The sequence below is a fragment of the Diuraphis noxia genome, unplaced genomic scaffold (genome assembly GCF_037042655.1).
Source record: "Diuraphis noxia isolate RWA-SAM2 unplaced genomic scaffold, SU_Dnox_SAM2 contig0004, whole genome shotgun sequence".
Lineage (NCBI taxonomy): Eukaryota > Metazoa > Arthropoda > Insecta > Hemiptera > Aphididae > Diuraphis > Diuraphis noxia.
This window is the reverse complement of record NW_028301714.1, coordinates 55,064,675-55,136,763: the sequence shown is the minus strand read 5'-3', so window position 1 is coordinate 55,136,763 and position 72,089 is coordinate 55,064,675. Positions and strand designations below refer to the sequence as shown.

The 72,089-nt window shown below is 28.4% G+C and overlaps 2 protein-coding genes across 3 annotated transcripts; one reads left to right on the top strand and one right to left on the bottom strand.

The window, feature by feature from the left end:
- Positions 1 to 12,164: 12,164 nt before the first annotated feature.
- Rgk3 (Rad, Gem/Kir family member 3) lies at positions 12,165 to 37,352 on the top strand. The gene is made up of 7 exons (XM_015514159.2): positions 12,165 to 12,476; positions 21,588 to 22,016; positions 27,798 to 27,962; positions 28,547 to 28,840; positions 30,625 to 30,713; positions 31,824 to 32,022; positions 36,994 to 37,352. Exons 2-7 carry the CDS (start codon positions 21,656 to 21,658, stop codon positions 37,251 to 37,253), a joined length of 1,368 nt encoding a protein of 455 aa, XP_015369645.2. The 5' UTR covers positions 12,165 to 12,476; positions 21,588 to 21,655; the 3' UTR covers positions 37,254 to 37,352.
- A 6,897-nt stretch (positions 37,353 to 44,249) lies between these two features.
- Cc2d2a (Coiled-coil and C2 domain containing 2A) lies at positions 44,250 to 62,078 on the bottom strand. Of its 2 annotated transcripts, none has more exons than XM_089226141.1 (25): positions 61,722 to 62,078; positions 61,470 to 61,598; positions 61,316 to 61,405; positions 60,258 to 60,350; positions 59,631 to 59,730; positions 59,189 to 59,368; positions 58,816 to 58,951; positions 58,593 to 58,713; positions 58,213 to 58,523; positions 57,951 to 58,154; positions 57,716 to 57,895; positions 57,395 to 57,649; positions 57,100 to 57,336; positions 56,927 to 57,032; positions 56,657 to 56,863; positions 55,905 to 56,098; positions 55,043 to 55,154; positions 54,771 to 54,958; positions 52,425 to 52,620; positions 50,797 to 50,949; positions 49,969 to 50,134; positions 48,730 to 48,851; positions 47,365 to 47,643; positions 46,218 to 46,601; positions 44,250 to 44,904 (listed from the first exon to the last, which is right to left on the bottom strand). In XM_089226141.1, exons 1-25 carry the CDS (start codon positions 61,821 to 61,823, stop codon positions 44,716 to 44,718), a joined length of 4,434 nt encoding a protein of 1,477 aa, XP_089082267.1. In that variant the 5' UTR covers positions 61,824 to 62,078; the 3' UTR covers positions 44,250 to 44,715. The 2 variants fall into 2 exon arrangements, with proteins under 2 accessions (XP_089082267.1, XP_089082268.1); XM_089226142.1 differs by having other exon boundaries at positions 59,631 to 59,727.
- Between the last annotated feature and the right edge of the window lie 10,011 nt (positions 62,079 to 72,089).

The following is a 72,089-nucleotide window of genomic DNA, read 5'->3' as shown; positions in this document are numbered from 1 at the left end:
ATTTAAGTTACTCAGCACATTTATAGCACTATGCCTACGAGAAAATGTTTGGTAAAAGTATTAACAAATTTTATTAATTTTTTTAATTTTTCTAGGTATATTATTTTATTTTTTATTTATAAATATTAATATAATTGACTTATCTCTCACGACTTTGAAGTATAGAAACCATGCACCATCCTCTTTTACGTTTTTCTCTTTTGGATTTTTTTTTTTTAAGAGTACGCACGGCTCAAAGCAATATAGCTTGCGATAGCAACGACCTTCTTCTGTTCAGGATCCATTTCGAACTGACTTATTTAATTTAATTAATTGAGAGGACTTGATAAACGTATGAACGGGTCAACTATACAATCCATGTGGGAGAATATACAATTACCATGACAAGCTAAATATCAGCACTAGGCATTGATAATACTTGTGAATATACTCTAGTCGTGTAGAAGCAAAGACCAATGTTGGTCTTGTGACAAATATTGGCCAAGTACACCAGTCGTGTGATTATTATATTATTACACGAGACGAACGTTCAATTTCACGGCGCTCTGATTAACAACAGTTCTATATGCATGAAAACTCCATCCACTCATGCATATGTTTATACACAATTTATGTACTAGCTGTACAGTCACTATTATCATACTAATTATTAAACGCTCAATTTTGTTCATACCTATAATACTTATTATACGAAGACCTAATCCAATTTTGAATTTTCTTTAAATCTGCAAATAATATTTCCGACATTTTATATTGGTAAATATCTAAATCGAAATGTTAGCACAATGATTTAACACGGAAAATAGTATTCTTAATAATATAATTATAAGTATAGGTATTCATATTCAAAATTCCGGATTAACAAAATCATTATGTATAATAGTGGCGTTACAGACCCTAACATAAAATGTTGTATTTATTCAGCTAAACTTAAAAAAAAAAAATATTAAAAACTTCAAAATACATTTTACATTAATTGGAAAAAATTAAGTTCCTAAAACAAAAAAAATTAATATTTTATTTGAGAAAATAAGGAATGTAATAATTCACCTGTTACGTTATGTGGTGTATCGAATAACATTGATTGAATTATCTATTTGCAGTTTCTACCTTTGAAAATAGTCATCATTATTAATGATTTTCTAATTGATAACATGAAATAAAAAATTAAAAACTATATTAAAATAGATGGAGATCATTAGATAGAGATGTTGGTTCGCAATATTTACAGCTGTCAGCTTTGAAATCTTGTAATAAAAAAAATATATAAGTTATTAAGTATCAATAATAATATTACTGTGTTCCTCTTAATCAAAAAGATTAGTTTTGTGAGATTGTGAATTTTTTTTTTTAAATATGAGCTATATAATACGAGATAATATACATGATAGGTATATATACATAATATATTTATGATTACCTATCCACTGCATTATTATAGAAACACATTAAAGTTTTCAGTATATTATTATGATTTGGTGATTTATTATTAAAATTCAATTTTAAACTACAAATAAGACTGAAATATAGAACATAAAGTATACGATTCCTAATATGTGTGATCAACGGTCGGTAACACTGCAAAAAATACTATTACTGCGGACATTCATATTTTTCTCGATGCGTAATGTTATCAATCGTTATTTCAAACCCGATATGGTGGAATATTAAAATTTTTTTTAGTAAGATATTTTACTGCTTACTATAAAATAAATGATTAAAAAGTGTGCTTAAACATAATAAGGGAAAACGATTACATTATGCATGTTTACGCGCATATTACTTCAGTGAAGAGTGTTCGAAATTTCCACTCTAATGTAATTTATGCACGTCTATTATGGGTGACTGTGATGACTGATGATGATTTTGCCCCCCGTGAAAAAGTTTTTAATAGATTCAGAGAAATTAAATTGAAGTACCGTAGAAAAGTTCATAAAAAAAATTATAATTTCACGAGGTCAGGTCGGATAATATCATGTGTTTCTACCTACCTACGATATTATTTTGTGTTTTAACAAAAGATAATAATTTTACACATTATACGCGTAGGCATATATATTTATCAGGCTTGAGTAAAGAAGTTTAACTATTACCCGCGTGTGACCTATATACGAATATATAGTTATAATGTCTTTTGCAGAATTATATTCTGTTTGCGCACTGAATTAAACATACAACACGGAATTGTTAAAAAAACAATCGGTATTAAAATAATATTATAAATCTAACCTACACATTTTATATTCACGTGAAAGATCGATCGAACTAATTTCAAATTAGTGCTTACAGTATTAGTTTTAAAATTTTAGAGATTAAAACTTAGATCTATGATCATAATTTATTTGAATTTGAGTTATGACATTCACTGTTCAATACTTGAATATTATATTATATGAATCAAAACATATTAGTTATATATAAATATTTCAAAAATCTAACATCCTATTATCGACACATTGTTGAAAGCTGTGTGTCTCGTTGACTTGACCTATACTGCGGTAGAGTCACTGGTAGTAAATATCTATATTATTAATTATTTTTATTTTTATTAATATAAAAATTTTTAGGTATCAAGATCAACTATATAAACCTACCGCAGGTTAATGACCTTATTGTTGAAGCTTTATTGTCAATAAAAAAAATCAACTATCAACATATTATGTATGACGTACTCAATATACGTATTATATATTCAATTAAATGAGTATAAAATATACTTCTAAACAGGCCAAAAAAATGAATGTGAATGTAAACATCAAATCAACGTATAATGTATAAATGATGGCAATTCTTGAACAAAATAAAATCCTTCACGTTTATTTCATTTGTAAAAGATCGCGTATGAGATTTATCGTGAAAATCCTTAAAAATATGAAAATAATGCGATTTTTATATTTTTATACTAAGATATTTTAGTATTTTATATATTTTTCTATATTATTATGATATTCAGCGGCTTTATATTAAATGTTTAATTTAAAGATTTTTTGGTGGCTGTGAGAGGAGAGTAAACTGACATAGACCGTTAGTTTGGATAGCCGTAACAGTGTTTTTATTAAATAATAATATACAGTGTATAACAGTAGTTTTAATTTAAATTTAATCTAAGCCGTGTACAACCCATCCTACAAAAGCTTATGTGTGCTGAGCTCAAACTAAAGACAAAAAAAATTATAAAAAACGTCTGACCAATTAACTATTACACGCGTCATACGCATGTCACGGTGAATTTAATTTAATCTTTACATCTGTATAATTAGTAAATAAATAATAACACCATAACCTAACATTGAAAAACGGAAAAATCGTGGACAGACATTGATGAGGTATCCATGTTAGGTATAATATAGCCGATTTAATTTTATAAATCGCAAGTACAGAATGGCGTTTATGTATGAAATCATTGTCCGAAAATACGGTACTTATGCGTTAAAGAAAGTAGTTTTGAGGAATGACATGTCTAGTGATGTTGAAAAAAGCGTTGTTTTCGGAAAAACAAAAACGTAAGCGTTCAACTTTCGATGTTAAAAGCACAGAAATATTGATAATATTTTTATTATCATTATGATTTGCTGCAGTATAGAATAGAAGAATTTATTTTTATTTGTATTTGAAACCCTTTCATTGTTCATATCTATAGTATATCATATCGTATGACAATTATTGTACTATTGTCATCTATTGAAAAATCACTAAAATGTCTGCTATAGTACGCCGCAGCGCGTGAAACGTTGTAAGATATTTTCGAGTAAGTCCCGGTAATATTTCTTCTGATTTAGAACACATTTCGGGAGGTATATATTGCAGTATCATACAACGATGCCAAGTGCATGTATAAGACTAAAAAAGACAGAGTACATAAATCTCATGGTTTACCAATTTTAAAGTCATTAATGTATATACGATCACGATTTAAGGAAACACTATATAACTATATTTCAGCTGGATGAACTTGTATTGAAATTAATTTTTTTTTTTGTGGGAGGGGGGAATTTAGGAGGTACTGAAAAACATATTTTGTGACATTTTCAAATTTTTAATTTACGGTGCAAGCATGCACAGTAAAAAATTTTTTAATTTTAGAACCTATTTTTAGCACATGGTTTGGATTGTCCGAATTTTCTCAAATCGATTTGACACACTTGGGTCTAAGTTCAAAATTGAATGAATGACAGCCATTATTCAATTTTGAAAAAAAATTTAATTTACTGTGTAATTTAATAATTTTAGTTTCATGTGTGTTATATATTTTTTTTTTATTAAATATTATTATGTCTTTAGATCCTTGTAAATGGGAAAGTAATTTAAATTTAAGTTTTTATTACACTATTTAAGTAACCTATCTATTGTCAAGTTTTGTTTTTAAATAGTTTGTATCCCTCATAAATTACCGTTAGAACAGTATTCACAGTTTTTAACTTAATAATGGCAGAATTTACCCACCAAACCATGGCCATCCAACGTTTTCCTATTCCCAATCATTTTAAAGGACAGATAATGCGAACTAGAAGGGTCAATTATTGTTGCATCACCCCAGTAGAAACAAAAACGAGCTCCAATTGGCACTCAGTGCTCAAGACGTAGATATGAAACTATTTTTTAATTTTTTCAATCATTTCAAACTTTCAATATTATATTTTACATTTGTAAAAATATTTATTTTCTTACTAATCCAGTTCTTTTATCTTACATAATATTATACAGGTTCGAATTTTTTCTTGTAGGTACTAGGAAAGCAGTGTAATAATTTTAAAAATGACAGTACTTAATAGAACATTTTTTCTAATTTCTTCTTTTTTTATTTTTAAAATAACTTTTTTAAAGAAATGCAAATCATGATTAAGTATTATATATTTTACTGGCCAAAATAAAACTCATAAAAATTAAGAATATACCTACCTGCTATTGAAATTTTGTAGATGTAATTATGTATGGAAGAATATTATGTGCTAAAAGAAAAATTATTTTATTTTTAAGAACATATACATATATAAAAAATAAATTTTTTTAAATTGATTATTAATAAATTGTATTATAAAAACATGATAATTTTAAATTGAAATCCTTTGATTCGATAAAATTTGGATTGCTTCCAATATATTATGTTATAAATATTCACGAAGATGTTTATTGTCTCGTCATTTTATTTTGTTGTCACTGCAATGTTTTATTCGTCTTTAAAATATTACTCATATAGTTTAATGACACACTAAAAATTTGTTTTTATGATATAATACACTGAAACAAAATTTGTCTCGACAGCAAAACGGATAATGTGATTTTTATAAATATAACATGTTATAAAAATTGTTCCATTTTTGATTTGTTCTGCAAGATTATTATACAACATTAATTTAAAGTCATCGATATTTTAGTACATATACAGCTAGTATAATATTAAATTTATTATTAGGTAGGTACTAGGTAAGTACCTATAGTTATTATACATAAATTATTTTTTATATTATTTATAAGATTTGAAAATTTTTAATGATCTATAATATATCCTAGACAGGTAAACCGTTTTCGCTCAGAATCGTTTTTCGTATACAATGATACAATATCAATGGATTAAAATTTAATTCCATCCATTACAGTAACTCACTTGTAACCTACTGTACAGCAGAGCGATGACATCCACGACTTACCACTTTTTTTTAATATTCCAAATATGAAAGGAAATAGTTTTGAGAAATTTTTTATTGGAAGGTATCAAAAGATATTTTGTTAATACATACAAATTTGAAATATTTATTAAAATAAATTATGAAAAAATAGATTTGAAAAAAAATATTGATAATATAATATATATATAATTTAAAATGTCATTATTATCTGAATCATTCCCAAAATCACATACATACACACACACACACACCTATCACTTATCAGAAACGTATATTTCAACTTATATTTTATTAGGGTCATGGAAGTGGCATGGTGTAAATATGTAGTCGAACGAGAGATCAGATGAATTCATGTCGATTTGTAACGTGAATAAAGACTTGATATGGATATGTCGGTTCCTAGTGTAATGTATAGGTGATGATATTCAATCGCAGTGAATAGTATACATATATGGTTGTCGTTATTTTATATATCTATAGATGTACGAACACTTGCGATTTCCATTGTTGTAATAAGCTGGTACTGTCAAATCGAACAAGACCCGTAATCCGAAAAATCTACTGTAACATCGACAATCCAGCTACATCAGTCGTCTATAAATGTTGTAAAATATTAATGTTCATTATTAGTTTAAAAAAAGTTTAATTTATAATATACACCCGAGTTCGATAGTAATATTACGCGCATATACTCGTACATTATAATATATATCGTAGTATAATGAAATCAAATCCATTATTGTAATTACGAAACTTTAAAAGCTCATTAGGGAAAGTCTTTACGTTTAGCCTGAGAGCAAAAATCAAAACAAAAAAAATAAAAATACAAAATACAAAAAACAAAAAAAAATTGCGAGTAATTATTTTTATTTGGCGCATCTAACTAGGAAATTAATCACGAGACGACACATAAATTTCTTTGGGACTGACCGCGTCTTCGGCGAGTAGCGCTGTAGAAACCACGTTCGGTGTAAAGACGCGTCATTTCCCGGCGTTGTATTGCTCACGCGTCTTCAGCCGTCTAGATTAATCACTCCTTTACCGCGATGATGTACAGCCATAATATTATATCATAATTCCGTCTCGTCTCGTTTTATATTTAGTGTTATTTTTTCATTACTCATCGTTTTGTAATATTTAATGAGATAATACATTATATCACTGGGTTTGAAAAAAGTTACCTATGTTCTATATGTCGATCGCGCCAGAAACAAATTTACAGCGTGGTTCACCAATCATTCTCACCCCCATTTTCCACCAACAACACAGTTATTGTAGATATGAGTTTTTACATTTTTAAATATACTTATTAAAAACTATATTTACAAATCCTTGAGATTATTTGTGCCGCTTAAGGATTGCTGGCGCAGTCGCGCGTCTTTAGCCGTCTAGATTAATCACACTTTTACTGAAATTTTTACACGTAGCCATAATTTATATATTTATATGATATTATATCAGAATTTTGTCTCATGTCATTTTTAACGTTTTTTTTTTTTTTTTTTTGGAATTCTTCGATTTGTAATATTAAACGAGATAATACGTTATATTATTGGGTTTGAGTAACTATGTACAAATAGCGTTAGAAACATTTAAACAAATATACAAAGTGATTTGCGAAAACATGTTAACACATTTTACTCCAATTACACAATTGTTTTAAATTTGATTTTTGGAAATTTTATATTCAAATCCTAAAAATTGTTTGTATGTACTAAAGTACTGAAGTCACAAAAGTTTTTTTTAGTAATTTATATTAATGCATCAGAATAAATAGCTTCTAAAAATGTTCCATGTTTAATAAATACTAGTTCCTATATTGAATCTATTTATCTATTTTTTCTATACTTTTGTAAAATAACTTTTAATCATTTTTAACCTTATCGTGAGCATTCTATAATATAGAAACTACTTATTAACATTTTAAATTAAATTCTTTCATCAAAATTTTCTAAATAATTATCTACTTACTAATTTAAATTTAAAAAGGAATGGGTCTCGTTTTAAAAACCGGAGTTTGTATCACCTTATGTAATAGGCACAAAACATAATCGAGAATTTGAAAAAATGGTCTTTGAGTAATTTTAGAAAATGTCAAACATCATAATTTGTATAAATTCATTAATCAAGGTGAAATAGGGGATAAGCATGCTTGATGAATATACAACAGTTCACTATTGTAGACGTTTAAATATATCAAACAACTGTTAAATATCACTGACCTAAACGTCACAATATTATAAACCACCATAAAAACTTGAGGGCAATGAATATACTTATTATGATTCATGATTCAAAGTCAAATGGATTTTATTTTAATTCGAGTATCTATATTTTTAAATTTAACCTATAATAAAATTTACTTATATAATATGAAGCGAGATTATGATGATAAAAGTATAAAATATAGCTACGAGTGCTACCTACTACTTTTTTACGTCTCGCATCGTCGTCATCGCGATAGATATTATATAATACAAAAATATAACATCGTCGATGGCGTAGGTGTAGATTCTGCATGAAATATTAATATTTATCTTAGATATTAATACTTATTGTATTTTAAATTAAAGACTGCGATATGAAGCAGATAAATACCTAGTAACAATCAGGGGTTTGAACTTAATGCACTAAATAACACAATCTTTTTCCGCTGAAAATTGCCAAAATATTTACTAGTTTATGATCCGGGGTCTAGATATTCAAAAATATGTAGAATACAATTTTAATTAATTTAAATCCTTTTATTAAAAGGAAGTACGAATTTTCAGTACAACTTAAGAAAAAAATACAACTGAATATTTATATAAGCTTGAATAAAAATGTTTTTAATTTAAGTACGTACAAAGAACACAATAAAATTATTGTTATCAATGTTAAGCAAGTGCGTGGGGGTCTATTTGACCACCATCAAAAATAAAAGTTTTATAATACAAAAAATATTATTTGTTTATATTTCTATATTTAGAAAATTTTAAAAATATATAATCTTTAATTTAAGTTTACAATAAGCATGTATGCGGATATATAATAATTGGCATGTGACGTATAAGAAGCCACCTAATAGCGATACTTGTATTAAATTTTATCCATATTTTTATATCATGTTGTAACCAATTATGTCTTTGAATTAAAAAAAAAATAAACTTTCTGTTCCTATGTTACGCATTTTTAGAAATGGAGTCTGATAAACCCCCACGTGACTATGCATGTTAAATAGGCACGCACCTGATTAAGGTTTATTAATCAAATATACTTAGTGAACTTAAGAGTACTTTAGTATACTTACTAAAAAAAAAGCTAATTATAATGTCTTATTTTCACTTGTATGTATACAATTATATATGGTAGGAATTAATTCCTTAAATATAGTACCAAAAAGCACGCAAATTCCATTATTTCACACCCCGTCCCTGGTATAAACTTATCCCCATATTAATGCAATGAATAATGTTATAAAATGTAGTATTACAGATTACTATTAAATCTTAAATCTTAAATCTTTTATATTTGACATTTTTAATATTTGATTTTTAGAGATATTGAAAATAACATGTCAATTTTAACATAAATGTATTTTCTTTACTATAAAATTTGGTTATTCTAATATTATATTTAATATATGATATTATAAAAATTGTAAATGAAATTCTTATATTATGGTGTAATAGTCCACGCAAATAATTTCATTTCAGTAATTTTGTACATTTAGGTACGTGACAAATTAATACAATCCCGGTCCAGAAAATATCTTTTAAATCCCTTTGTGCATTTTTACTTGTTGAGCTATAATATTTTTTAATGTTTATCGATTCTTTTCAGGAATAATCAAATGACTGCATTGATTTATATTTTTTTTTCAATTGTATTATAGGTCTAATTTTAAGCCTTGATTAAATTGGTCAAATTTACCAACTGCCACAGTGTCACCAAAGATATTTACTCATGGTTAGAGATCTACCGCAAATTAAGTTGTCCATCTAGCTATATCATTTTTTAATGAGTGACATTATTTATATGGTCACATAATGACTAGGTAGTAAAATCGTGTGTGATAGCAACTACTAGTTCCTTACTGACTACTCTAGTGACTATAGCTGCAGTAATCATGTTTCTATAGAATGAGTGAACGAGCTAGTTAATTAACTCCAGACATATAATCTGAATATTCGCTACACACTCACTTTCGCATGACTTAATTCACTGACAAGTAGCAAGTGAATTCGTTCAATGTGGTAGAGGCCTAGGTAAGTTACTTCTTTGATAACGATTTTTGCTAAAAAAATTAAAAGAAAATTCTCAAATCCGCATCAACTAGTACTTTTTATATAGTTTTTATATAAATTATAAACATAGAACATTAACCAGAAACAAAATAGTTTAAAAATTCTATTCTGTGAAAACGGATGCGTAATCGTGGCATACAGCTGCGGAATTGCGGTCGCGTCATCGACGATATAAATATTATTATTACGCCGTCTTTATCATTGTCGCACACATCGTTATACAACGTGACGACGATGAATCGGTACGGTCGCAGTGTCGAGTTGGCAACTCAACTCTAAATGGATAAAAATAATCATTCACATGTGAAATTCGATTCGTTCTCAGTATACGTTATGTGGTAAACGGTAAAAAAGCCTAAAGAAATAGTTCGAATAAATGAGAACAAAATCAGGAAATTTGCTGAAACATATCTAGGTGTTAAGTTTACCTCATTAATGAGTTGGTCACAGTAGTAGATATGTTAAATTTGAATTCAATTATAAATCATTGTCTTTAATAAATGTGTGATCTGAACTAAGACAGACCGTCTGTATTATTATCAACCTAATTCAATGCCAACGTACTGCAAAAATACAGCATGGATAGGTCCATGGTATAAATTATAGCTACAAATAAATTTAAATTATATGTTAAAAATTCATCGTATAATAGTACCTATAAAATATTATTATAAAATTGCATAGGCACCTAAAAATATTGTGAGTTTTAAATTACAACAAAATAAATAAAATCCTTATTTACTGTTTTAATATCAAATTTTGTCAACATTTGAATTTTAGGTATTCATAAAAAAATTGGTGATGTATGGGTATTTTCACTGTATTTAATTTTCGTTACGATTTACTTGTGAGGAGCTTTATATTAAATGTCTAAGAGTTTCAACTGATTCTAAACTTTGTTATCAAAATATAAAGTTATAAAAATTAGTTATTGATTCTTTATATATTTTTTAGTAATAGTAAAATGTTTCATATTCTTACGCTTAATAGCTTTTAGATGATTATAAAATAACAAAAATTGATTTTAATAAATCTTTAATATACATTTTTGAATAAAAAATATTGTCATTCAATTTTGAATTTCAATTATCTTGACTTAACAATATATCTTTATATTTTTATTTTCTGTAAGAACAATTTACGAGGAACCTTGTTTTAAATTTCCAAGGGCTTGTACTCATAAATAAAAATTAGATTATACATTAATCCAAGTTGAAAATTTAAAAATCTATAAATAGCTTATTATAATTGAAATACTTTGAAACTTTATCATGTTTATTAGGTACCGAGAGATGAAATTATTAATATCTGGTGAACAATTTAGGAATCTACGCTTATTTGTTTTTAAATTACAATGCAAATTTTGTTGAAAACTGATTTGGCGTAATAATTCAAAATTTTTATTCAACGTTTCCTATTTAACGAACAATGTTGTTTCAATGTTTCATGCACTTTCCTACCTCTATCTGATACAACGTTTAATTTGGCGAAGTTTTTTAATTTTTCTGAACCGACCTATTTGCATAATAAATGTATTCAATTTAACACACCGGAAAAATGACCACATTTTAATAATTGTAATGCGTAGTAATTCCCAAGGATTAACTGAAATGATAACATTGCGCAGATTTATTTTCTGTAATTATTTATGATCTTAATACCTCTACTCTCTCTCTCTTCTCCCTTTAGAGCATGTTGACTAAACAATGGCATGCGGCTCGCGTCTTATTACAAAAAAAATACCAATAGGTATTTACTTATTAACGATAAAATAGATAAATTTCTAAAAGTTATAAAATGTATTTATAAACGATTTGGCTCTTGATATCATTGTATTTATCCATGAGGCTCGTGGATGTATTCATGTTGGCCACTCCTGCTATAGATTATGCCGAGTAAAAACGTGCGAAAAATTGTAAAACATTTTCGGATGAAAAATGTGTGATGCGTTGCGGTTAATGTGGTGACGTAAATTTCATAACATTATAACTACTTAATTACTGTTATTATTATTATTATTATTATTAATATCATTATATAACACATTGCAACGATGGCTACAATGACACGACGCCCGTTATCAGGTTGGCGAACTCGAAATGGATTAAAATTTAAAATTAAACGCGCCACGAGAAAACGGACGACAACATACGCGTAGATTATTTATAAACACCAGTCAGCCGAACGGGGAGGACAGGAGAACGCGAGGACGGACGCGCGCAGGCCCGATGACGATTCACGGCGGCGTCTTGCAGTGGACCACCGACATCCGTAAAGCCGCTGCAGCACCACGTCAGTTTGTCTTTCGTGTTTGGAGTACTTGCGAACAAAACGAATTACGAAATAGCGTTTACCGCATGCTCGCGTAAACTCATAACCACGGTATATAATCTAAAGAAAACCGCAGTCAATTACTGCGGCGAAGACATTATCCATATCGCAGCCGACGAGACGGCGTCATATGGTTTTTGATTTAAAATACAATATTGATTATTACACATACATCGATGCTGTTCCTGTGACGAGAACGAAAAGTGGATTCGCGCACACGCGCACCCTACAGGTAACGACCGCCGATCTAATAATCTACAATTAAAGTCTCCTAATATGGTAGAAAGTGGGGTACAGTAAATTAAGTTTTCAGAGTTCAATGTCCGCTGAATTTCACGAAAGCCTTTATAATATAATAAGGATTGATTCGTTCGCTGTTTTCTATTATTTTCTGGTCATTTTTCTGCCAAAAATAAAACAATTTTGATACATGCTATAGTATGCTACATTTTTTGTTTTAGATCTAAAATTGACAAATTGAAACGATTATAAAAACATAAATCAATTATCACGCACATATTATCTCTATCGTTGCTGTAACTCGGATGATAATCTGATTCACGCACACGCGCTCTGTAAGAAATGACCAGGGCTTTGCATATCAATCTTGTTAAGTCGTGTTCAATTGCTAGGTGACATAGAAATCCATATAAATGTACCATAGTCCATGGACCACGGTTAAGTATGACGTGTAGTTTTAGATTGCATATTTTTGACGACAAATGACTGCTGACCTACGATTAAAGTCTCCTAATAATATGGCGGAGAGAAGGGTCAACTATATAGGTTTTCCCAGTTAAAAACCATTTTCATTTAGATTGATATGTTAACTATTCCATTATGATTTTGATTTATAATTTAAACCTAAAAATATTAATAAAATCGTGTTTATCATTTTATCAGCAATTTTTTTTGTTACAAACTGTCCTATATTCGAAACAAGTTAAATTTTAGATTAAAAATTGTATTTTTTTTTTTCGTGTAAATAATTAACAAACCTTTACTTATAATAATATTATTAATAGAATATTAGTATCTAATAAACTTTAATTTGAGACAAAATGTGATTAGTTTGGTTCAGTTTTGGACTTTTGGTATCGAATCAACCTCAAAATCGAGGTTAGTATCATTACTATAAAAAATAATGTTTTTAAAACATTTTCGACAACCCCACTAATTCTATATAACTATACATTATAAGTAATAAATAATATTTGTTTGAAAACGCACAACCGTGAAATTTTAACGAGTTATAGATAAAGGTACCCTCTATCAGTCTATTTCGTGGGAGGCGTGAGACTTACGTTTTGATCGCATGTGATGCTCTAGCAACTGTTGCGCACTTGATTTTGTATTTTTAAGAGAAAAATAAACCAAAAATTGTGCAACTAATCATGATTTGGCCTTTTATACGTAAAATAAAATATATTGTACAAAGTATATAATATGATATGCTGCAGGTAATAGTACGGCTCGATAAACGTTTTACGCTTCCGATTTTTGCTTGATTGATTGTCCATGTGCTTTTAAAATAGTTTTAACAACGGTACAAATTGAGTCCAACCAGTTCGCAACCCATGGACATGAACTGTGGATAATTTATCAGTTTCATAGTTGGTAATAATTTTTATATATTATGAATTATGATACACGAATTAATAGCTTATTAAGCAGGATGTATTATAAAAATATTATGTAAAATATTATATTATAGTAGGCAGTAGATGATTAATTATAATTAGTACTTATAATTGTGTACCTACACGGGCTACACGTGGTAATTTGTATATACTACCTTATTTTTGCAAGTAGATATATTTTGTAGTGTTAAAATTAAATGTGTTAATAGTACTTAAATATTTCAATTTTACAAAAATCAAATCAAATTTATAACCTTTTTAATTTATTAGGAAGCAAACAATTTTCTAGAAAATGCTTATAAATACAATAAAATATTCAATATTTTTAGAATAGTATTTTGCCTTATTATCATTAAATAAACTCGTTAGATACTTTCATCGCAACAGCTCAATAATGATAAAGAATAGTATTAAAAGTGCATAAAAACAATAATATAACTCTACTATGCAAATTCTATGTTTCAACACAAGACCATAGCGTCTATGAGACGATTTATAGCACGTGTGACCTACTGATGAGAATTACATTTCATTTATGAAATCGTGATATTTGCCAGTGTCTTATACAGTACTATTTTCACACAGCGTTGTGAACCCGACAAGGCCAACATGTAATTTCTCTGTTAAAAAGACTTGACCTCAATCTGAAAACGGTTGGCCAAATAATTTTCGTCTATACGTTGGAAAAATTATATTATTACGCGATGTTTTTGCCAAATAAAAAAAACTAAGAACTGTCCTTACCGCGGTCCCATGTTGATTCTCCGACTACCAAGAAAGTGCAGGTCTCGTTTTTAAGTGCTCATACTTCTTTCACATGTATATATATAAAATAAACATATATTTATTTACTACGTACCTATATAACAGTATGCCCTTGCAACGGCCACCATAAATGCGTGTAGCGTGGTTTCGTATAAAACAGTTTAACGTCATATTGTCAATTCATAAGACGAGTGTATAAGTGTATTGCATAAGACGTGTTTGCCCAGCAACACCTGAACCACTTGGGCTTAAAATTTCAAACTCATATAATATTATATTAATAATTAAAGAATATTATATATTTAAGTAAGAACATGCTTATAGCTTAATCATCGCTGGTTTAGTGAAACATTATTATTGTAGTTTGATAATTGGTCCTAATGAGTGTTTGCTAAATTATATAAAATCCGCCAAATATTTCGAAGTAGTTAAGTGAATTTATGCCGTATTGAAAAAAAAATAAAGCTTATCTAAGCATTAAAAATTAAAAAAAATACACTAAACATAATTTCATCCAAAATCATTTACATTAAATAATACTTAAAAATATAAATACTACAAAAGATAACATGTTTATAAAAAAAAGATATAATATTGTATTGCATGTTAAATCATCATGATGGCATTAATATTAGTAAATATTGAAAAATATAATTTAATTATTTGAACTATAAACTATAAAGTAAGTGAAATTGTTGATGAAACTAAAATTAATTTCTAAAAAGTATAATAAAAACATGTTAATGCATTAAATTCACAGGTCTGGTTAAAATACTAAATTACTAACGGATGTAGATTGTATAATATGTATATTATAATAAAATCTTAAATACTAAACTAATATACCACCCCTGTACTGTTGTTTATACCAAACTCTAATATATTATATAAATACATAATACACAACACACATAGATTATTAAATTCAAACATCTATTGATTTAGTGCTACTAGAACATCGAAAATTATTTTGTTTTTTTTGGCGCCGTTTAACAGTAGGTATATATAAGCTTATTTTTAAATATATAACCAATTTCACCAGTTATATGAATGTTTTTAGGGGAAACGGTAATTGTCAGTTGGCACTAGTTAACATTTTAAAATTCTAAATGCATTAAAACGTATAGTGATTGTATATATTTGTTTTTTTAAAGTCTCTTCCATTAGCTTTTTCTTTTACTCAAATAACTATGTACTACGCTTTACAATACAGTCTACTTGTTTAGTTTTACGAATCATTGCAATTTTTTATTTTTGGAAAATAATTTTAAAATTAAAATTTCATTGCATATGTTCTTACAAACTACTCCCAACTCAATAGATACTAATATAATATTATTGGGCAATATATACATAAACGAACAACTAATGCTATAAACTATATCCAACTACCGTAGTAATAGTTATAATACATCAAATGAATAATAATAGTATACTCATTACAATACTTGTATCACTAACAAATCTAATTAAAAGCGATTTGTTATTATTTTTATTGCACATTCGACATGTAGACGCATATAATTTTTTTCAATTTCTCGACCAATAATTATATGTCTGACCTCTCGATGATAAATTCAGACGAAGATATACGTCTGTATATTATATAAAATAAATATAATCTGTTTTTATAAAATATTAGTGTCTTCAATTTTAACGATAGGGTGATGAAATAATATCAACGCGCTTAGAGAATTATTTTATTTTTAATAAAAGATTTTATGATGAAACTATATTATACGACAAAGAAAATTCAACTACTGCTGGTGCTTCAATGTCGGGATTTCTAAATAATATTTTGTTGACAACGCACATAGCAAGCACCGACTATTTTCCATCCTACACAGTTTCTTCACGCGTAAAAATAGTTTTCAAAATTCTTTTCATTTTATGAATTGAAAAAAAAATAATAAAACCAAGTGTTGTCAAACAAAGTACAATATTTATACGCTGTTATAGCCGTCACTGTCGACAATAATATTTACTGTTGAATATAAAATATGTTAAATGTTCAACTAAGCAAATTTGAACCATATCGATATTATTGTTTCTATTTAATAACAAACTGTACTAAAGTTTGAATAGGTTTAAATGAAAAAAAAAAAAAAACAGAAAACAAAATAATATGTGGCGTGGTCATGGCGCGATCGTGACAGAAAAACCATCGTAAATGAGTGCACCGAACGCCAATAATACGCATAAACAGAGTTATAAATATTTCAGAAAAACGTTCGAACAATTAAAAAAAATATATACCTATTATATAAAAATAAAAATAATACTCTGGTAACTCAAATGCAATACTATGACGTAAACTTAAAATTTATATGATAACTTGCAAAAAACGCAACACCATTAAAAATATATTACGTATTATTTGTGATGAACTGCCAATACGGACAATTATTACTGCAACTACAGGGTGGAGAAGTGGGTTCTAACGATTTATAGAGTACTGAGGTTATAGGTACTAATGTAGATATAAGATAAACTAGTTTTTCATCTGATTGAAGTTCATGATGTTTATTTTTACCAGGCTATATAGCTTAGCCACCACGTTCTCCTGATTTGACTTCACCTAATTTTTTATTATGGGGTTATTTTAAATCTAAAGTATTCATTAATATGACACGTACACTATATTTGGGTTAAAAGAAAACATTAGACTGGAAATTATAGCCACCGATGTGCAAATCCTACAGATAGTTATGGACAGTATGAAAAAACTGATAGCCAACTGTATGAAAAATGGGCGGCCACTTAAGTAGAGTAATTTAAAAAATTCAGGAATTTTGTTAAAAATAATTAAATATAATCTTTATGATGAATAAAATTTGTTTCATTACTTGGTTTTTAATAATTGATCAATAAACTACCTACAATTACAATTCGTCAAAACCCACTACCCCGGCATATTCAAAATATACGAAAATAAATAAAAATATATGAAATTGGTGAAACTGAGGTTTGACATACGTGGACCAAATAGCTTTAGCTGATGTTTCTCATAATAGTTTATATAAGTCAGTCAATCGTTGCCAAACAAACGTACAAGTACCGTCCGTCATCATAATAATGATAATATTACATGGTATACAGTCAAGATGTTTGGCTTGTCAAACTATTATAATAGGTATACCTAACTAAAAAAAAATATTAGTCATAGTACTGCGATTTATATATTTTATTGGTATGTGTTTTTACACAGTCCTTTTAGAAATTTTGTCAATCGTCTCCACGATTCATCTCATTTTGGTTAACATAATATATTTATTTTCCACATTTCGAAATATATGAATACGAAAATTGCATGTCCAATAGAATATTTCAATATTTCAAATAAAACGCTCGGTAATATGCTTGATGCTGTCATATTACGTTCCTTTAATTTAAATTGTATATATTATAATCAGTGATTTTTTTCTTTAATGCAAAAAATTTAAAATTTCTTTAGATATATTTTTAAATCAAAATTAAAGTGACAAAAAATAATTTAGCATTCATTAAAGTACAGGGTCCGTCAGAACAAACGCATGTTTTTCAAAATGATGCTATGCTCAAAGTAATTTCAGTAAAAAATGTTTTATTATATCAAAAAATGCATACTCATATGCAGTTTATTCATATGTAACAAAATTTAGGTTTTGAAAATAATGTCAGGCATATGCCCTTGAACCACTAAATAGGGGTGTTGGCACTCGCAAAACGATCCTATCGTGTCAATCAGCATCTGTCTCGAAATTTGTCTCACCACTTGAGTGATCTCGTCTTTCAATTCATCAAGGGTTCGTGGTTTGTATTGGTAGACTTTTGATTGTATGTGACCCCACCAACAAAAAATTGCATATTCTAAAGTCAAGGGAGCAAGGAGGCCACGGAATGTCCCCAAAACGCGAAATGAGCCATATGTATGACATTATTTTCAAAACCTAAATTTTGTTACATATAAAAAAACTGTATATGCGTCTGCATTTTTTGATCTAATAAAACATTTTTTACTGAAATTTCTTTGAGAGTAGCATTATTTTGAAAAACATGCGTTTGTTCTGACGGACCCTGTATATGCTTTCAATTTGTTTTAACATTGTAAGATGCTTTTTGATAAAAAATATTTAGCACATTATATATTTTATTACACATTTTACCTTTAACTATTTTATACAAAATATCTCTGAATATTCGTTTTGGATTTCCAAACACATCATTCTTTTACGGTAATATCTGTCCGTTAATAATCAGTAGATTGGTTATTTATGATGAAACTAGAAATACACTTAACCAGAGTCTTATTAATTAAAATTTTTTAATATTAAAATCAACAGTTGAACAAATAAATAGTTTAATAACGTTCATGTACGTTAATGGTTTAATGATTCAAAATAAAGATAAGTAGATAAAAAATTAAAATAGATTCATACAAGCAAATATTAAAAAATAAGAACAAGAATATAAAAGTGTTTAAATAGTGTATACAGAATTGTAGTTTATTGCGTTGTATTATATTAAAATAAACTTAGAAACGCTTATAGTTTGAATTTTCGTAACTTATTTACATATGAAATAATATCCTGTTTTACTGTATACCACCTATATAATAATTCATAATTAATAGAGTTTCCATTGAATCGTAAAATAAATCTAACTATATGGTCAAACTATAAAATAGTCCAAAAAATTAACATAATGTAGATGAATGTGAAAATGTGTTAAAAAAAGAAACGAAAATATGGATCAAACATTTGCAAACGTAATAATAGGTAGACTGTTAATGTTTTTCATCACTTAACCAAAATCAATGTTTATCCTTTTCTTTTGAATTATAGTTTTTTTAAATCAGTCGAGTTCTATTCAGTTCGATTTCTGATTTAGTATGTTGTAAACAATGTAGACACACTGCAGCAGACTAACATAATAATAATAAATATGTTATAATAATATTCTCTATAATAACAATAATACTTTTGCTAACACTTACCCTCTTTTTCTCTTTCTATAAATCTAGTTTTTGAGTATCGACATTTTATTACGTCGTCATTAAATGGCTATTAGACAAATTCGAAACATCAACTATTTACTCCCGGTAGCGAAACCGTTTCTATTTTCAAACATATTGGCTTTTCACTCTTCACAAAATCACGTATCTACATATAATATTCAATTCACAAACAATGATTATATTATCTATCTATGATAATATATTTTATTAACCTATAAGCATGATTTCTAGCAAAAAAATACATTAAAATATTAACGCTTGTCGTGCAAATGAAATAAAAATTAATAACTATGTCAATTTATCAAATTGCATAATTTATATACATGTATATATATATATATATATAACCTAATAGTTGTGAGATATTTGAATATTGTTTTATAATGTTGAGCATAGAATCGAGATCCAAAAATGTATACCTACCACGGATTTAATACTTATGCATGTGTGTAGTAATGAAGAATCGATTAAGTGTTGACTACTCGTATATTAAATCAAAATTAATATCACACAATAAATTTACATAATATAATGACGTATCGTACATTTTGAAGTTTCGTTATTATAAGTGATAATTATAATACCTAACTACCAATATTATATTTTCTATACACTATATAGAAGAAAATATCTTGGCTTACTAATCAACGTAAAACCAAAACTATGATAATAATATTAGAGACTTGACATTTTTATGATATCTTTGTACACTAAAATATGTGTGTTGAATAAAAGGATTTTTAATAATTCGTATTTTGATGAATGAAAATTAAATTTGCTATTGTATATTAAATGATTTTATTGGTTAAAATAAATAAATGAAAAAATGATTTATCTAAAATTGAATAAATCAATAAACGAATAGCCACGGGTGTTTAGTAACATCAATTTTTGGTTCAATTAATACTACTACCTATTCGCGATATGATGGTTTTATTTGATTAAAAAAGACACAGAAATTGTAAACAGTATAGTGTTGTTAAATCTTAAAATTAAATACTTATGAACACAATAATTACAACGATTTTTTTTATGATTTTTATCTTCTTAATTTTTGATGTAAATACATGAACACAGGCTACAATCTAAAAAATATTGGATTACGCCGGCTTTTAAGCATTTGTTAAACAGGTACCCAATGTTTTGTATTCACATCAAAAAAATGTCAAAAATTAAGAATTGACAAATCATAAAAGTATGTATTACAATATTGTGGTATGTACTCATATTAAAAATGTTAACTGAAAAAAAAAGGAAAACGATAGAAAGTTATAGATTAATTTTAATCCATACAAAGTTACCATACATCAAGTATTATATATAAATATAATAATCCAAACAAGAACAACTATAACATTTTGGAAAAATTAATTTTATAAAATCAATCAGCGTACAATCGTCTGCAAGTTTGTTTCAGAATATCATATTATTCCATATTATAATTAATTGGCTGTATAACCAGACTTCGCCAAGGAATAAATGAACGTACATGCAATATTATAATCTATTTTAGTGTACGTCAGTTCATGGACAAATTGGCGTCATCGTGTATCTCGCATTGTAAACTATAGTTGAATCGAAATGAGTAATTTGCCTCTGGTGAATTAGATTTACCGTTTTATATATTTTAAAATGTGTTCCAAATTGCTCTCTAAACTTTTACGAGGTACCTTTACGCTTATTATAAACCTAGCGATTGGTTATAGACAAGTAATTAAGTTAGGTATAATATCACCTTCCACTGCTGGTGAATTGCCCATCATATCGGTTTCGTGCATCCCCGGGAAAATCATCAAATCTATAATTAATTATATTTTTGTTTATCTAGCAGTTGCAAAATATGCGTCTCAAAAACGTTAGCGCAGCAGCACATGTACATGCAATTATTTTGTATGCAAACTTATGTCGATGTAGTCTAACCTGAATTTATTCTCATTCACAGAAAACCGCTATCTTACACTCGAAAACGAGAAGGCCTGCTGACGACGTGGAGAGCTGCTGACGACAAAGATGGCGGCCGAGGAAAACGGTCTGCTGTACAACAAGGCCCGGTCGGCGTCCATATGCGCGTTCGGTTTCCCGCCAGGTAGCACCGAATACTTGTTGGCCTGTGCCAAGGCAGCCGCCTCCACGCCTCCGCCACACAGGCATGTAGGCGGCGCGGCCGCCATAGCGGCTGCCGAGGACAACAAGCGCCGTCGGCCGGCTGTTCGATCTCAGAGCGCCAGGACCAGCGGTGGACGGTCGATCCGCAAAAAGGCGCTGGTGGCCGCGGCCGTGGGAGCCCAGCACGTTCAGCATCTCAGCGACAGCAGATCGAGCGTCCGCAGCGGTTACAGTGACCCGAAGCTGAACGAGTCTTCGTCCCAAGGTAATGATAAGACTTAATACTGATTTTATACGACTTAACGACCCTTTTGCTGTCGTAAACGAAGCACACTGCTTGTAGTTTCCTATGTCACGAATATCATTTAGCCTTCTTTTTCGAAACATCATTCTACAATGTTCACCCATCGAAGCAATATAGTACTTCTAGTTAGAATTCTGAAAATAAAAAAACATATTAAGGTGTCATCATGCATTTCTACTATAATTCAAAACATAAACAATGGTAGGTAGTTTCTCAAATCTCATTTAAAATATTTATACAACCTAAGCAAAATATACTTTCAAAATGGTTTCACAAAAATAGTAATAAGTATATTCACTATAGCTATAATATTTATTGAACCGAGGTACTTATTAGACACTATTTACATAATATATCATAATAACTTGGACCATATTTGCAAATTTCAAACATTGATAGATAAATATTAATAACTACAATTTTTTAATCACCATGTCATCGATATTTTCCAAACACATAACTATAAATTTACAACTGTCTTTAGTGAGTATACGTTAACATTTTCTAAAAAAATTATCCACTGAATAATTTATAGTAGAAAGGAAGGCTGCCATTTGAACATTATTAAAGAAAAAAAAGCTTGAGTATGCTTACAAATATGAGAAATCACCTTGTATTTTAACATACTATATGTCTGCACGATACAATGGTCATAAAAAACCGAAATTATTTTCATCACTGTCGTGCGTTTATATAATATAATACACATGTGTACAATAATATACGTCGTAGAAATAGAATATCGGCCGAGAGACTTTGGCAGAGTATGAAAAATCAGTAGATGGAAAAAAACGATTTTATTCAAACTTATATTATAATAATACCCCGTGCGGGTCGTAAAATATTGAAATTCCGTTCAAGAGAATAATTCACCGTACTTGCTACTATAAAACACACATTAAAGAGCATAATATTATATTATATATAATGGTATACGATCATAAGCGATAAACTATCAGCAACATATGAGTTGAAGAAGTCGTGCATATTTTATTGGTTTTATATGCATTTTCGTCTTCGGTGGCCAGAAAACCATCGGCAGGAGAAGTTTAATATGATAATATTATGTCAAAGAAAATAAGCATTTTTTCATAACCACGTTTTGTTTGTAAAAAGCCTGTTGATCCAGCACGTTTAAACACGCAAATTTATATGGACCTCAGTGGGAAAGTCAGTTATCAATCGAAACCATCCGATAAGCACCAACGGACTTTTTTACTCCATTCTACAACATGACCACCACACCCTGCCATCGTCGACGTTTAAGTTTTTTTTCAGTCCAACAGACGAGAAAAACGTTCACATATAAATTACTGGCGTACTCCCGCAGTCGTCGTTGTTTTAATTTTGTATGCATTCGTCCGAAAACACGTAAAAAGACATCCAAAAAATTCCTGTTCTCGGATATGCGTTTTTTTTTTCATTTTCTCTCATACACTCGGACGATTACGCTTGGCAGGTTTTTGGCACACAAAAAGGACGAATTTTATTTATCCACTGCAATGACTGAGTTTTTAATTTTTTCTCGAGTGACAAATATAATAGGTAAGACGTTTTATAGCCCCACGTTAGTCGTACAAATAGTGTAATATATTTATCAAATTTAACACTGCAACTACGTGTATATACACGGGACGTAAACATTAAGTTCATAAAAATCGTTATTATCGTTATATCTACGCCAATCCGAAGGCTGCTATACATTAAACATTATAACGCGTGTAAGAGTTTACGATGTAAGCAAATATAATATAATAGGTAATATAATTATTTTATTTTTAAACTTTTGGATTTTCAAAAGATGACAGTAGATTAACCAACAACATCTCAATTAAAAAAATAAAATTTTATACGAGCATCTTAATGTTCTCAGTTTTCCCGATTTTCCGCTATTCTATAAAATGTTAAAATAATATTTTATATTTTAGTTGCTATCTTGATTATAATACTTTTCTTAATCTACTATCCGATATATAAACTAAGGAGAGTATGATTGGTTTATTGTATCAACAAAAAGTCACTTTTGAGATCGGATCAAGTATCAGTAAAAGCCAAATTTTCATTTAACATTAAACAGTGGTATGAAAAGTACCTACGTTTGAAAAATTATAATATTGTGCATTTTTCAAATGCATGTTTGAGTTTCTTTACTTCAAATTTAAAAAACAGGATTTGATCCTACCGGAAAAATGATTTTTTTCTAATTTTTAATAAAAAAAAAATTAATGAATTCCGACTATTCTACAGGACATGAAAGTTTTTCAGTTTTCTCAATAAGGATTTTTTGTAATAAAAACCCACTAATTCCGATGTCTTTAATACTACAGTTTTAAAATACAATCACGTGATGAACCCCTCGCCATAATAAGGTTGTTTTTATTTTATATATAAAATCTCAATATGCCTCTTAATCTTATTATAAGCTCATAAAAGTTAGCAGGTGCAATAATTATTTCTACTGACATTTTCTGAAGAGATGTTAAACACTAGTATTGTAAAGTAGGCACTTGAGTAAAATACAAAAGAATTTATATTAAAAGTATTCAAATACTTTTTAAGTGCCTACTCTAATATGACGTATTTTAAATGCTTTCTCAAGGAATCAATATTTAAAATTGCTCCATTTTCTAACAATCAAAGCATGATTTTATATCTAAAAAAATTGAATTGTACAATAACATATAATAATGTAAAAATGTAATACTTTTGTTAAAACTAATAACCATTGTAGTTGATGCTTAACCAATAATAAAAAAATATATATTTAAATCAAATAAGAATTTTCAAATTCTTTTTCTTTTATATTTTAATATTTGTCAAGTAAAAAAAAAAGAATAAAGGTTATATAATGATACAATTTTCGTAATAAGTTATATTATAATTTATATCTATACTCAACTGAAAATTCAAATAACTTGACAAAGAAAACAAATCAGCAATTTATAGTCACGCCAAAATACATGATGTAGAATGCTGTAAAAAAATACATAAACCATGGAAATGTTAAAAAAAATTAATTCAGTCGAATATTTAATTTATAAAGTAGATATCTAGGTATAAGAAAATGTTTATACAAAACGTAAAACTATTTAAAAGAATCATAAAAAGGTACATTTAAAAAAAATTTTTCTGATTATTTAAATACTTTTCGAAATAAGGCTCTGTACCTGTAGTTAAATACTTTGAAAAAGTATATTTTTTTATGATGTTAAGTACAATACCATATTTATATTATTTTCTGGACAGAAAACCAAAAATTATCATTTGAGCTCTTTACAGGACGCATTCCAAAAAATCTTATATACAATCTCTAAATAAAACAACGTAATTTAAAAAATATAAAATAAGCTTTGTTCTTCAAATCGCGTGCATGGAGTTTTGATATACACGCATACATGGTGACGTTAAATGGCATTAAACTTTCATTGTACCTACTTTTATAATATTCAAATCCAATCTTTTACGTATACAATCTATAAATACAAAGAACTCTGTCTTAAATAAATGATATAACATTCGCGTCGCAGTCGTTTTTCAAGACACAACATTATCACACACATACTTGTACGGTATATTAATCAAGATATGTTCAATCCATTTATATTTTGTCTATAATAATATGTTTTAAACCATTTTAACCCAAGTTCATTAAGCGGCTTCAATGCAAATAATTACGACACCTATATAATTTATTTAATTGCTAGGTATGCATTTTCTAAATCAGTTTTTGGATTTTACATATTATGTATAATTTGAACTTTGTTTTTATAAAAATCGGTGTTCAAGTTTTTAAATTATTGTTTAATTTACATAGGTGACAAGCAGTGGCGTAAATAGGAAAAATGTTTAGGGGGGGCTCAAGCCCCAACACATTTTTTTTAAATTATAGTTTATAAGTACATACTTTAAAAAATGGTATCTGTATTTATTCAATTCTAAAAGTAGTTTAGAATCATACATAGTTGGTACATTAATATATATATTGCATAACATGAAATATTTATTCAAATAAATAGATATATTATTTTTTGAGGGGGCTTTGAGTCATTTTGGGGGGCTAAGCCCCCTAAGCCCCCCCCCCCCTATTTGCGCCACTGGTGACAAGATACCTTTTTTTAATGAAATAGCTGTTATAGATGTATCCCCATCAACAAAGTGATTTACTACTCTATACTCTGTAGTCTAAACCTAAACTTCTTAATCGTAAAACAATATTGTTCTTTAAATAATAACGTTTTATATTTACATATAAATCTATATATAAAAAATATCCAGCATCGACTGCATCCGATTACGGATTAATAAAGAAAAAACTAAGTTTAAATAATTACTAATTTCTATTTAGAAAATGAACGAAGTAAAATGAATGGTTCGGTCTGTATATGTTGTACATAATATAATATTATACAACGCGCGCAGCAATTAACAGAAACACGGCCGCCCGCAGTAGGAGTGGTGATTTACAATGGGAACTTGCCAAAATCGTCGACAACGATTGTTGTTTTTTCGCCGCTGCCGAGCCAAATACGAACGACCGCGCTACTGATGTACCTCTATATACGACAGCTGCGTGTTGTGTATATCATCAGAACCTACGCGATATTATAGATCGTACACTTATCAAACGGCGAAAACAGAAGCCAAAAACGGTGGTGCCATGGGCGGAGACGGGGATAAGCAAGGCTCCACCAAATACATTATGCTTTTCAACCCCCTCCCCCCCTTAAACATTTTGTTGGGTTTTAATGAGACTATATTATCTTTTGGGTTTATTGTGACTGTATCTTGGTGGCCAATTCTATTTTTGAATGTCGATGGTTAAATAATGAATTAAAACTTATTTTAAAGTGGTAACAATAGTGTAACTATTTGCTTCTACTTAAAAACTCAGTGGCATTTGGTCAAAACGTCTTACATATTATTATTTATTACATTTTATTATAAACAATACAATTTAAAAAAAAAATCAAAATAATCGTGAAAAATAAAGTCTTGGCTAAAATATAATAACAACATTATGATTTAAAAGGATGGAAATCTTAGAAATATGTTAGCTACATTTCTGCTCATGTTTCGTGAAAATTGATCTTAATCTTTGTTCTGTCGTTTCCACGCAGTGTCCACTTTTATTTTTACTAGTATTATCATTATTATCAATAATTTCAATGACGAACAAAATGTCAATCCTAATCGAATATTACAATACGAATTCGATGACAAATAAAAATGATAATAATAGTGCCTTTAGATTTGAAAATAGATGTATGGTTTGGCAACGGCACGTTTTCGCAACGCTTTTAAAACGGATTTCCGGACGTCTCTTTAATCGCGGCAATCTCTGTACACACACAAACATCTACATTTTACATTTGTTACAATTTATAATATGTGAAGACGCGTATAGCATGTGTGTAAAATGTGTCCGTCTCGCTCCGTCTCTCGTCCCTCTTGCGAGCGCGGAATCGTGTACATATGTATATAATGCGATAACTTGGGCCGTGGTATATACACATATGACTCGCAACTCGTTGCTATTGACAAAGGAACGTCGGTTCATGGTTTTATATATAGAAGCGTGTCTGGAGTGGCCCTTTGGCAAAACGCCTTGCCATTGATCCGTTGCCGACTAGGGTTTTATTTATCATTCATATTTTTATATACACATTATATGCCAGTGTGTGTGCGTTATATTCCTCTTCGGTGAGTATAAATCATTTTAAAAATAAAGTTCCCCTTTTTCAGACGGAACGGCGTTCAAACGGAAACCATCTTCAAGGAAAGTCAACTCGAACCACAGGAAATCCGGGGCGTTCTTAGACGTGCCGCCGGGTGAAAACAAAAAGCTCACAGAACTCGAAGATCCCGAAAACTCGTACAGACTTAGGTCGTTTAGTTTTACGTCGAAAGGTGGGTTAAAACAACACAGAGCTTATGAAATAGTGCACTACATTGTTTACATATTAACAAGAAAACTATATGTGCAACATTATTATAGTGTTTAAATGAGCCGATTGTAGCAAAAGTAAAAATTGTATCGAATCAAACGTTTCTATTAAGATGCCAAGTGATATTCCGTTGTTGGTATATCCAAAATTAAGTCAGTTATAACAATTAAAGAAAAATTTTTTTTCAAAAAACAATTAATATAAAATAATTCATATTATGATTATAAGTGAGTGGATTGAATAGATATTTTAATAGAATGTTTTACAAAAAAATCAAACTACATTTTTAAAATGTATTTTGCTTCATACTTTGAATTCAAATATATCAAACGCGGATAGCGGTTTTATTTGCAACCCATGAGTAAAAATAAAAATAAGATCAAAGGTTTAAAAAATGTTCTGAAATTATTGCTTACATGAAACTTTTCTAAATTAAAATGTCTTAAAATGGTCTATATACTTAAAATGACCTGCCTATATATTTTGTGAAAATTAAAATATTTTTCTAAAAATAACTTTTGAACGACAACGACGTTTCATTCATAGGTATCGTGAACAGGGGAGATTCGTTTAGGAAACGTCGGTCGAGGAGCAACAGCTTGGCCCGAGAAGACGACACTAAGGAATGCACTCCTCCGACCCAGTATGACAATAATAGTCAGCAGATGCAACAACAACAGGTTCAGCATCAGAAAGAGCAACAACATCGTCAAGACGAATGCAGTGATGACATATCTTCATACACGGTGTCACTGTTAGGATCAAGAGGAGTAGGAAAGACCACTCTCATAAGTCAGTTTATGACTTCAGAATACATAAACGCCTACGAGAGGCAAAGAGGTTGGTCGTCGTTGTTTCTAATAATATATTAATTTATAATTATTAATAATAAAATATATACCTAAATATTTATATCGGATTCTTACGATGGCGTTCTCACCTCTATATAATATTTTGATATAATAAATTTACTAGTAATGCGGAATGATCCTTTTAACAAGTCACGCTCGTTTTTATTATTATTATTTTTGATAATTTTAAAGTACTGTAAACACTTTGTTTTTGCGAAAAAATCTATACTTTATTACTTTTCTTAAATAATTCAGATAAATCATTTATAGGTTCTTATTTTTTAAATAAAGTTTGATCATTATAAATTTAAAAGCCCAATATAATATATTAAACGTTCAATGAAAGAGGTATATACAAACGTTACATATTGATCGAAATAGTTTTTGTTATTAACATATAAGTTTAGATAGACATTCAATCTGAAGTCTTGAACTAAATTTAGCGTATTACTATAGTTTAAACAGTATCCTTCACATCCGCTTATCAAACTTAAAACAAAATGAAATTATTGCTTCAATATTGGAAAAAATAAGACTAATAATAGTTTAAAATTTTATTTGCAAGTAGGAACCTAATGTTTCTAGAAATAATTGTTCATCTCCAAAATCACAATACACACTTGCTGAGTTTACATAACACACCATTTATTTTTTTTTGTGCACGATTTTCTTTTATTCCTGACTCCTTATAGAATGAAAATATAACAATAAAAACAGTTGTAGCTATAATAATTAGTATAGGTAATCATGGTGTCAATAATAATTATTATATTATTATTATGGTATTTTATTGTTATCATAATATTGTATAATTATTTGCCTGGGTAGTGGTGACAATGCCACCGAAACCGAGATGAGTAGACGACCTATTATCCGATAAATGGTATTCAAACATTTCAAACCACTTCCCGTCTCCCGACCTTTCCGCATCGCTAATGCAAACCCTTTGGCGATAGAGCACTATCACTATAACAACTACAGTAGGCAACCAAATACTTTTGTTACTACCACAGACCACAACCTCAACTTACTACAAATACTATAAGTATACTGTCTACTAATATCATAAATTATCGACGATGACGATAAGTTAGTAACCTACGACTTGACAATCGATCGAATTAAAAGGTTTATCAATTATAGATTCTTTGACACTAGGTAAAGTTTTTTAGCGTCTTTTTCCAACCCCTATATGTTTGAATAGGGTAGCTCACACATCATTTTTCCATGTGAAACGAGAAATATTTTTTTGTTGATAAAATATAATTACCTACAGATAATAAAATTGTTATTATGATTGAATATAATTTCCTCTATTTTATTATATTATATTTTAACTTAAGCTTATAATCGATTCTATACCTACAAACATATAATTGAGTAACAGCTATTACATAATTTATAGGTGTATTATATTAGAGGCTTGTAGATCCAAAAATACTTGAATTGAAAATTAAGGGAAGATTTACAATTTAAATTACTAAATCTAAACTTTGGATAATATGTTGAACCTGTTATTTTAGGATGGCTGTTATAAAAATCATACCTAACTTAACCGTTCATTCGTTTATTTTAATTCGCTATTGGTTCACGTAATAACAAAAAATAACTTATCTTATATAATATTATTACCTAACTTAACCGACGTAGATAGCTTCCCATCTTAGTTTTATTTATTCTGGGTATGAAACGCTGGATAAATACTGTTAGTATATAATTTAAACTAATTAATAACCTTTAATACCCTGTATTATAAGTTATAACTCATTTCAGACAACTATGAATCGTCAGTGCAGTCAGTTTGCATAATGTTGAACGGCGAAGAATCTGAATTGAGGTTCATCAATGACGGAGAAGTTTCGGTAAGTTATTTTTTATTTCTAGTTTAAATAAATATATTGTATGAAACGAATATACTATGTATTTTTAATGCATAGAAAACTAATTCATTAAATTTCTTATACAAAGGTTCAATATTTTTTTATATAATACGCTACACTTGTACGTTAAAAATTGTGATTCTCCTAAGATTCTTAAAAATAAAATTTAAATTTGATTTTGACTTTTGTTAAAACAGTTCGAATCATAATATATTATATTATATTAATAGATATATAATAAATAGTATCCCGTTGCTTATAAAATATATTTATTTGATTGTTTTTCTACTTTTTTTTTAAATTTTAGTTTAATATATTGATAAGGATTATAACTTATATAGCTAAAAAATTACATTTTATATAATTAAGTCTACAATTTATTGTTTTTATAGTTTCCTTGTAATTTTAAGACTTGACATATAATTACATATTGGTTGTATTGGTTAAACGGGCCACACATAAACTTGTTCATTATTTTCTTAAATAAATAAAATCAATAAACGTTTGTGAGATTTGCACGTTTAACTGTACACGATCGACCTTTCAATGATGTTTAATAAAGACATCCAAAGTTACTTATATGAACTCACAAACGATTATCAGTGGGTAAACATCATTATAGCCATATGCGAGTGACATTTAGAAGAGGGGATTTTCTTATAAGTTACCCAGAACGAAATTTGATTTTGTGCCAATCCTAATAAATCTACAAAATGTGTTTTTTTATAGTCAATATAACACAATCGCCATGCAAAATATACTATATTATAATAATATTATATTATTTAATCACAAGCACAACTATAACTAACACTTATATCAGTAGCCAGTATAGTGTGGATATAGCCACTAATAACTTTAATACTATTGGTTTCACGTTAGCATTGTGTGTATTGGATCATGAAATTGATAGTCGCTAGACATTCGTTTTTTCAGAGCCAATTATACATGTGTAGTTGTGTAAGTGGTAAGCACTTACTACATTTACTGACATTTTGTTGATGTACAACATTAATTCAGTAAATTCTATAAACTAACAATAATTTGTATAATCGCCAGAAATTATGCAATTGTGTTTATGTATATGTATAGACGAAGGAAGACCGTGTGGCTGGGAGCAAACCCGCAGACGCATACCTGGTAATCTTCTCGGTAGTGGACAAAAACAGTTTCGAAACTGCTGAGACAATTCTTAAAAACCTCCGGGAACACGAAATGTTACGATCGAGACCAGTCATATTGGTTGGAAACAAAGTCGACATGGCAAGGAGCAGAGAAGTGACGGCTCAAGGTACTACATATATTATATTATATAAAGAGTGTGTCATAATATACGGATGGATCAGGTGTTACTCGTAGATGGGTGGGAATAGATATATAGGGTAGTGACAGTTTTGTTGGTATACCAATGCAGCTTCAGTGGTCTTTGAGTTTTGGTACAGGACACTTCGTGCGTATGCAATAGAGACAGTTTTTTTCGAACCAGCAAGCAGTCATTGTGAGTGTTGTGACATTCCACGTGAGATGACTGCACGATGAAATCCACTCTTAGCGGGAGGGACCAATGACGCAGTGCGTCCCTCTCCCTCACTATGGATGATGTTCATTATACGAACACTTAATTCACGAATTCTATGGTAGAGATAAAATGTTTTTGTTGAATCCCCTTCCCCCTCAACAACCCCAAGAAATATTTCTATAGGTGGACTTGAACATAAATGTTCAAAAACTTCAGAAAATGACTTACCAAATGTATCCGGTTGACATATGGCCACATTTATTTGTTACAGAACCTTATAAGTACAATAAAAATTTAATTTGATCAATATTTTGAGTTTTTTGTAAAAAAAATCCATCCATTTTATATAGCACACACTGAATATAATATACTTATTTTTGAGTAATAGAAAAAAAATCACGTGGATACTCCATAAGAAAATACATCTATACGTGCTACTACAGACACTCACGAAAATGAATAAAAGTATTCTAAACTATATACGTATATTGTAAAAACGGATTTTCATAACAGAAAAAAATTGACATAAGAATCTAGTATAGTCTCTTGAAACGTATCACCCCATATATTTCATAACATCGTTTAGGATATATATGTTTAGTGTAAACTATATACAAAAGACTATTATCGAAACCAGCATTATTAAAAATGAAAATAATACTCACGAGTATACATTATTTAAGTAGATAACAATCGAAACAGCGTCCAGTACTCGGTCTCTTAATAATAACAACAATACACTATATATTATAATATGGTGCTTACTATTATTTATAGTACTTGTACGCTCACACAATATTCAAGAGTGCATTTCAGTGATTGTGAATTGTATAGGTTTTTCGACTCACCCAGAAAGAGAGAGATAACAGTAAAGTTATATTAATATAGTTTCTTACCAAAAGTTCAGATGTAGAAATGCATTTATACTTTTTAAAATTTTGAGAGGAACACTTATTTTATTTAAATAATAGTTTTTGATATAAATATATATTATAATATATAAGGTGGAAATCATATATGGGACACTCGAATCGCTTGTTATGGGTTATATTTTAATAGAAGTTTTGTATAGTGTCCACAAAAATATGTAGTACAGCGGCCCAAAATTTGATTAAATAGGAGAGGCCTGTATAGAATCGACATCATCTACAACTGTACAGCTGCTGAAAATTGGTTACCTAATACATGTACTGGCTTTACTTGCCAACTCATTTACGATTAACGATCATATCATTAACGATCGTGGACGTTGTCAAGTTATAATAAATATGTATGATCTATATGATAATATGACACAATATTCAATACGCAAAAAATTTATTGATGAAATTAGGTATAGTCATTACAATATAACATGAGCTGACATAGTTTAAGAAAATGTCCAACTATTTTACTCTATGGTGAAAATATGCATGCTTAATAGTTATATAAATATAATATATATTCTAAATATATAAGGTGACGGGTAGTATTTATTAGATCAGGAGATGGTCGATTGGAGACCATAGAATTTTAATTAACATGTAACTACTTTTCATGGAATCGTTTAGACTAAATGCTTGTTCAGGATTGGTCAAATAATAAACGTTGATGTAAAAATTAAATATTTACTCTTATATATATGGACACCATTATAAAAAGTAATTACATCATAGGTATTCTTCCACCTCCCACCACACAAAAAAATAGCACGTCGGAAGCTATATTATATTCTCGTTTTTATAGTTTGTTTGTTTTATTACTAAATAGTAAATTCTAAAACGTGATTTGCAAATTTACTTTCGAACAATCTGAACAATATTGTTTACATTATTAAATATACAAAGCAAAAGTTGCACGAAAAATAGTATTTTATATCGCTCAATATAATTGTTTGCCATTTGAAACGAACAAGATGGATACATCAAATCTTACAAGTCCGTATAACAAGGGCGCTACGTAAACATCCGTCGAAAAATTGAGCTTTTGTTTATAATTCTCATTAAATGTCATATTTACTCAGACTTTTTTAAAGACAAAACGTAAATCAAGTTGTTCTAAAAAATGGTCAACTTGTCACATTATAGTCAATTGATAATAATTAATACGTTATACACTTATTGGTACATCTCACATTCAAAACCATCTTATGGTTCATAACGCATTTTAAACATCAGAAGTTATTTTAGCTAAGCAAATTTACCGTTTGCTATAAACGAAAAAAAGACATTCGAATTCTCTCTGCTACTTTATAGTAAATAATGTATGAAAATATCTGTGTACATTGACATTGAGTAGATTACTTTACAGTAAGTGTGTTAAATTTGAATTCAATGAAAATAATCATCTTCATACGAGAATATTTGAAGAAGTATTTATCATATAACTGCTACATTTATTAGCTTATTTTCCTATTAATAATGCTGTTGACTGAAGTCATTTTATACCAATCCACTTTTGATCAGTATATAATTCTTTGATATTCTCACCTCCATTTTATTCTTCAACTGTGCATTATTAACATTTTATTCATATTCCTAATGATATTATACCTTATTATATTGCAATTTATGCGTAGTTTAGTAGTTAAGTCATAAGGACAATACCAGATTCGACCAAAATTGTCGATAACCGAAACGAATAAGTTTGTATTAGTACTATAGGTACCTAAATGATGTATGTACTCAGTACTACAATGTAATTAATGATATTTTTGATTAAAATAAACACGATCATAATAATAAATACTACTTTAAAAAAAAAGTTATAAGCTTTGTTGATTTTTATGTTTTTATATTATTACCAATACAATAATTATTTGTCAAGTTTTTAAATAATTATTGAAAAAATTAAAACGTGCAACATTACCAACAAAGTTATATTTACGATTTAAATATGGTAAACTTACGAGTGATAATCTCGACTGGCACTAAAAATATTCTGTACAATTTTATTAGTACGTGTCACATCAATAGTAATTACAGACTTAACTACTTAAGTGACTACAGCTATAAATTTGTTCATTTTTAATATTTCTTAAAAATTCCTAAATATTGCATACTTAAAACCATTAAAAAATAAGTGCCTACTGCCTGAAATATGTCGTTTTCTTAAAAGTATTAATCTTATGAACTCGATTAAATATTACAAAAGTTACCGTTAAGTACAATGTGAATAAAACTTTAAAGATTGAATTTTACATGTCGGAATTACATACTATATAAAGTGTTGGAATTGCCGCAATCGAGATTTATAACTTAACAAATTTCCCTGTGATGTTTGAAATTTAAAAATATGGATTATGTTAACTAAGCAACTAACTATACACATTTAAAAAAATATATATTCATTGCATCTAAAAAGTTACATACTACAAACAAAAAAATATCTGATGCTGCAGACCTACAGTAGTAAAATCGTGTAAAATAATAGTAACTTTAAAGTATACAACCGTCAAAACCAATCCACTCTCAGCGTAAAAAAAATACTATTTTCAAATACTTATCCAAATATTTTTTGAAAAAAATCCACACATACATTGATAGTTTCTTATGTCTTTTTCTTTACGCTGACACGAGCCTATACGAGGCCGTAACGCTAGATTTTAATTTCCAGAAAATCCTCTACCCGTTGGCATCACGCGACAGGGTGAAAACAAACGTACATGTCCCCATTCTCAATTTAACACCACAAGAAAATATGGTAACCAGTGGCGCATTTAAGGGGGGAAACTGGGGCAAATGCCCCGGGCGCCAAATTTTAGGGGGCGGGAAAATGTTTCAACAATTCAACAAATTGAAAATGAACGCATGTACTGGATCAATGTTTTAAAAAGAGTAGTGGCAATTGTTAAAAAATTGGCATCAAGAGGTTTAGCGTTTAGAGGACATACTTCAAAAATTGGATGTCTACGTAATGGAAACTTTATGATGGCACTTGAGTTATTAGCGGAATTTGACCCTTTTATCTCAAACCATATTTCCAAAAACGGTAATCCCGGTAAAGGTCATACTTCATATTTATCATATTATACTTATGAGCAGTTTATTTTATTAATGTCTAAAAAAGTAGAAAATACTATTATTCAAGATGTCAATAATACTTCAAAATATTTTTCAATAAGTGTTGATTACCATTGGTAGCGCTACCGATTATAGTACTGCCTACTTGCACTACTGTTCAATGGGGGGAGGGGGATTTATAAAAACTATTAACTCGATTGAGGTCAAGATAAGTAAATATAACATTAATATAAAGTAGAGTTACTAATGAGTATTCGATTATTTTTATTAAAAATCATGTACGTTATACAATATACCAACAGAATAAGTAATTAATTTAATACAAGTAGGTAAAAAACCATTAAAACCGAATTCCAAGACATCTTATTTTTAAATCGACCAAAACACTAAGTTATCTCAAGTCAATCAAACTAGTTATAATATAATATTGTAATCGGGCCGTAGTGTACTCTGTACGAGGTACGCGGCATCATACGGATTAATCCTATTTTTGAACGACAAACACTTATTATTTATAATAGTTAAATTATTTCGTTTCTGTTGCAAAATTTTCTTTCGATAAAATGTTGAAGACACATGCAACTCTAACATTTTGTATTTTTTTTTTATTCTTTTATCAGGCTATCAACTACCTATTAGTTATTTTTGTGTTTCGAACTCAAAATCAAAACTAAAAACGTAATATTGATTATAAATAACAGTTTAATATTATGATAATAAAAATAGCATGTTTTTTGTACAGAGGGTAGATACTTGGCGTGCACGTGCAGAGCAAAGTACATTGAAGTTTCGGTGGGCATCAATCACAACGTCGATGAGCTGCTGGTGGGCATCCTCACGCAGATCAGACTCAAACGAGCTGACCTCGGCGAGGGACACGAGCATTGGTATAAAAATCGAAACTTCATCAAAGCAAGCCTTAAAGCTAGACAGATGTTCACGTGGGTGTTTGGCAAGGAGGATACGAAAACGAAAAACTGTGAAAATCTCCAAGTCCTCTAGCTAACGTGTTGAAAATCATATTAGAATAATAATATGCGTACTTATTTTAGGTATATAAATTATAATTTATAATATTACATAATTTTTTATTTCGTGTTTCTTGTTTTTGTTTTTTTTTAAATAATTTTATACATGTTATTACATTTGTGTAGTAAGATTTCTACGATGAGTGGTAATATCATAATAATATATTATGCTACCATTGTTGTTGTTCTTTAAATCAACACTTTTATTAATTTAACAGTGTGGATAGAGAAAATTTATTATTTCATAATAATATGAACACACTTACGAACCGCAAGTATATGGATACCTATAACATGTCTTTCTGCGTTATTCCTTCCGATTTCCATCGCACTAGTATATACGTTTATGGTAGAACATTATAGGTGTATCATATTTATACTGTATATCCACCTCAAGGTCATCTAAATTTTGTGTTGGAAAACAGCGAAGATACGGGTTCGTTAAAAATATAATCCCCTCTAATTTTGGATTAATGTGCCATGTGAGATTGTGAGAACGATGGATGAAGCCTACAGTCATTGAGGAAGTATTAAAATGTCAAATAAAATATAATCTATAATTAAGACATGAGACGTATAAGTTTCTTTAGATATTTTAAAAACAAACATAAATTCTATTTTCAATATATCTACAAATTTATAATACTCAAGAACTCAAAAATACTGGATACGTAATAACGATACTTAAATTATTAGCGATTAATACGTCTTATTTAAATAACTTTTTTATTATTCCAAAATAATCGATTAACAATGGATATTGATGTTAATTATACGGTACATTATCTAACATAGACCGAATAATACGATATAATTTTTTTAAGTACCCACTAAAAACACTTGGTTTTGTTTTGTAATTGATTAATTGTTTGTTAAAATAGTATTTTTTTTACTTTTTTTAATGTACGTAGGTACATATAAATATTGTTTTGTATTTTAAATTTTTATACAGAATTATTACCTATACCGTAACTATACGTGTATTTTATAGATATTGTTTATTATGTTACATATTTACCACAATACATATTATTTTGAACTAACAAAATTGTTTTTTTATATCCGACATGAAAAATTCAAAATAGTCCAGTGTATCGTAAACATTTTTACGCCATAAAATACTTAGCTGAAATCATCAAAAACAGCTAACGATACAATGTTTTTAAACACTAATGCAGTGGCAATAGTGGCATAACTGGGTAAAAAACTGGGTGGGGAAGGGAAAATATTTTATGATTTTGATTTATGGTTGCAACTGTTTTAAAATCACATGATAGCGTTCTTTGTGAGTAACCATTGCTAGCAATCCATTTAACGTAAGTCACTTATTATTTCAAAAACTATTAACGTTTTAAAAATATTTTTCACACTATTTAAAGTCGTTAAAAATAACATTTATCTAAAAAATATATTTATTGCTTTTTAATTGTTATCTTTTTAAATATTTTACTTTTTCTTAACAATAGTTTGCATTTAGAATTTCCTACTCCAATGCGGAAAAGAAGTTGTTTAGGGATAATTATAATAATAATAATTTTAATTTTAATTTTCTGCGAGTAGGTAGTTAATAAGTTACAAAGAATTAAATATTTGTGATTTGCAATTTTTGAACGGAATGTAGTGAAGAGTTACTAAATTAAATGCCTTGAAAAATGTCGATCTATATACTACTTAGCTTATTAATACGTACTAAAAATATACTCATAAGTTAAGTATAAGGTATAATAAAGATACTAGGTACTAGTACGAAATGTGATTTTTATTGATCCAAATTATCTGAATAATATTTGGCTTCAGAATTAGAAGTCGATAATGTATAGGATTATTTATTTTTCATATTTTTCGTAAAAAACATATGAAACAATAACGATATAAAATGGTTAATATATCATTTTTTTTTTTCAAATATGTTTTTTTACAACGACTTAAAACAATATCAAATGGAGATTCTTACGTAAATGGATGGATCGTCCGTATTATATTGTTATATTGTTGATATGCATTTAAGTATTTTTAAAACAAAACTCAGCGCAAATGCATTGCACTTTCACGGCCACCCGCAATAACGACGCCGCCGAGTCTGTTTATACAGGTATAGGTATCTATACAACAATATTATAGTATTATTATTACTATTAAATCGACAAACGTGTACGCTGACCCATTTTCGTCAGAAGTCGAGAGGATAGCTGCTCTCCTATGTAGGATAGCTACACCGTGCGCGCGTGAGTGTAACGCCAATATTGTTTTGCATCCCATTCTTTCCCCATTTAAAACGTTAAGTTTCTACAAGTTAGTCCTCGGCTCAAGAGTGTACTTGGAAAAAAGCGCTCGACCGCGTCAAGTACTTCTATCAACGTATAGGCACACACATCCACACAATATCAAATGTCTGTGTAAAATACAAATACTTGTCTGTGTGTATTCATGTATAAATATAATAAATTGCATATAATAATAGCATACTGCATTGTGTGTGTATTATTGAATACATAATGCACTTTTAGTTATTCTTTAGTTTGTGTGTGTGTACTATAAGCATAGTGCACCAGACCAGCGCATTCCGACAACAGTAATATAATCATTTGGTTATAATATTTCATAAAACGGAACACGCAGCTTTAAAACCCACGAGCTAAAAGTTCTTTATTGTTTCACGCTCGAATAATATGGAGTTTTAATTTTTTAGCCCAAGCACAATAAATCATCAGTAAAGACCGGGTATAGTTGCACTAAAAATATGTCAAAATTGCAATGAAAATAATACAATAATTGCATAATAAAATTATCTAATTGCTACATAAAATATATTCTTAAAATATTACAAAATTTATAACTATTATTTATTTTCTTAAAAATTATTTAAAGTATCTTAAAGTATTTAATAATTAAAATATATTATTTTTCTGAATTAAAATTTATAGGAAATATAATAATATAAGAACAAGCTAGTACAATTACACGAAAGCAACTGATACTAACAATATTTAATAATTATTGTCTTTTTCAATATACTGTCTATTTTAAAAACTGTGATCGTAACGGGTAATAAACTATTGTTATCGATATCATTAATGACCTATAGAAGTCCATATCACCACATATATCTATACTTATATTACACCTTTATACTTAAATAATCTAACCAATAATGAAAATCTACAATAATTTTATTATTTTTATATTATAAAATTAGTTAAGAAATATTGATTGGTACATTTAATAACGTAAAATATAAAAAACTGCAAAAAATTGCAAAAAATTGCAACATAAAATGAAATATAAAGACTGCAATTAATACTAATCGTGTGCATGTTTGATTTATCTTAAATGCAAAAAAAGTTGTAATATCAATTAAATCCGGTCTCTACTCATAAGTATGACAAGCTGGGACGTGTCCAACGTGAGTTTCTCAAGTGTATCTACATCATCATTCAGACCATTCGAATATCGAACGATTGATCTGCACGACATACAATCCAATACCTGCTTGGCCACGGTTGCCGATAAGCGAGCCAACATACCTTTTTTGTCCAGACTCCATGATCATCGTATCGACGTGAATGTAATTTTATAGAACCTTGGTTTTTCAATCCCGGATTGAATTAATCACCATCGATACGGGGCCCGTAGTATATCCATTCCAGATCCTTTTTGCAATGCGAATTATATATTATATTAAACAGTCATACTCTACGAATAAAATTATTATGAGAACAGCGATCAATCTTAATTTGAGTTAATACCCACAAACTCACTCAGTCAATACATTATAATATATATTATGAGAATGACTGAATATACAATCATTTGTGTTAAAATATGTTATGTTACCGTTTTTAATATTTTAATACCGACACACATATGTGCTTTAGTCTTAAGATGATTATTATCCATAATATTTATTGGGTTTGTTTCATTTTAAAATAAATGCTACGATATTTATAATTAATATAAAATTCTTTTAGGGGGTGGAGTGGCCGAGCGGACTAAGGCGTCGGTTGCGACGCACGCAATCGCCGGTTCGAATCTCGGTCATGGGCGGCATCGCTCTTTGGGCATTTCGCGATGTCTGGAGAGAGAGGCCGCCGGCCCCCAACCGAGCATGGCAGAAACCCACGGGTGCCCATTCAAAATTCTGCCAAAAAAACCCACGAGTTAAAACCTTACAGTACCTTCCCCTACAGTTCCCCAGGCTAATGACCTCAGTTGTCGAAGCCCTAACCATAAAAAAAAAATTCTTTTAAATACTCGTATGCCGACATTTTGTTTTAATACAAAACGGTCGAAACGTAAAGCAATAATATAAACAAATACTTAGAGAAACATGGAGAATACACGTAGAAGACTTCAACATTTAAAAAAAACTTAATTTATCTATTTCTACCAGCAATATTTATAGATATACCTACCAGGTGATCCATTTAATGTAATAAGTTTGTATGTAAATACATATTTTCCGTAAAACATGATAAATTAATTATTACAAATGATAAATTCGTTTCACGTAATTTGCAATAAAATAAGACAAATTGTATTTTACATATTTTGTCATAAATATATATTTTTACATACTTTGTAAAATTCTCGCTTTTTTTACATATTTCGTACATTTTGACAATTTCGGTGGTTTAATAATATTTTAAAATTAATCGATACTCGGCAAATTTTAAGTTTATAATAATGTATATAGGAAATAAGTAGGTTAAAATAAATATTAATAACATGATTTTAGTTTATCTTATCTATTTCTGTTCGATAACCCTACTTTACTTAGGTTTAATCATACTTTATGTTCAACAATTATTTGACAAAATATATTTATGAATTTACAACAGTACCTATCAGACTATCAGTTTGCGTGTTCGCGTGGTTATGAAAACATCTTCACCTAAAGTACATTTAATTTTGAAAATTTAAAACAATATATAGTTTGGTATTGTTTCACTTTAAATTGATTAAACATCAATTGTATTTCAATTTAACAACATATTTTTTTAATTTAATTAATTAGACATAAAAAACAATAAATTGTATTATTCAAAGATTATTTAGAATTGTATTTTAGTTTAAAATTTTAACATATTTTGGAAATTTTAATTACATATAAATCCCAGCCCTAGTAATAAGACTATAGACCAACGTTTCTTAAACTTTTTTATCCGTGGAACCCTTTTTAATGTCCACTATCGTGGAACCCCTACTTCTTTTTAGCTTTTTAGTTTTTTTTAGGATTATTCGCAAATAAATTAAAATATTAATTAGAAGTATAGATTATTGAATATAATATAGAGTTAGTTGAAAGATTATTCCATATGGTTTATACATTATTATTTAATATACAATTATTATTTTCCATAGTGGATATTTTAAAGTAATTTTCTTGAACATTTAAAAAAAAATTACTTAAGCTTCGCGGAACCCTGGAGTGTACGCGGAACCCCAAGGTTCAGCAGAACACAATTTAAGAAACGCTGCTATGGACTATAGTGTATACACTTTTATTTCAAAAACTATTTACGGTTAGAAATATATTTTGTTCTACATAATGTTGAGTCGTTACAACGAAGAATTCAAAATAAATATTGTTGTCAATAAAATTTTTTTAATGGTAACATGCATACCTATTTTACAACTCGACTTCAAAGTAGAATATTTTTTGGTCGATTTCAATACATAAAAATAGAATTTTGAATGAGTAGTTAGTTATGGGAATTTATTTTTGATACGTGGAATGGCACGCCGAAAAATGTTGGCTCACTAATATTATATTCTCATAATAAATTAACTAATTGATCGATATTTGATTTTTATAGATTGAATTACTCTGAATAATATATTGCGTCGGAATATAAAATTAAAATTATTGTTTAGAAAAAAAATAATTACAATAATAAAAAATAATTACAATTAAAAAATATAATTTTTTCCAAAAACGTTTTTTGACTTTCGTATCTATTATCTATTATTATTTATTTTTTAAAATTTTTTTTTATTTAAAATAATGATATTTACAATCTGTGTTTAACATCACAATAAGTAAATTGGATAATTTATATACATGTTTAACTAGAATGGTATGAAGAGGGAGGCCAACCAGTGATGGAACCCAACGTGAATTTATTTTAGATTAACAAATCTCTGCAATATTTTCTTTTGAGCCTATGGATGAGATTTGTGATACTAACGGGTTTATAATTTATTAAAAAGAAAATGTTAGCGTTTTTTGAAATAATAAATTTCTTTCATCAATTGGATCATGCCGTAGATACATCATATCATTACACACCTTATTGAAGATTATTTTATGAATGTCCGTGAATGAATGAATTTATAATAAATTATATTATTTAAAATAATCATGCAAACGTCAGCGCGAATCTTACAGTTTATGTTTTTAATCAGATCAGTTTTCCCCTCCAAATACCATATATAATAGAGCTTTTTACAGATTTGTTCACTATACATATATAGTGATTGATATCATGCAATCATGCTTCATGGTACATAATTCAAAATTTCACACTGATATCGCTAAATTAATAACCTATAGTAGAAGATAAATATACGGATATTTTAATACTTATTATTATATTATAGTCAAATAGAATCGAACGTGATGATACGAGAGACAAAGCCAAGTTTTTTTTATCTTTCGCAGAAACAGAACCATCATCATTGTGCGCAAAAAAAAAAGATTAATTTCTTACCCCTAAGACATACCAAAGTAAATTTTCCCTCGTAACCGGAATAATACACCTAAAAATCATTACTTATTTATTATATTATTGATTTGGATGAATACTATAATATAGCCTTTTCGTTTTGTGATGATACGATAATAATTTTGGTTGACGAAACTGAGGTATACACGCTGAGTGTTCTGTTGTCAAGTGTCAACCTTATACGAGTTTACTTATCGTTATTACTTGTTTATACTTATAATAAAGTCAATAAAATAAAAACAATATTTTTGACAAAAAAGTGTGTTATATTATTCTATTTAGTTAAAAAAAAATTGTAATTTTTATCTTTCACATAACATAATTGTCATAACAGCCAAAAGATGAACAAATTATCAATAATTATTAAACACTTAAATTCATCATTACTATTTAAAAAGTGTTGTGTACCAAGGTAATTTATCTCCCACATATTTCGTTTTAAGATATTTCAGATATTAAATTTCAATGTGAAACAGGGGGAGACATGATAACGGGGACAAAGCCTCAAAATAGATTGGTAAGTACCAATGGGGAATCTTGCCCTTCTTTCAGGGGATTAGTGAGGCCCTAGGATAATATTATAATTGTATTTCTAAATTTTAGCACTGAACGTATAACATGATTATTCGATTATTTAAAATTGATCTTATATCATATTATATTTATATATTATGATAATGATTTTAAAATTGTGTGTATTGCCATGTACGATCAACGCCTGGGTTGCAGAGACGCCAGGTAAATCCAAACCGACAATACTTGATTTGGGTACGGATGCACGTAAACGGCAAGCGCGAACTCAACCAAGGGATTTTCATTTAGGTGCATGCCCGTCGACTGTATGGCGTCAATCAAAACTTCGGTGTTGCTGTACGGTCTGTTGATGGGAAAACCACACATCTGAAAGAATATATATATACAAGCGTGACGTTAGATAATAATGGCTATGTATCTATTTTTAAAAATAAACATAATCATTGTTGCAAAAATCTTTACATTTAAATTTAGCGAAGTCTACAATATTTTAGCTCCATATATAAAAATTTGATTTTTTAATAGCAGAATAAAAAAATTCAGGTAGGTCTTATTTGTGATGTTAGGATAACTATTATATGTTCACATATTGACCATTATGTGCTATCCAAATGAAAATGTATTAAGGCAAAAATATAAAAATGAACTGTTCAATGTCTAAATTAAATAAAACGTATAGTAATAACATTTTAGTAGAAATTAAAAAATAGTATGAGAACGTATTTTTATTTTTTTTATTTAATACAGATATTAATTTAACACCTTTTGAATATAATATTTAGCGCGAGTTAGGGATTTCTGCTAAAAAAAACTAGTTACAAGATACGTAGAGCCTGTTTCAACAAAACATACGAACAATGTTCGATACTTGTTTTTACAGTATTCTTTCTTATTGGTAATAAAGCTGCATTTCATACAAATATAAGTCAGTCATATTAAGTAAATTATTATTTAAATTAAAACATTTTAAAATGTAATGATAAAAAAGGCGGGTAAGTCGTGGATGTCGCTCTGCTGTACAGTAGGTTACAAGTGGGTTACTGTAATGGATGGAATTAAATTTGGATTTAAAATTACATCAAAAACCAAAATCGATTTTGTCGAAAAATGAGTATGCGTAAAATTCCCCGTTTTTCCTTAATTTTTAGTTTGTTTTTCTCAATTATTTAGAAAAGTATTTTTCACTTTTGACCCCCCCAAATTACCAACTAGATTTACTTTCTGATCGAACGAGGTACTGAAGTCAAAAATCGAAGCACTTTTACTGCCCCAAAACGTGATGATAGACAAAAAAAAAAAATTTTTAAAAAAATACCCTCAAAATCCACATCAACATACATACGTGATAGTTAAATGACCGTTGAATATTTGAACTTATGATACTTGTATTTTGTTGAAAATGTAAAGCTAGGTAACATAATGTTCACCTAATGTTAAAAGAAGTTAGTGATTTATCTTTAAAATCCTATGACCCCAAGAAAAAACCGGTTATAGGTTAGGTTATATGAAAATATAACCGGAATTTTTTTTTATGCTTTGATTTAAAATGGTTGGCACGTGACCCAAAAAATGTTCACCATCACCTGCACTATATATAAGTTTAGTCTACCCAACTATCCCCTCGTCTTTGATAATTGCAATAGTCAGTCTATAGTGGATCTATCAAACGTGTATTGCACCTTGTGAGAGACGAGCAAATGTTGCAACTCAGCCAGGTAACCGTTCTCCGCAGTGGTGACGTTCATGGATCCACCATTCCATGTCTCTCGCTCCAAGTTTGGAAGGATTTTTCGCAGAACTGATATGCAATATCTATTCCAGACGGTCTTAGACTTGACCCGCCACTTCATCAGCGCGTTTCGCAGCGTCGTCTCCAGCTTTTCCTGAAGAAGACGGGCATCTGCGATAGCTGCCGGCGTGTAGTCCACCGTGTCCGGCTGCACGGAACCCGCCACGGTGGGCGCCGCCTGATACCGGCCGAAAGCCGGGTTCCAGTCCCTGGTCTGCGTTACATCCCACCGGGTCCTGGGTACCGATTTCTCGTACTGAACATTTAGCCATATCTATTATAAACATATAATATATAATATATTCTAAAAGGATTGGTACATATTTCGAGTTAAAGTCTTTGTAGGTAAATATAATGAGTCATGTAATATACTACACCATTGAAAAAAATAAAGTTTTCACAGTGGATTTTTAAAAAAAATAAATATTATTTTTAGACTGTGAGCGTGTTACGCTGAATGTATTGTTCTCTTCAACATTTGGGATAGTAAGAATACTCCAATTGTCAAACGTTATTTCTGAAAGAGAAATTGTGAATCTGGTGAATCTAGTTGATGCATTCAGAGGGTCAAAATTGAAAATTCCATGTAGTTTTCGAAAATATTGACATAATCAATTTGATTTTTTTTATATATCTAACTTAAAAGCTAATATCCGTAAAAAATTTTAATTTTTACCTAATATTAATTATACTAGCAATTCTACATAAATTATGGTAAAATATTAAGTCAAAATGAGATATTTATGATTTTATAAAAAATATTTACAGTTTTATATTTGATTGTGTCTGCAAGTACCTATGCTTGGATCACACACAATCTCTTCAGGATTTTTTTTCATATACAATAAGATAAATATCATCATCACTCAATTCAAATTTGATACATCTATTATATTGATATATTCAATAACTACTGTATAGCAGAGCGGTACCTACTTGTCCACTTTTTTTAAAGTAAATTTTTACGGATAAAAAAACTAACGACTCTTTAGTCAAAATGCCTATAATCAGTATACAGTTACAATATAGAAACTCACATTTTCGGCATTTATCAGACAATATACTTCCTGTACGGGCGAAAAGCTGTCACATGTAGAGTACTTTCGGCCGGTGAGCGGGTCCCAGACGTTATACACGGGGGTGCCGGCTGGTTGGTCAGGCACGGTGCATGATGTCAGCACGTAAGCGGCCTCACCCCGGGACACGCCAGTGCCCAACAGCAACCAAGACCGGATGTTTAGCTTGGCGAAGTAACAGCATAGCAAAAGACCATGATCGACACCGGAACCCCCTCCGAAGAGTAAGCCCAACAATTGCTGAAACATTCAACGGAAATATATTATAATTATACCTATATAGTATATATATGCATATTATAACAAGGTCCAAACAGATTTTTCAACCATAAGTTTCATGTTGATAATATACTATCATTATACAATAATAATATTGTAAATGATAAACAAGCAGAAATATAAATATTAATCAGAATTTGTATCGGCAGTGAATTACACATTAAAAACCCCATAAAGAAATATGAAGAAAGGAAAATGTATTTCAACATTTTTACTATTTTTTCTAGTTTCGAGAAAAATTACTATCCATCGCAAGTGAATTGCTCATCATGGTTTCATTTATCCCCGGACAACACCTAGCAATAAATCTAGTAAATTATAAATAAACGCATATGGAAATCGATTTATCTCGATGGTTATAAATTATAAAACATAAATGTCCGGTATTAAAGATCGGTTGTGTAGTTTACGACCTTCGATATTAGCTATAAAATTGTTTTATTTTTGAGTACTAGTGGTGTGAGCTGCAGTCGATGCACCACGCAGCTGCAGTACGTAAAATACATTTTTATTTTTCTCATATTTTTCAGTCTATAAAAATAAGAAAAAACAAAACGATGACAGACGGAGGAGTAGTTATGAGAATAACAGCTAGAAATTTACATTTTTCAAATGTAGTAAATAACCAACGACAGCAAATCGATAAAATAAATAATATTAAGCCAGAAGTCTATATAATGAGACTAAGAAGAATCTAAAATATATCTAATAACACTGTTTCTCGGAATTGGTCAATTTTCTGCAATGTTTGGCATCGACAATGGCCAATGGAACAGATTTTACTTTTTAGTAAATATTGAAGAAAATATACTAGGTAGTATATTCGATTTTCTTTGCACTCACACTAACAATTATTAAAGACCTTACCATCATATTAAATTGATTACATATCATGCTATTTTATTTCAAACACGTTCGACTATAACCACCTTACCTCCCAAAAAGGAGTTAAGAAAATATTGAATAGCTAATAGGCGTGGGATAAAAACTATAATGTATTATGTATCTATGTATGTAATATTATAAAATGTTTATTATAATACTTACGTCTCCGGTCAACCAGACATCAAATCGTCCGATGAGCAAAACGTTGCTGTTTACCACCGGTATGAGCGATACGAATCTGGCGACCATTTCAGCAGTGGTGTTAAATACATCATCAGAAATTACTAAAAATAAAAACAATAACAAGGAACTTTGAGTGAAAATATAAATAATATAAATATTAGTCATATAACTATACAATATACATAGATGATAAGATTTTTCGATAAAAAAATTGACTTAACTTTATTATTTTATAAGTTTTTCAAAATAAGACGAGAGAGCACAAAAAACTAATCTATTATAAATATAATAGTTCAATAATAATCTGTATCTATACGGCTATAATACGTTGTATAACATATGTTTTGCTTCAGTATAAAACATCAGGATCCGAAATCATAAAAATTTATCCTCTAGATAGTGTTGTACTGTATATGGATTTATTTAGGGACGTAAATTTTATTATTTTTGATTTATCAGTATCTATCTAGTAACTATCATCGTACTAATGTATTTTTTATTAGTTTGATAAAAATGATTAGGCAATGAGCCTCATTATCCGCGCGCAACACCCTTCAAAATAATATTTTATGTTTAGTTAGGTGTTTAAAAACTATAATGAGTAGGTACCAAGGTACCTAGTGTAATCCTAAACGAAAATATAATTAATGTTTTTATTACTTATTGATTTTAATTATTGTATAGTCAACGTATTGCATAATGCCCTTAAACAAAATATAAAGTGGGGGACGAGGTGGCTGAGTGGTCTACCGCGTCGGCTGTGGCTCAGCCGGACCGGGTTCGAACCTCGACCATCGGGCGGCATTTTTCTCCGGGCAAGTCACGGTGTCCGGAGAACAAGTGCCGCCATCCCCCACTCCGGGGCATGGCAGAAACCTACGGGTGCCCCAATAGAAATTCTGCCAAAAACTCTCACCCACGTCCACGTGTAAAACCAACCTATAGTTCCATAAGAACCTACAGTACTACCCCCTTCCCAATGGCCTTAGTTGCCGCGGGATAGTAAAAAAAAAATATATATATATAAAGTACCTACCTGGCTACCTATGCATAATAGACTATAGGTGGTCTATGGTATGATTCATGCTATGCAGACAAAATTACAAAACAACTTTGCATGAAACGCTCAAAGTAAACTAGCTACTTAAAATTATATTCAAAACCTTAAAAAAACAAAAAATGACTGCAGGAGATAATGAATATGTATCATGTACGTACCAGGGAGTGGTAATGGCCTAAAAAATCTGGTCACACAAACAGATTTACCGCTGCAGTGTATCACCAAGGTTTTCACGGGCCTTCCGGGAAACTGTTTTGCTCCTTCTGCAGACCAATACTCTAAATATCTTTCAAAGTTGAACGATTCGCTGCAGTCTAATCTCTCCTGTAAATTATTGATAATATAACAAAATACTTAAATACGTAATACAGCGAAATACATCTGAAAGGTTATATGATTAGGTAATAAGATCAAACAATAATAATATAATAATTAAATACAACTATACAATTATCACACGTAAAGACTTTTACGCTCTCAATTACACTGATAAAAAAAGAAAAACTGAACAGTTTAAAAAACGGGCAAGAATGCAAAATCTCTTTACATTACTATTAAGATAGGCTAAGGTTTATTTACAAGAGCTATACAATTAGGTAAAAAGTAAATAAAATAAAATGAGGTAAAAAATAAAATAAATTGATAATTAATACATATATGTATACAGGAATTCATTAAAAACATTTAACCAAATAAATGCATTAATTAACTAGATACAATAATTTTTTTAAATAAAAATAATAATAATGAATGCATCAGTCATAGATTCTTAGGCCACAAATTCAATATGTTTCAGACATATCTGTTTATACTTAATATAAGCTATCTTGGTGGTAACATGTAAAAATAATAATTTTAGCAAACGAACATACAAAACAGATTTGTATTATAATATAGAATTATGGAACAATAATCAAATAATAAATATATGCAAGTAAATATTTTATCATTTATTACTTTATTAGTTTGAAAATAATTTTACTTACCTTGATAGGTTCAGGATGATGGAGTGGCGGTTGAACCATAATGAATAAGCTCAAAAAAGTTGAGTTCCTATAATGAGAGCTTTCGGAATTTGACACAAGTCTTTCATATCCCAAAAGGTGTCTGGGTGTGTTCATTTGAAATACTCCCTCAAACTGAAATAATTTAGATAAAATAAAATAAATATACTGAATCACGGAATACAATTTTGAATTTATACACATTCATAGTAATTAGTTAAAAGTATTTTTAGAATAAATTAAGATCAAAATAGTTATGCTAGCCCATAATAATTATTAACATTTTAAATGGAAATATTAAATATTAAATAACAAGTGTATACATTTATTCAATATTCTAGAGATTGATTTACTGAAATATAACTTATACAAAATAGCACTCTAATTTTAATATATATATATATATATATATTTTGGAAAGCAAAAACTATAAAAAAACAAACTTAGATCAATTAGACAATAATAATTTATGATTTTATGATAATTTATAAAACACAAAACATACTTATTTTACCCAAACCATTAAAAGTTTCCTACACCAAAATATATGTTTTTATATTACATAATTGCTTATTAAATGTTGGTTAATATTCTCTGATTCAATTTTAAATTTACAAGAAATTAGCAAAAACACTCATTCAATATGATATAACTAATAACAATACAGTTGATAGATTTATAGCTTTTCAAGAGTTTTGTTTTGCAATATTAACACTCATAATACACTTTCAGAAGGTAGCTAATATTATTTTATTCAGTATAATATTGTACTGAAACTTTAAATTTTATATTTGTTAAATTATTTATTTATCACACATAACTTGTTCTGATTTCCACTTAACCATACAATAATAAACAAAATCAATTTCCATCAAGACATTTTAGATGTCATAACTCAGACAGTCCAGGGGCAAAATAATTATTTTTTTAAATATTATAAAGACAAGGATTAGATATCAAATAACTATTGCTAGAAATAAAATGCATAAACATAAAAAATGTGTATATAATTAGCAATAACTAGAAACTTTTACACATCTTGACAAATAATCAAAACTCAATGAGAATAGCACTTGATCGTAATATAAAGATACTTTAAAATATAAAATAACATAATCATATATATACAGTGAAATCTGAATATAAGACCATAAGAAATGTCTATTATAGACAATTGTCTGTTGTCCAGTTAATCTACTTTTACATCAAGAAATTAAAAAAAAAAATAGTTTTTTTGTTTTTCTGAAAAATTATCCTATTAAATATTAAATATTATTACATTTTACATATAGATACATTACATATGTCATATATAAATAAATATATTCAATTAACGTTATCTTGTTCCTTATTGTTACGACTAGTGTCATTGTGGCAAAGTATGTATAAACAACTGCCATTATATTTAAGCATTTACAAGTATAATATGATATTATTCTAATTTCTAAGATTGTAGTCTGTTTTTAAGGTTTCAGTGGAAAACGTTACTGTTTCTGTTTGTAATAGAAAAATTGAAATGTACTAACATAATTTTTTTTCTGGGACTAAATTATTTTGTCTGTTGTAAGAGGTCAGGTTTCATTGTATTATTTAATATAATATAAACAAACTTGAGAGCTATTGAATAATGCTGATATGGGTATAACGCAGCTTCCTAACCAATTTCTCTCCAAACGTTGATGAATATTTGTTTCTCGGGTTCTACCATCTTCTAATATATCAATAACTATTTCGTCATACATATTTATGTGAATGCAGTCATCAATCGATTGAACTTCATTTGGACATAAATCAACTGAATTTGATCTATAAGAAAAACACATTAAAATTTTGTTAAACATTAAATTACAAAATTTGTTTTTAATTATTTTATTAAATAAATATCACTACCATCAATAGAATAGATACATTTTTGATTTTTAATAAAAAAAATTATATTTTAAATTAATTTCTGAATATTTTATACACAGTAGTCTTTTTTTTTTTTGGTTAATAATTATTTGCTTAAATATTGATAATATAATCATTGGTTATTCAAAAAATATAATATCTAAGAATATATTTTAAAAATGCATTACAATAATTCTGAAATAGATATGAAAAAAATATCATAACTTGTAAATTTAAAATTAATTTAATTTTTTATTAAAAATATAATCAATATTTTATTTATAAAAATAATTTTTTTTCTTACAGAAATCATTATTATTTATAGTTTGAACAATTAATAATTGTTACTTAATTATACATAAATAATTATAAAACTAAGAACCATCAAATATTTATAAATTATTAAAAGAAAAATTATGTATTTAAGATTTTCTTAGTACCAGTAGTATATAAACCTAGACCCATAATATTTGTATACATCAAAATGTTATTTTCTGATTATATTTATGATTTAAACTGACACTAAAAAAAATCAAATAATCTATCAAAGTATTATGGATATAAAATTGAAAAAAAAATATAATTTCAATTTAATTTAACTTATAACTTATAAGTCTTAACTAATATAAAAATAAAACTATTCAAAATTTTTTGATTTTTATAACTTTTTACAATAAAAATTGAAATTTTACTATGTATTTATAGGTGATTTATTAAGTAAGCTCGCCTTATTCTTATGTTTAAATTATGAATGTATTTAAATTATTTTTGGGATTTTTAAGAGTGGTTAAGGACATAATTTTTGAATTCTTAGATTTTTCAAAACATTTAAGAAATATTTTATGGCTATACCAACTTTGGTTTTTCAAATAAGAACTTAGTACTTACATATTTTAATACAAATCAGAAAGTAAATCAGATTATTTTTCTGAAAACGTAAACAAACTCAAAAAAATTTGAACAAAAAGTTAATGAGTTAGAATAATTTAAATACTAAGGATAGTCTATTAAACACTTTTAAAATTGATATGGCTTTGGTATTTATAATTAAGTATGCAATATAAAATATTTGTTGATAATTACTACTTAATACTTAAATATTATTGGCTCTATTCCGAATGCCAAACCAATTAGTAAACTTGGTGAGAAAAGCAATCTGACTGCCACTTGACAGGAATCGGCCAACGCCCAAACCTTTCTGTTTCTGATTGAAATATTGTCAATACTCGGACAATTTTTTAATGGAACAAAATGGTTATAAATTAATATTTCACTCAATAATTTTTAAAACAAAAGTAAATACTATTCTTTTAATACACTATTATCATTGAATAAAATATATGTATACTCAATGAATATTATCCTTAGTAATTAAAGTATATTACCTAAAATATGTTTCATTAAAATTTAGTTACAATTCCACTCAAATTACAAAACACTAACATTTTCAGAAATATCTAAGTTTATGAAAATATCATCTTTAACTATACTTAACAATTTCTAAAAATCTGATCTTAATAAATGTTTAATTTAAACATATCAATTATGGGAGCATATTTAAAAATCAATCCTGAACTCGTAAATATACTTTAAAACTATTACAATACTTATTTTATTTTATATTATGTTATTATTATGTATTGAATGTTTTTCATTTAAATTTAATTACTGAATACAATTTTGTATAAATGCTTTATATTTAAATAAGTCTTTGTTGTAAATTAAAAATCAAACATTTAGTTGACTGTATGATTTATAAATTTATGTATTAAGAATATTTACAAATCATATAAAACAAACATTCAGGTTTGACATAGTGATCTTATTTAAAAGGCTGTTGTGGATATAAATAATTATTAATGTCAGCTATCAATCACTATGAAATATATGGTATTACCATAGTTAATAATAATTGTAGTATACAGTTTTACCCTTCACAAATTTAAAGTACCATTTAAAAGTCATCAGTAGTGACACGTAAAAAAAAAAATAAGTAACTTCACAATTATTACTATAAATTATAATATAATAAGATTATTTAATTATAGATTATGAATAATTCTGACCTAACAATCAATTGTAAATCTTGGTTCCATGTTGGATTAGAGCCTTCAGCGGTAGTTGTTCGACTTGTTTGATTCTTGAAGGATATTTCAATAAAAGGTTGTACCGGAACCATTGCTATGTCCCCCATCATCATATCAGAGTTTTTTCTCACAGGTACCTCAAAAGCTCTCATGACATTAATAACAACCTAATATGAAGAATTATATAATAACTAATATGTAATAACTTTAATAAACAATCTGAATAACTATTTGTTAATGAAAGGGTTTACTTTAATTTCTTGTCCTGAAAGACTCTTAGCTGGTATTTTCTTTCTTTCTTTTCTTTTAGGACGTAATGGTCGTTTTGGCTGGAACATTTTCATAAATGTCAAACCTAAGGTTCTGTAAATAATAATAATAATAGTTAATGGTAAAATCAGTTAAACTATAAATATAATGCATATATTTTTTATTTTTGTATATAAAATTGTATAGAAATGGAATATTAAAAATGTTAATAGATGAAATGTATTATTATGCAGTATTCTCTCAAATATATTTTAGTAAACGATTCCTTGGAAAAACTGATAATGACATTACATCGAACAAAGCGTGTGCTTGAGTAATTGATGATTGTTAATTGCAACTTATTTCATTAAAAAATCATGATTCAATACTATCATAGTAAAATGTTTAGTTCAATAAAAAATATTCTGAGCATTTTAATTTTACTTAACTTTAGCAAAATATTGTTATTCAGTTGTTTTATCAATGTTGAAAAATAAGTGTATTAGATACCTATCCAATCTTTAAAATTAATAAATATTAATATTACAATCAAATAATTATCAATTAAAGCTGTAGGTAATTGTTAATTATATATTTTATTGGAAATAAAATAATTGGTAATACGTATTGATATCATGCTTTTAAATTACCTCTGAGTTTTTAAAATTTCATTTTTAACTGTAACTATACATTTTGATACATAAGGTTCTATCAGATTGAAATTAAAGTTAGGTTCGACAATATGTGCCTAAAAGAGAGACAAAGTTTGGAATGTCAATAATGTCCCTACTGTCCCTGAGCGCCAATTTCTAAATATGGCCCAACACTATTATATTACAAAGTTTATCATTAAAATTAGCATACCCAATGTCAGGTACAGTGTCTTCAACAATGATGTCACTAGTTATTTTATTTCTGTTACAAAGCTTGCATTGTTTGAGGATCTTGTCATAGAGTTTGATAACTGAATACCGTCCCCAGATTCTACTAGTTTCCAAAGGCCCAAGGCCAGCAACCTCTAATGCAAGCTCAGATGTTGACACACGATTTTCAAATTCCTTAATATAAATCACTTGTTATTAGTCCAACACAATTTATTTAGCATAATTAGTATATTAAAAAATGTAATTAGTTAAATAAATTACTGCATATCCAAAAACTTATCATTATTTTTATTATTACTAGTATTATAGTCATAATTCAATTATCTTGTTAACTCACAACTAAACTAAGTATCTTCCTCATTAAATATTGAGACTATACCAAACTCAAAGAAGTTCCTTCCAAACCCACCAAAGCTTTAGATTTTTAATCTACAACAAACTTAAATTATTCTCTAATTTATAAGCAAAAATGGATCAAACAGATCTATACAGCTTGAAAGGAAATTTAAAAAAAAAAACTCCTTGTTAGTAATTACAATAAGATAACACATATTTTTCTCAGCTTATAGTAAAACAAAGTATTTTAATTCCTACTAAATTATGGCCACAACTGCCAATATAATTAGACCAATAACAAAAACATTATGTGATATAATAAAGCTATATAAATATTTTTAGTAAGTTAGAGATCTAAAATATAAATAATATAAGATTGACTAATAATTAACTTACATTAAATATGTCTTTTGGTATAAGCCATTCTTTTAATGGCACTGATTTGGCCATTCTAAATTCTATTTCTCCACGATCACGTAATTTTAATAATTTTAGTCTAGGGTTAGAATCTAATTCTTCTTCTGAACAAAATTCCAACATTTTTTTATAAATATTAACACTAAATTTTGACTTCAATTTAAAAACCATTTCTTCATCAACACTCTAAAAAAAAAATACATTCAATATGGTTGGAAAAACATTGATTAGAAAATTTTATTTTCATACTTTTAAAGCCTCAAAAAATGATACATTGTTTGGATCATTAGGATCTGGATGCATATCATTCATCCGACTCAAAATCTTCTCTGTTTTAGTTGACAATACATTATTACTAAAACAATGTATTACATAAATTACATATCACATTATACTTATGAAAAAATAAAAACATCATTTACTTTTGTGAATATATTCTGTTGAAGTAATGTTCAGGGGGGCATAAAATTTTATCACCAAATGTACCCCAACCAGCCTTGCATAAAACTTCACCAGATGTGTACAAACATTGATTTTCCGTATCTTCTGGAAATATCTTAAAATCCACACCACTTCCAACACCGGCATTTTGTAAGGTCTGATTGCCAAAACAACTGAACTCCAAGTTTTCTATGTCAACCTCATTTAATGTAGTATTGCTAAAATTAAAAATATAGTTAAAAGTATTATATTTTAACAACAGTTAACCAATGATACCTCAATGGAAAAGGTATGTAAAGTTCTGCTATGGGATTTTTTGTAAACATATTCTTTGAACTTAGATTTTCACAATGTATGTTTAATGATAATGTATCAGGCCACTGATGAATTTCAACAACAAATTTCTGATTAACATCCATAGAAAAACTGTCATTGATTGGCAAGGAAGTAGATTCACACACTATATGACCATTGAATATCACATCAAACCAAATAGAATGTTTTGACAATGCTAACCTTCGTTGAAGCTCACTACAAAAAAAAAAATTCTATACTATTTTTACTTATGGCACAAATTTAAATTCAATTTTAAATTACTCTTTTGCAGTAATAGAATCTTCAGGGGTGGGTTCAATCTTAGACATAATAAATGTAATAATTGGCTCTCCTGGCGATCTCAATGAATCTGAGAGGATACTAAATACCTGTTCTCGGACTTTAGGAATATTGGTTTCAATATTTTTCTCTCCCATTTCTTCAAGAGTCTCTGCTACTAACCTAAATTATCAAAATATTAAATTCAATCACTATAATGAACATTTTTTTCACATACCTGTTAAACTCTGTTTCCCATTCCTCAGTATTATCATGATCATCAACTATTATTTCCAACTTTGTACTAGTAACAATATAACCTTGCCTTTCTCTCAATTTTTTCAAGTTCCTCCAGGTTTCCAAAATATTGGATACTAAAGATCGGTCTGATTTACCTTCCAGTAATCTCTGAGCTCGAGTTTCTTTAATTTCTATTTTATATCTAAATAAAAAATAAATGTATTAAAATAAAAATTACTAATTAAGAGAAATATTTGAACCTTTGTAAACGATTTCCATGGATCTCTAGTAAATCTTTATTGTTTTCTTCTGACATGACTTTATTCAAAGTATCTTTGGCATTACGTAATGCCTCCAATCTTCCAGACAACATTTTTGTTCTTGCAATATCTTGACGACACCTATACTTATAATATAGTTGTAGCAGTTGCTTGTCTAAAACATGTTGTCGACTGAAAAGGGCATGATGACTAAACTGAATTTTTGAAATTTCTAATTCTAAAAGAAATTTTATTTCTTTAGAATTCTGTGTATCGTTGTTGAAACTGTATGGGCTCTTAAATGGTATTGCCTGATAGCACAATAAATTATTATGAGAAAAAATACAATCATCATTGAACATTAATAATAACATACTTACATTTGTATACTTAATGTTCAAAAACCCATTATTTTCAATAGAATCTAATAAATTACAGCAGGATGGACTAGTCAAAGGATCAGGTAATCTGATTGGTTCACCATCTTCGCCAAACCAATGACTAACAACAAAATCACAAATAATTATTAGTTAATAAACAATTTCAACCACTTAAGCATTTAACCATCCATTTCAAAATATTCATACTCATAATAGTTCTTACAATTCATTAGCTTTAAGAAGCCTTTGTTGAAGTTTATTTAGACATTTTTCATAGACAGGAGGATATGTACCAACATAAAGTCCTTCTCGCTCTAGGTATCGCGGTTGTCTAGAATTTAGTCGTTTTGCCAGATCCACTGAAATCATTTATTTATTAATCTAGGAGCATAATTTATATTCTACTGTTATTTTTTTTTTGTTATGTTTAACAAGAACTATGTATTAACTAATAATAACAATAAGAAAATCAATTGAAAAATATTACAAAAAATAAAAAAATTTAATATCAATTTGAGATAAATAGATAATAATAAAATAAATTTTTATTTTAGAATTGATTAGTTTGCAATGAATGAATGAATCGAGATTTTTACCTGGAGATCCATCTGGAATAAAATAAATATTTTTAGCAGCTTCTTTTATTTTTATAGATGTACTCAAAAATGGTACTAATGAATGATCTAAAACATCAACATCATCTCCATCTGTCAGTCCTAAATAATCTTCTGTGACCAATTTTTTATCTTCTTCATTAGAAAACCCAACTTCTGCATCTATAGAAATTATGAAACTCATTTTTAGTATAATGTTAACAACATTAAATTAACGATTAAATATAAAGTTACAAAATAAAAATTGATAGTTTATAATTGGCCTGCTACCATTATTGCAATTATAATGATAACAATATGTAACATAAAATTATAATTTTTGTAAAAAAAAAAATGATGTCTTAGAATATTTGTGCTATAATTTCCTAGTTTAAAAGCAATTAATATACTAAAATAAATAAAATAAAAACAAATTAATATTTACCACTAGATTCAACTGATTTCTCATGGATTTCATCAGGTTTAGAAGGAGGGTCCCATACTTTGGTGAAAAAATTATAACTCTCAATTTCATTGTCTACCTTCTCAAAATAAAATCATGCAGTATGTCACTTATATAACACTTATACAAAATAACATATTAATATTTATTTTTCATTTATAACTATTGAGTATAAGATTTCAATCAATTTAAAATGTAAGAAAAAAAGCAGATGCAAAAGCTTAATGCATATGTTCATGATGTGATTCAGTTAAGTCCATGCTTCGTAAAGTACACCTGTCTAAGACAGGTGAGGAAATGCAGGTGCTGTGTTGCAGGAACTATGGTTGATAGATAAGAATGAAACAGTCCGTGAAAGAAACTTAGCTTAATGGTTAAACTAACAATAGAATTCAAGTGCAACAATTAAAGGGAATCATCATAATTATATAAAAAAAATTATTTTAATTTTACATAGTAAAAATCGGTTAAAAGTAATATTTCTTACTCAATTGTGTATTGGCTATGTGTGCATATTAACAAAATCAGTGCAAGTGTTGAAGTAACCTGTGTAAATAATTTATTAAACTTTTCATTAAATTGAGTAAATATTATTATAAATATAGGTACCTCTTGCACATTGTTTATGGCCACATTTTTACTAATCTTATCTTTTTCGTGTTTCTCTAAAGCTGCTGCAACTGCCCGATTTTCTGAACTCATCTGAAAATCAAAATTAAAATTCTAGATACAAAATAAGATAATGTTTTAAACAGTATAGATAATATTGATTATATTGATTATAACATTATATAGTTAATTAGATACACAATTTATAAATAATGTGTTCACTAAAAATAAATTATAGATAATACAAATATTAAAACTATTTTTATGGATACTATTTTGAGAATGAAATTACTACACTGTTTTTAAGTCCATTATTAATATTACAATTAATGATTTTCGAGTTATGTTTAAACAGTATTAACCTAGGCCCTAGAAATGTAAAAAAACATAAAAAATAAATATGCTCGGAAAACTCTTACCTAGAAAATTGTTTAAATATCAAACTTTAATAAATTTAATTAATTTCAAAAAAAAACTAAAGTAACCATTACAACAACTGTAAATAATGAAACAAAAATATAAAAATAAACAGAAAGTAAAAATTTTGTTTTATTTTATTATTACAATAAGATATAGATATGTATAATACATACATTTTATTTTATTTACCTATTTAAAATATACAATATATATACCTAAGAGACACAATGAGTACATGTGGTAGAGAGAGAAATTACATATATATTATATTTACATATATATATATATATATATTTACTATACATTAATACATCTAAAAAGAGGAGTAATTTATAAATACTTTTGAAAACAATTTTGAACATCTATATAAGTCAATGTCAATTATAACTGAAAATAATCAATTTTATTGACAGGTCTAAGTGCAGTTATATTAACAAATTTTCACTTTACAGATTTAATAGAAACTACCTAATTTGGAATATATTTTACATCCATTCAACCAGAAATGACCCAATGTGTAAAAAAAATTGTAAATAAATTGTCAAACAAAAGATGATATGCATATGCAGAATGGTAAAGGAAACAATTTATATGAATAAATCTACAATGTTTTACAATAAAAAAATTATCTAACATACCAATTGGGCTAAACGTTCAGCAGGCTGTTTAACACTTTGTTGAACCTTAGTCTTAGTTTGTTCAACTACTACAGTGTTGGAGGCTCTTTCCTGAAAGAAGCGATTGTCAAAAATTAATTCACTAAATCAATTAATTATGTTCTATCCAATTTACCTTGACTTGGTTAACATGTTCTCTGAGTCGATCTTTGAATGAGCGTACTTCTGACTGTGATGTACACGTGCTGGACATACCATCAATTGACGGTCTACGACTGCCCAACCCACTGGCTGGGCTCAAAGCCTAAAGAATAAAAATCCTCAATAACATTAATTGAAAACATTAAATAAAAACAAATCAAATTAAGTCAATGTTTATGGTGTAAGTGGGTAAAAAATTGTAAGGTGTAGATGTAATGTAAGCTACCAAGTCTACAGCAATATTTGATGTCCGTTCAGATGGCTCTGGTGTTTCACGAGGAGTTTCAGGACAATCAAGTACTTCCAAATCATTGTCATCCATTTTCATAAGAGAAAAAAAAATCTATAAGTGTAGATTGCTTTGCAACGTTAATGTACCATTATATTGTTGTACAACAGTAAAGAAAGAAAGTTTAAGCAGCAGATATATAAACAAACTACTATAATACAATATACTATTTTTTTTTTAAATACATTTTTAACTTTATAGTTGGTAGTGGTATATTAATTATATTATAGTAATAACCATGGCTAAATAAAAAATTTTAGTTAAAAATTTAGCTATGGTAATAACATTAATAACTATAAATTTTTGTTTTCTAAATAATCTCCATGGAGACAAGTGATAACATATTAATATTGATAATATTTGCCAAGTGATAACAGTTGATTTATCAAATGTGTGTATTATACATAGACCTTATACTGAGTACATAGAGTAATGATAATAATAATAATAATAATACTCTATGACATTGAGTGAAACCTCCCTTAACTAACACCTCTAATTAGCGGACACTTCTCAATTACGGACAAATTTACCGGTCCCGGCATAACCCCATTGAAAATAATGAATTACACCCCTCTAAAAAGCTGACAGGTTTGCGTAGTCAGGTGTGTTAGAATACCTCTAAATAACGGACAGATAAATTGAGAAACATGAACTTATTTTATTTCTGGCTATCGAATTTTGATACAAATATGCAAGGCCAAAAGGTTATTCTTTTTCTTGATAACGCGACTAGTCACCCCCATTTGAACTTACAGAACGTGAAACTCGTATTTTTTCCACCAAACGTGACATCAACTTGCCAACCTCTTGACCTTGGAGTTATACAAAACTTTAAAACTCATTACCGCATTAGTCTTTTAAAACACGTACTTTCATCAATAGATAATTTAAAACCAAATGTGACGGCTCTTGATACAGTCCTGTGGTCTACGGCAGCAATCAAAAAAATTAATAAGGAAACGGTCATAGGCGCACATAGGGTGTGAATTTAGGGGGTGCTGAAATAATTTATAGTACACAGACCCGTGGGGAGCGAAGCCCCCCACTACACCACCCTAATACTATAATAATTGCATTGCAATAATTATAAATTTTATTAAAAATAAAAATAAATATTTTGTAATTATATTAAAAGTTATAATAACATGTAATTATTAATGTTAGACAAAATTTAATTTTCTGTTTGATATTGCAAATGTTTGCGTTATAATTTCCCCCTCTATTTTATTGGTAAGATCTCTCTCAATGCTAAGCGTAGATAGCTTGGTAAATCTTTCTATCTTTCTTGGCCCATATTGGTGCGCAACCAGTTTTTCAATCTACGCATAGCTGAGAAGGAACGTTCACACGTTGACGAAGAAATTGGAATTGTTATTCCCAATAGCTTACAGACATTTGGAAACGAACTTTTATAACATTGATTTTTCATGCCTTCATATATAAAGCTGGCTGGTAGACTATTCATTAAAACCATCATTTCTGCTGATAAACTAACTGTTGATATTTTCAAAATATCCTGATATACATAAACAGATTTATATAATAATATTTCAAAAGATATGACAATGTAATAAATATTTTAAATAGTTTATGCGGTGCTAATTTTAAACCTGGGAGTGCTAAGCACCCCCAAGCACCCCCCTATGTGCGCCTATGGAAAGGTCACTAATTGTTTTTTAAAAACCGGGTTTCAGAGGTCAGAAAATATTACTTAATACAAATAGAGGATTTAAATAGTGAGTTATTGGAACTTGCTTCAACAGTATGTCCAACGAAAGAAAAGGACTATTCTTCAATAGATGAATATTTACAAACCGAAGACTTATCATTGAATATTGAAGACATCAATTATGACATGAGTGAGAATGAAGAACATAACGCGGAACAAGATACAGAAGACGATACAACTGGCCTCGAAGAAGAAAAAAATACGCTCAAAGAAGCATTGCAGTTAGCAAATCAGCTGAAGACATTTTGTCTTAATACAAGTGATACAGATTCATTATTACTGGTTATTAGTCAACTTCAGTCTAATTTTGAGAGAATAAGAATTCAAGAAAAAAAACAAACAAAAATATTAGATTTTTTAATAACTATGTAATATAAAATAATTAAATTAAATTAAAATTTTTAAAAACATAACAACATACATATAATTTTATTCATTTTTCCCATTGTTCCCAATAGCGGACACCTCTCAATAGCGGACATTTTTTATGGTCCCGTGAGTGTCCGCTATTCAGAGGTTTTACTGTATATACCTAACCTACGTCTACCTAAATTTAGACCCATGCCCAAAATGAGTGCTACTATAATCAACATATTTTATTCTATCAGCATCTTCCTTCAACCGTCATCGCCTAAATAGTAGGTAATACAATAGGTACTACAATACTTAGTTTATAGACATCTAGAACCTAGATATCCATTTTTAAGTTTAGGTACAATCACAATTAGTATTTACCATTGAAGACGTACATGTTGATCTTATCTTATTACTTCCTTGGCTTTTAATACGCTTGATCCCACGTGATTTACTACTAAAGTATTCACTACGATGACAATGGTAATAAGTTCGTTTTGCATTTTTAATACAAGGTGTTGATTTTGTAATATACGAACAAACATTTTCTTTTTCAACCTTCTGTTTCCATTCCTTAAAATCTGCAAAAAATTATGTACTAACTGAATATTCAAGTATTCGTTTTATTTTATTCTCAGATTAAATTACACTGTAGACTGTAGTCCAGTATACTTAAGTATTTAAATAAATACTTGTTTAATTGAGTATTCATAATACTTTCTGAACAAATGTATTGGTATCTGTATTTATATGCAATTTTAAAAGTATCTTTTATAATACTATATTGTACCCTACACAGTTTTAACAGCACTCCAGCAACAGAACTTAAACAAATATACTGCACATTTACACGTCCATAACACTTATTAGTAATGAGTAATGATCAAACATATTAATCAATCTAATAATTATTTAATAATAATAATAGTAAAGTAAACTATTGTATTTTTTTTTTTTTTTTAATGTAATTTCTAATTTTTTTAGTTTATAAGATTTTATTTTTTTAATTCCAATATTAAGATTTGGATAATCGAAGCAAGTGTTCATTTCAATTTAATTATTAATTTATTTTCCAAAAGAAACTTTATAGGTATAGTTATTCTTAAATCTTAAGCAACCAAATAATTTGGAAATAAGTAATTCTTAATGCTTATTATTAATAAATTATCAATTATCATCCATACATTTTCTGCATAAATATTTTCTCAGTAAACCTTATAACCATATATTCAAATACCTATGTAGTTTTTAATAATTATATAACATATCTATAGGTTTATGATAAAAATGTAATATATGTCTATGTAATATACCAATAATAACATTAAGTATAAGAAAGCTCATATTATATTATACATTATACCTACCTACTTAGCATATTCATTAGACTCCACTGAGCCTTATGAATTATGATTACCTATACCTGTCAGTGTATCTTAGAGACTATATTCACATTACCTACCTAGACAATTAAACAGCAGCTTAATTAAAGAATGGTTTTCACACTATACAGTACACATTATTAGTAAGTATAATATAAAATCACAACTAACCATTATCAATATTATACCTAGTAGAAGGGAACTTTTATTTAACTGCAGATTTATTGTTTAATATACTTATCTTATGATTTTAAATAAAGAATTGATTCATTCATATAGTTTAGTGGCATATACATTTTTAAATTGTCGGAAATTAATAGATACCTACATGCAATATTTAGATATAAGACCAACATCATTAATGAGTAATAAAAATAAAAGGTGATATAATCATGACTATTACTACCTATTTTACCTACCATTTAGAGTTTTAAAATAAATATGTTCTTTTGTTAGAAAGATTTTGTGATACTTTTCAATATGTTTTTGTAGCAATGCATATCCGCTGAATAATTGTCTACATTTATTGTCTGGACATTTTATTGATATTTTATATATGTTTATAACGATTCCACTGCCACACTTCTTTCTGTGTACTACTAAATTCCGATGGTACCCAAAAACTTTTTTTACTTATATTACATATAACTACATAAGCGAAGACGTAGACGACATTATACTTACAACATTTATAAAATAAAAGGCAACGAATAAACACAATTATACGTGTCGTGGTATTATGATAATGTGCGGGTAATGTACCTATGTTTCTTAATAATTATATGATAATAATATAAAATCCTTACTTGTTTCTGATTGGCCGCTGAATTTTGATCTCGATCCTCTCGCCATAATATAAATTCTTTATAATAATATAATATGGACATAGGTACAGCCTATAGTGTAAGTATACGTCTTGCTTCTGATTGACGCGATGGGCAAGTAAATAAAATATAATATTAACTTTTCATAAAGTTTATTGATTTTCTAATTTTTTTTTTAAATTTTTAAAAACACGTTTATTTTGCCATATTAGATATTAACATATTATATTAGTATTAGTAAGTTATGAGTGTATTACTGTCCATATTATCTAGCTATAATATGCCATAAAACATTCCTACACCAATAATAATTAGCTATTATTATTAGGTTCTTTTTAAACATTGATCACATCTTTTTTCTCACAATTAGTTAAAGCTTTAAAAGCTTTATCATTGTTTGACATAGTGGTGAAAACGCTTTTAGGGTTAACAATGGAATCTACATATATAAAAAAAATTAAATTGCTGTAAAAAATATTTGACTAAAAAAATTTACTTTTTTAGTTCCTATGAAAAGCTTACTTTTAACAGAATTAAACTAATCATAATATAATATAATTGGAACGTAAAAGTAAATTATCCAGCCTTGATAACTGATAAATACCATAATGTAAATTATGTATACGTATCATACATTTATTCAAATTTTTTATTTTGAAATTTTTAAGTTTAAGTCTTAAAGGCCACACATATTAGCTTACTCAATTACTTGTACAAAGATTATTAAACTTGTAGTCAAATGTTTATATGATAAAGGTAAAATAGTGATTCTCGTTTTAAATCAAGAGTAATAGTGAATTTATAAATTTTAAACTAAAATGTTATGACTTATTTAAATAATATTAATATTCGAAATATGAAGGATTTTACTATAATTAAAATGTATACTTACAGATGTGACCATGATGAAAACTATACACCAACATATTTTATTAATTTCGAGTACTTAAAGATGTTATTGTTGGACTGTGCAGTATAGTTATTAGTTGATAAGGAAACAATAATTTTTACATACGGAATTTGTGTACCTATCTTTGGGACGCAGTTCACGTGCAGTGAATAATACTAAATATCACAATATGATACTATTATTATCGTATTGTATTAATTTAACTACGATGTATATAATATAATTGTCGAGCTGTAATAGTTGGTACTAAAAACTTATAAAAAATAAAAATAAATATTATTATAACTTATAAGATTAAATCGTTCGACGAACTCGCGTAGGCCCGAGACGGACGTCCGCCTACCCGTGCTACCTATGCGGGGGAATAAAAAACAACATCAAAGACCAAAAGCAAATACGCTCGTTCCGTTTGAAAGATCAACGGTTGGGTGCGTCAACTGCGTCAATTTATACCCTAACGTGTACAATAATAATAATATGTATAATAAAAATCGTTTTTTAAAAATCAACACGGCCACGCGGCGGCGTCCTTTCATAACAATAATATATCGACTCCTGCAGCTCTATACCCATAATATATATATTATAATTTACACGATTTACGATCACTGACCGTCCAAGCGACCTGTTCCCATCATCATCGTATACGCGCGCGTCACACTTTGGTGATTTCTATTCCGTCCGGATGAATGAAACACGTTAACTACGAACCGTTCGTAAAGAACGAATAATAAAAATAATAATGATGAAGGATAAAATAAAAACAAAAATAATTAGGTACTTCTACCTGTAGCCTACAATACCATTATGTTATATATAATATATAACATTTTTCCTTCAATAATGAATTTATTCAAGTTTTGATTTTTGAATAAACCTACTCAATAAGACCATACTTCAACATGTTTGAGATATTTGGTTGTATATTTTAAGGAGTGTCATGTGACGATAAAATATTCTGTTTTTCAGACAAAAACTCTATTTATTTTAGTGTAAATTATTTAGTAGATTTTGTTTTGGACATTTCGACGTACCTAATTCAAAATTCTAAAAAGGAATTTCTCAGTTATTAAAATGCTTAAAATATAAATAACAATCTTTAAAAATGGTTTCCAAAAGTTTAAATCAAATGAGGTATTGGATCTAGTATTTATTATATTTGGATCATTTTTCAGATCATAAATGTTATAAAGTAATATATTAACTATTAAAATATTTATTTTAAGATTCAACATTGTTACCATATTTTCCAAAGATCCAAACCTATTTACATAAATATAGAAAAATATTCTGCTTTAGAGTCATAACAATAAAATTCAAGATGTAATTACAAATACAATTTGTTTTCATAATAAATTTCAAGCCATTAGATTTTTATAAAAAGTAGTGTTTTAGACCTTTAGTCACTACAAACCGTACTATAGATCACCCTGTACAAATTAAACACATAACCATATAGGTTACTATAATACAAGCACGCCACTGTTATGTACCGAAGTATATAATATCATGTCTATGTGAATACGCACGTACAGTTACTATGTACCTACTCATCGAACTCAAAAGTAAAGTGAAGAAGGAAAAAGTCACACTCGGCCGAGCGTGACGGACGAGGCGGCGCGGCGGCGCGGCGCAACAATCGCAACACAACGACGATACAATATTATATATTATTATTATTATTTATAAGTATGGAAATCGCGGGGTGGTGCGGTGTGTTTCGTTTCTGCGTCCGCACGAACCCATGTCGTGATTTCCAGTTTTTTCCCCATACGTATGAGTATTAATCGTAGGTACCTATATTTAATGTAGAAAAAATAATTCACATATTGTAGGTATAATAAGTAATATACTTACGACGCGCACCTGCTCTATATATACCTATTATTGTAATAAATATGGTATTGAATCGCTCTTATTGTAATCGATTTTAAATATCTTATTTTATGTATTTTAATATCGATTATCGAGATTGAAATTAAAATCGAAAAGTTTCATCCTGATTTCAATCCCTGTATAGAGGTATTTATACAGTCATAAATCATAAATATTAATTATTGCTGTATTATATAGGAATATGTACCTATATTTTCTTGTATAATCTCTCAGGATTAGTCTTTTACAAAGGGCACAGATGATTCATATCGCTGTATGGTAACCGATAGTTATTATTATTATTTTAAATTTTGCAACCCCGGTGTTTTTCACGGTATGTGAAACGCTGCATGGACGAGTTTTCGTGTCATCGTTATTCTGATAATATAATATAATTATTATTATAAGAACGGCGTCACGATTCTAAACATAATAACAATAATACGTGTCTATATAATCACTCGTCGTTAATCATTAACATTATAATTTGTATTAATATATATATAAAGGCATTAATAATATTTTATAAAGGTATCACAGCAGTATAATAAATGCGTAATAAATAAAAATTTATAATAAATCACTATAGAGAGATACGTACTTGGAAAAAATTTCATTGTGGTGATGATTGGGAGGGGGCTAACCTGGGACTAACTTAACTACTTCCTCTCTATAAAAAAAATATTTCCAAAAATTTTAGCAACGACATAAAATTTAAATATTATGTTACAAATATTAACAATTATTGCAAAGGGGGACGAGGTGGCCGAGTGGTCTACCGCGTCGGCTGTGGCTCAGCCGGACCGGGTTCGATCCTCGACCATCGGATAAGTCACGGTGTCCGGAGAACAAGTGCCGCCATCCCCCACTCCGGGGCATAGCAGAAACCTACGGGTGTCCCAATAGAAATTCTGCCAAAAACTCACACTCACGTGTAAAACCAACCTATAGTTCCATAAAAACCTACAGTACTACCCCCTTCCCAATGGCCTTAGTTGCCGCGGGATAATAAAAAATAAAAAATAAAAAAATATTGCTAAATAAAAAAAAACCCCTTTTACAAGAAACTGACTAATGACTAATAGAATAACTTAGGGAATGTTTTTGAATTTTAATGAAGACATTTTTCTGAACTGATTTAAAAATTAATCTAAATATGGCACGGAGTCTGCAATCTACAATTTTATAGTAAAAAAAATAAAAAAAATAAATATTTTTAATTAATAAAGGGATAAAAATTAATTTTTAATGTAACGTTAATGTTAGTCTATCTGAATGTATTAACATAAATATAACAATAGATTAGAAAAATTAGAACAATATCTTTAATGGTAGGTACATATTTCAAAATCGTATAGAATTATTAAAAGGAATATCCGTATATAATATATGGTCAGTATGGATATTTTATTATGAATAAAAATGTATACATAAAAGATAAAAATATTAAATTTTGTATTTTTCCATGTGCAATAAGTATGTATATTCTATATTTATAGAATCCTATAGGTGCCTATATTATCAAATGATAGGCTGTTATCCTAACAAACTGACAAATCCTAATAAATAGTTAGTCTTACGACTTACGAGATTATTTTTAATATTTCAAATATTTGGGTGCCTGTGATTTGTTTCAAATTAAATCTCGTCATACCATCAAAACGAGGCCGCGGCGGGTTCTAACAATCGTAAAAACTATTTTAAGCGATGCAGCATATAATTGCTCATAGTGTGAACGGTGGTAATAAATTACGAAATCCTCAAAATGATTACATGAAAATCGGTATACCAGTATGGGCTTTCGATAGAACGAGCGTTGTCGTTTGTAGCCATCACGTTGCAAACAAACGTTGCTCTGCTCCATCTCGATTTTCCGGGTCGCGCACTGGTCTCTGCCACTCATCGGGTGCCATCGACGCATCATGAACATCGTTTTTAATCGAGCACAATATATAGCCTAAAATATCAAACTTAAATGGAGTAGTAGCGATTGGTATAATATGAACGATTTTTATTTTTATTTTGCAGATCATGATCGGGATCAAATAATTTGTCATTTGTGTTTTAGGTACTGCAATCAAACACTGTGCAACGTAACATATTGACTATTTTGTTTGACAAATTTGAATTTTAAATATACAAAAATAAAAATAATTATAACCAATAAATAATGTTGATCTATGAATTAACGGTTTTATAAAAGCGTATTTGTAATTTGTTATAATTGTATTAATAAAGAATACAATTAATAATTAATGTAATAATATTGGGTTACAGTTTTGTGATTTATCCAACTGAACTGCAGTTTTTATCAAGGTAACGTGGCATCCTCCTTATTATATCCACACTATTAATTAATCTTAATTTATTAATTCGCGACACTAATAAATGCTGAATGCCGATCTAATACGTGTTCGCTAGGTACCTATGCATATTATGATAGTTCCAGAATGCCTGCGTGTATAAATGTGTGTTACAATATTTAGATAATGTTTAAATGAAAATACAAATCGTTTTCCCCATTTTTTTTTTTTTTATTATTTTATCGTTTCATGAAAATTTTCAACATAGGTATATTTACATAATATTGTATGCCTAAAATAGTTTCTTATTATATATATTATTTTTGTTTGTTGTCATGCGTTGCATTATTGGGCGGAATAGAATCGAATTGGCATTAGTAAATAAAACCATGTTTATTTTAAATATATAATTTTAATAAAATTGAGCAGCACCGTATATTTTATTAATGCATTATATTTGATATCATGAAAAATATTTGTTGTAAAACTATCGTGATGTCACGGCGTTGATATTCATTCATATTTATCGCATATATAGTAAAATACACCGTTGTATATCGAACACATTAAAATAAAACAATAATCAAAGTATAAGCGTATAATTTTTTCGAGTTAATTACGAGTTTAAGAGCATATAAAATTTCAACTATTGGATTTTATTCAACTGTGCTGCTCACTAGTCTTTTCTAGGCTCACTAGTCTCTTCTTGCTGACCATGCGTGTATACGGATAGGATAACCATATAAACTTAATATTATATATATATTGGTTTTACGTATTGTATATGAAATGAATGTAAAATTAATTTTTATTATCTGTTTCACGATGCAGTTCAATTTATAATCAAAGGTACCTAATAATAATGATGCATATAAATTATAAAACCTTAACCATGCTTCGTTCCACCCTTCGTGTGCATTTCCTT

Bases quoted from the DNA above. Each gene is read 5' to 3' on its own strand.
- Rgk3 (XM_015514159.2), top strand. From the start codon at position 21,656: ATGGCGGCCGAGGAAAACGGTCTGCTGTACAACAAGGCCCGGTCGGCG. The intron at 22,017-27,797 runs GTAATGATAAGA...CCCCTTTTTCAG, and splicing joins GAACGAGTCTTCGTCCCAAG to ACGGAACGGCGTTCAAACGG. The intron at 30,714-31,823 runs GTAAGTTATTTT...GTATATGTATAG, and splicing joins TCAATGACGGAGAAGTTTCG to ACGAAGGAAGACCGTGTGGC.
- Cc2d2a (XM_089226141.1), bottom strand. From the start codon at position 61,823: ATGAAAATGGATGACAATGATTTGGAAGTACTTGATTGTCCTGAAACT. The intron at 58,524-58,592 runs GTAAGTATGTTA...TTGTGCTATCAG, and splicing joins TGAACATTAAGTATACAAAT to GCAATACCATTTAAGAGCCC. The intron at 57,896-57,950 runs GTATGTGAAAAA...TTGATAATTTAG, and splicing joins TGGGAAACAGAGTTTAACAG to GTTAGTAGCAGAGACTCTTG.